We start from the raw sequence: 72,089 nt of genomic DNA on the forward strand, positions 1-72,089 counted from the left end.
CGAGAACCTTGGCTGGAAGCAAGTGAAGACGCTGGCTCCGAATCGCCAGCAGTTTAGATCTTTTATCTCAGCCCTATGCGTCGGTCAATCGGCGCCGGACCCTTAGGTCGGTAGAAAGGTTCTCTTTAACAACTATGTTGATGACATCTTGCTCAAATTCGACTTTCATCTAATTCGGTATCAAATAAGCAATTTCAAATTGCTTGGTACCTTTTTGACATGTTTTCTCCCAGATTTCACAGGAACCCATTCTTTTTGGTGATATACATCCTAGAAGTGACATGTTCACTTGATCCCAGTCAAGACTCTCGTCGATAGTTCGTATTTCGGCGGCTAGGCTTCGCCGCCACGAGCTTCTGGGTCTGTCTCTTCTTCGATGTCCTTCTGGATTCCATTCAAGCGCCGCTCTGCAAATCTCGTTCTCATCTTTTCGCAGCGTGTGCCCAATCCATCTCCACTTACGTTCCCGAATCTCGATTTCCAGCGCCCTTTAATGACACCGGCGATGTAATTCCACGTTTGAGATCCAGTTGCCAGGCCACCAAGCGCGGATGATGTTCCGCAGGCAACGGTTTACAAATACTTGCAGTTTTCGCGTCGTCACCGCATATGTGCACCAAATTTCGCACCCGTACAGCAATACAGATTTGACGTTTGAGTCAAAGATTGGATTTTTCGTTCGTAGAGAGATCTGACTCAATCGCCAGATGTTGCGGAGTTACTCAAATGCAAATCGGGCTTTTCTGATCCGGGTTTCGATGTCTTTCTTGGTACCACCATCAGGCGTTATCTGGCTGCCGAGATAATACTGAAAGCACTTCACTTTCTCCACTTGTTGCCCAGCTAACACGAAATTTGAAAGATTCACTGTGTTGATTTCTATCGATTTTGGTCTTTCCGACATTGGCGTTGAGACCTGTTGCCTTGGAGCTTTCGGTGAGGTCGTCGAGTTTGCTCTACATATCCGCTTGTGTTTGAACGCTCCATTGTTGAAGGATGTACAGTTGATCGATCCAATCAGTATTTTATCTATTAAGATTAGAAAAAGTAGCGGTGATAAGATACATCCCTTTCTTATTCCAGCTGTTACCGGGATTGGATCGGACAAGACACCGTCGTGCCGGACCTTGCACGAAAATGCCTCGTACTGAGATACTCGATGGGATGGACAAGTTTCTCTGGGACTCCTCGTCGTCTAAGAGCAGCCCAGATGTTTTCGTGGTCAAATGCTTTTTCGAAATCAACGAACACCAGCAAAAAAGAGTCCTGGAATTCGTTGATTTGTTTCAGTATTATGCGTAGCGTTGTGATGTTAGCGAGAGTCAAAACCGCCGGGGTGAACTATACTGCCGTTGGACGCATAATTGTCACAAGTGACATTTCGACGTTTTTGACTTTTTTATGCCAATCATCATAATTTGATACGTATTATTGAAATTCTTTGTCGGAACATAAAGTTTATTCTAGAAATTTCGAGAAAAATTCAAAGTCAATTTGTCACACTGGGACAAATGGACGCATAACTGTCACACTGAGAGGATTGGACGCATATTTGTCACACTCAATAAATGAACGTGTTATAACTTTGGAACGTCTTTAAAGATTGTCATCAAACTTGGCATACATGTCCTTGATAGTCGTGAGGGGATCGCAGAAATATAAAGAGGGGGAAGGGTCACTGTTTTCGCGACATCCCAGCATGTGCAAGAAAAACACTCCAAACTGCTTCGGGTTCGTTGCTGGCGCTTGGAAGAGTGCATGCAAACGAAACCCGCTTCACAACATTAGTCAAATATTACTCCTCCGGCGCCGTGGAACTGTAATCCACAATTGTCCAGGATGGCCGTATGTGATTGTCGGTAGTTTTAGCAGACAATTTCTTCTTTGGGTTTGCTTTGAGTTTATTATTTTGACCTACCTCGTAAAATACCGGAGATGTCTGATTTTTTTAATGTTTACGAACTATTCCGCCAGAGTTACTTCATCCGGAACTTGTCCCAGGACCGTATTCACTTCAATCCGATTGATTGTCCTCGCATCTAGCATCTGTTGCGACATTTTCAGCACGGCAACTGACAGTTAGTTGAAGAAATGTTGCTTCCTGTACAGTGAGTGAGCTGCCGTAAATGGCTCCCCGCGCCGTTTTATTGTTCGAACCCGTTAAACACTACATGTTTATCACCAAATAATGTACGCTTTCAAATAATCCGATTCAGACCTGATTTTTTTTAAATTTAAGCTTCCATTCACGAACAAAACACAAGAGCCACACACGAAGTTCCAAACCAAACAACTAGGTACTGAGAAAATGTTCGTGGTGTGACAAATATGTGTCCATTTTTCGACTATTCATAAGATTTCGCGGCATAACTGTCACACAAGGATTTTCATTGAAAAAACACTTCATTTTCGAAAAATTTGATCGAGGCTCATATGATAGGAGTGTACTTAAGAGATCTACGGCATTAAAGTCAACAAAAATTGTGAAACTGTGCGATAACAGCAAAGTGCTTTTGTGAAACTTTGATTGCGTTTTTCTCGCTTTGCCTTTTTGTAACATGTGACAATTATGCTTCCAACGGCAGTATATTTGACAATAATTTCTATATTATAACAACTTCAAATCTAAAAGGTGGAAGAGGAAATTAGACAAAATTCTTTTTAAAAAACTATACGACTACTCACATTCAGTCAACCGGCCTGTACTTTGGCTGACCTCCTCACTAACCTAGGCACCACTCTGTGCTACTGCTAATTGCAGATTGGAATGCCTATGGGAAAATATAGGTTAAGTGCGATGCGGCTTTCATATAAAAAATACAACTTTACCGAAACTGTTCGGTCGGATCCACAAAGGAATCTATACTGGCCCGACTCTGTAAGCCTATTTTGCCCTATAATTTTAAGTTTACTGTTACAATACATATTTAATGATAAGTGATAAATCAATCTGAACTTACGATTCGTACAAATATTGCAGACCGGTGGATTGAGTACCTTCCGGCTGTATCTACGCACCTCGATGCGAGCTCTCTATCAGCGGCCACTAAACCTTCACTTTCTAATCTGCCTATCTATCAACTTTCAAACTTTCTTTTTAAATTTTCACTCTACTAATATATTTTTCTCTTCCGAACTATCAACCACGCGCTTTTTTCTTCCTACTAAAATGAACTCTTCTTTTACTTCTTTCTCCTCTTGGTTTTTTCCCGCTCATCGAGAACTGTCACAAGCTGGGGTGTCGTCAGCTCCCACCCCTCTCCCTAATTGCCCTTGTGGCAACAGTTGTGGTTCACACATGATCGTCCGGATCGTAATTCAGCTTGTTGCCGTCGGAGTGTAGCGTTGATGTTTTCCTGGATCCTGTTCAGGATCACTTTGTAGAGTACTTTGAGAGTTGTACAGTTGCGACTTACTGTTGGCGCTTTTTCGGCTAGGGCAGGGGCGAGCAACCCGCGGCCCGCGGGCCGCATTTGGCTCGCGAGACCAAAACCTTGTGAAATAATTTTTATTTCTGTATACGAAAGATTATAAATAAAGCCTGAGTGAACGTTTTTCGGTTTTTCATCAACTTGAATTAGCTGGCATCAAAGTTATCCCAATGATATCTGAATAAGATAAAAAATTATAAAAATCTGAACTACAATTAGGAATGTAGTTTTTAAGATAGTTGCTAAATAATATGTGAAACTGGGCATTTTTATGTGATATCGACAACCTTGCTCAAATTCAATTTAAAAAAGGAGTGTTCACCATTTAAGGAAAAAAATCTAAGCTTTGAGGACCTAAGCCACAAGGACAATTGTGAAAAAATCCCGGAAAGTCATCGATTTTAACAAGAATGTTGTAAGAACGAATGTTCGTCAGAAATACTTTAAAAAAATTGAGGGAATTTACAAAATGACAAAGAATTAGTGATGTACCTTTTCAATATCGGATATTTGAAAAGTCGTGTTGAAATTCTGATGATAAACACGTGAGTTGTAAAAAAAGACGCGATCCTCTGCTAATTATTAAAAAAAAATTAAGTGCGGCCGCCAACAAGATTTCAAATTTAAATTGGCCCGTTGGTTCAAAAGGTTGCTCATCCCTGGGCTAGGGAGTTTGTCCAGACTCTCTTGTCTCGTCTACATGCTCAAACACGTTCGTCGCCACGGCACCCATATTCGGGTGACGAGTGTATTTCCTGGGGTCACATCAAAAAGCGTGTGACGCTCTCTTACTTGAGTTTACCGCTCAGCTTCGCCACATGTTTCAAATATGGGAGTTCTCCCTTTTTGCTTTCTCTCTCTGAAAATTTCTTTGGGCCCGGCTAGTAAAACTACCAAAATGAGCGTGGCGACTAACGTGTTATCTGCCTTTTCCATCTCCGCATATCGTAACAGGCGGCTGCTTTGGCTGACCCGGTACATGCCTGATCAATTCCGACTTTCGCCTTTCGCCTGCAATGTATGCGCTTCGTTTGTTGCGGACATCAAGAAGGCTCCTTCTCCATTTTCGGCTGATGCAGATGTGGTCAGTTTGATTTTCTGTTCCACCATCTCGGGATACCCAAGTGACCTTATGTGCTGGTCGATGGGGGAAGAGTGATCCACCGATCACCATGTTGTTGTTGCCACAAAATTCTAAAAAAAGCTTTCCGTTTTCGCTCATCTGTCCTAGACCATAGCGCCCATAATGCGCTCAAAGTCCCGATTATCGGAGCCAATCCTTGCGTTGAAGTCGCCTAAGTGGACTTGAATGTCACCCTTCGAAATTTCCTCAACCACACTGTTCAAATTGACTGTACAACTGCTCTTTCTCCTGCAAATCGGAAAACGTCAGTTGGCGCATAACACTGAATCATTGTAAGGTTTCTAACCCGCGTTCTGAATCTGGCTACGATTATTCTTTCGTTTATCGGTTCCCATCTTATAAGGGCAGCATGGGCCTGCGAGCTTAACAGGGAACCAACTCCTCGTTTCCAAGTAGCTTCTTCTCCTCGTATGCCAGAGTAAAGCAGTACTTGCACGGAGTGTGCCTTGTGTTCTCCAGTGTTAGGCCAACGGACTTTGCTCAGTCCCAATATCTCTAGCTTGAGGCGGCTAGCTTCTCTAGCTCACCCCTCTTATGGCCCATTTACACTTCACGTGAAAATGAACGTGAAAAATCTTATTTCGTCAATAACTCAACAACGCGACGAAACTAGGTTTTGTGACATAGTGGAATCGATGGGGAATGGTTGAAAGGTGAAATTCCAGTACGATTCCCCCGCCATGATAAAATTTCCGCGGTGAAAACCGGGGGAATGAAAATAAAAACAGAAGGTTTCAAGGAAAAAAATCCGGCAGGAATTTCATCCCTCAACCATTCCACATTGATTCCACCATGTTACATATGCTAGTTGTGTCGCGTTTTTGTGTTATATATAAAATAAGGTTTTTTCGTTCATTTTAACGTGAAGTGTAAATGCCCAAGACACCAGCATTCCCTCAAAAAGGTTTCATAGAAGATTAATCAGTTTTCGTTTCTGTCCGAAGAGAATGCTAATCAGCCCAAAATTTAAGTTCTTAAAGAAACTTTGAAGTTCGCTTAGGTGGCTGAAGAGAATGCTATTCAGCTTCTAAGAGAATGTCAAAAAACTTCTACGCGTCGAAAAAAAAACCCGGTTGACAGATTGCTCTGACAACCAGATGACAGATTGCTAGGTTGCCGGTCTATCATGATCTATCTCATTGATTTGAATTATATTGTTTTGATTACAAAAGCTTCTTACGCGTAGAGAATTGAACCGCTGCTCTCTAGGCTGCAATGAAACTCACCAGCCTCTCGACCAAGTTTATTGCCACTGTAATAATTTGTATTTAAACTTAATGTCATTTTAGGCAGAGACCGACAAAAAACACAAACACAGCACAGTACATAACGTGCAACACAAATCCTGGAGTGCTGACACATAAATTTTTGTGTGCGACACTTTGGTTTGGCACAGCACTTCAATTGTGTTGTGTTGCATCAAATCAACACGACACAGTTCCCAGTTGTGTCGTGTCGAGGATAACACAGCTCGCAACACAGTGTTGTTACGAGCAAGGCTATTTTTTCACCCGTCGCACATGACTGGACAGCATTTTTTTTCGTATTTTCAATGGCGAAGCTCTTCACTCACATTGTGTTGAGCAAAAGCAAAAGAAAAAAAATTATCCAGTTCGGCTGCTAGCAAGTAGGCGACGAATTGAAAAAAAAGCTAGCTGGCAGGAGCAACAATGATAATCGTATCGGGACCGGCACACGAACACACTGTGTCGTCAACTGTGTCGCATACTGTGCTGTGTTGCGGCCGACACGCAACAAAAGTAGATTAACACAGACACAGCACAGCTTCGTTTCGGAAGTGCTGTGTCATCAAATTGTGTTGCACTTACTGTGTTCGTGCTATTTTCGGTCCCTGATTTTAGGTGATTGAATTGGTTGGTCAATAGATAGTACCTTATTTAAACACTCTCAGTACAAGTACAATAAATAATAACAAAAATTCTCATCATCAACAATTTATTCGATTATCTTACATTGATACGAAAAATTCTCCATTTGTAAATATCAGTACTGATATATACAAAACAAATCCCAATACAATTCCCATAAAGGTTCTTCGACACACCTAAAAGTATTCTAACGATGCGTTAAAAAGTGTTAAGCAAAAGTTATCGACCTTCTTGAAAGAAGTTGCATTAAAAGCGCTGAGAAGTTCCGTTATCGATAATTTAACCTTTCAAAAGGCGATGGAAGTTCCTGAGTAACTTTTACGTGACAAGAGTCACCCGGAGCTCCCGTAAAACATTTTTTCAGCCTAATGTGAACTTCAGAGTTCCATCTTTAAGTAAAAACACGACTTTTGTTTGCTTGGGTGGGCCTTTGCTATCTGCTAACATTTTTGCATTGTTACTCTGTTTTGATTGATTGACCCATTGCCACTTCGCAGGACGGTACATATCTTTTGCTTCGACACGTGCTTTTCATTGAAACGCCGATTATTGGGCAATGATATCAGCGTACACCAACAAGACTCGATGTGGATAATTACCTACCACGCACATTAGTTCGGAACATACATTCAAATCGAGGGTCATCATGGAATGACGGAAACTGGTTGCTGAAATTAACCAGTAATAAACGATTAAGTTCGCTGCCGCTGTCGATATGAGAACAGCAATCTTCTGTTATGAACACGGTAAAACAGCACATGAAATGTTCTGAAGTGTATATGGCTGATGTATTTTATTTTTACATAGTATTCCCAAAAAAAAATATGGCTGATGATGATGATGAGGGATTAGCAAGAGATATGTTATGTTTGTTTATCAGATCATAGCCTTATTATCAATCATCAATGATCGAAAATGAAAAAAAGTTATTAAGTACGGTGATACAATTAAAATGTTGAAAAACTGATTAATAAAAAAATTAGATGAATTTATCTATTCATTTATTGAATCTTCAGATTAAAAAATATTGAAGGTTAAATCATGCAACGTTTTTAAACGACCCTGTGACGACAGATTGTTGCTAGCTGTCTTCCAGTATTTTCGAAAATAAGGTCCAACAAATTTTTATTATTGATCAAACACTGCTCGTATAAATTTCGCACCGAAACGAGTCGATCCCGATAACGGTTAACGATCGAGGCCAGCTTACTAACAACTCCGGTCGGAAGGCTTTTCAAGCTTTCCTGTTTCTTTTCGAACTTGTTGCTTATGGTTTCCGGATCCAGCACCATATTCTCTCGCCGGAACACGTCCAACAGTTTGTTGTTGATATAGCTTCGTTCATCCTGTTGCATTTCCAAATAAACGCTGGAGGTTTCCGCACTCAACTTCACGTCCAGCTCATCGATGCAGTTGGTAAAGTATATTCCGGCCATGTACATGTTGTGCTCGGTGCTGTTACGGATAAAATCCAAACACGCTGAATCGCCAACGTTTCGGTCGACATCGTCCAGGAGTGATTCTTCGCCATCGAGCGCCAGTTTGACGTAGCTTTCCTTCACGTTGGCCATGTTTTGGTAAAAATCCGAAGTTACATCCGATGCGCTCAATCGGGCCTTGTTGAGTTCTTCAAGAACAAAATCCCGGTAACTTTTGTGGTACGGTTCGGTATTTCTGAGGTCATCGATCACACGCAACGTTTTGGGCCGTTGGCTGGTGACTTTCACCTGGAACAGAAAAAATTATACCGTCAGTTACAAAAGTTAGTGGGGCGGTACCGCCTAAAAATATTGATGAGTTTTTTTGTGAGTAGAAAATTAGAAATTTAAATTAAGTTACTGGAATCTAAATAAACCTGACATCAGAGTTCTGAAAATCAATCAAAAAAAACACTCAGGATGCGTTTCCTGTTGGAAACATTCTGATTGTATAATGGGATAGCGTCTCTCGCAACTGCTTCGCCTGGCTGGTATGCAATCTCGATCAGCGCTCCTATCAGCTATGCAAACCGTTTCGCGTCATTCAGAATCATCTGTTTAGCAAACATCGCATATCGGAGATGAGTGAGATACAAACTGATCCATGCTGAATGTAGCTCACTCAGTATCTGCCTGAATTATATGAAATTCAAAATTATTTTTTGCAGGACGAGAAGAATCAAACAGTTGTGCGGGACACCATAAATTCTCAGTAGTTTTAACGTGACGGACGACAGTTTAATAAGAGAACTTGTAAAAATTGAAAAACCCGGCGAAAGTTAACATCTTTCCCTCACAAACACAACTACAATTTGATTTTGATCAAACTGGTGTTAAAAAACGTTATAACAACAAATAAATTTATTAATTTGCTATATATCAAATTAAAAAAAATACGCTAATGATCGGCTTCATGTATCACTCACTCACTGCCTGATCCATTCACTCCTGATCGAAGACCAACAAGATTCGCCATATGCATTGCGCATTGGTGAGATTCCAATTTGATGATGGTGCTGCACTGTTTTGACAGCAAGCATCGTGCGAGGTGATCTGTATTTTAGCGATGAATTGAACGATCGATGATCGGGTAGGTCCAGTAGCCATCAATAACAAAACCCGACCGCTGTACGTTCAGGTGCGAAGTGCAATCAGAAACATTCATTGAAAATGATTGATATTCAGAACACTGCCTGACATTACGCTTTTACTAAATCACAGTAAGATTGACCATTTTGATCCTTGATGAAGGTGTTAAACGACACCGAAACGTAGGATTGAAGAAGATTAAAATCCTGTAAATCCAATCCAATAATCCAAATTTAGGTTTTTCAAAGAACGTTATCTTGAGAATAAATTCAGATCTTATTTTCTAATAGTATTTTTCTCATGTTTTGTGCTTTTTCTTGAGCAATTTTGAATTTGAATTTCGATTCTGAATTCTGCATTTTGTGCCTGAATGAAAATACAGAATCTAAATTAAGAACAAAAATTTCCAATACTTGTGAATCAAAAATTTTATAACAGAATCCTTAACCAGCAATCTGTTATTTGAATTTGAATCTTTTATTTTCTGTAGGAATTTTTCCTTCAATTATTTATTCCTAGTTCAATGTGTGAATCAGAATAAAAATTCCGTATGATAAATCTCTAATATTTCAATTCTAGATCACCATTATGAAACTTTTTTAAGCTTAAAATCTGCACAAGAGTTACGAGTAACAATTTCAAATTCCAAAATAAACAAAATTGTTTGTAACTTTAAATGTTTTCTCTCAACATTCTTGAATGATAAGTTTCGAACATGAAAAAAAAATTAGTTTCAAATGAAAAACCAAGATTTAAATCAAAATTTTGTCCCAATGATGAACCGTACTGAAAATCAAGAAAAAGAAACTGGATACAGATTCCACAATCCGATCACTGGCAACAAATTTTGATTTTCATATAAGATACACCGGCGTAAGTTGGGGCGGTTCAGTAAATCATTAAAAAAAATCAGCAGTGGATCAATTTTGATAAACATGTTGTTCACAAATGCTGAAGAGATTAGCTTGATAGACGCAAAGCGATGAAAGTCATCACGTAAATTTTTATTTATTTATTTATTTATTTATTTATTTATTTATTCTGATCAACAGATCACATATAGATCCAAATGATGACTTAAAATTAAAATTAAATTAAAACAAAACACTTAGATCTAGCTTAGGGTTACCATGTCCCGCAACACCAAAAAGAGTACATTGAGATAATTTACTCAAAAAGTCAAGAAAAACGATATACAGTAGAAGCCCGCTTAAATGATTTCCAGTTTCTGAGCTCCCGCGTTATCCCAGCCAAGAGGTTGATACAAGACACATATAATTATGGAGTTTTGCGCCCGGATGGTATCCAAAACAGAAGGAAAAGGATGTACATATTCCGTATTATCTGAGCAGGCCTCTACTACTTCGGACTGCCAATTTTTAAGGTTATGAAATAGTTGGATTGTTCGAAGAAATAGCTGTATTTAGTGCTGACAAACCAAAAAAAATTTTTAAAACAATCCATTTCAAAGAAAGGTTTTTTTGACGTTTACATTTCCTTTATAATCATTATTTGAGATTTGTGCGTATTTAAGAATATTAAACTGTGTAAATATTGATTACTGTTAGCATACTCAAAGGCGCTGATCGAGCTTACTTGATTACGACTTAAAATGCAGCTTAATAACAACAAGATGTTAAAGTAATTGGTTGTAGGTTGTATCCCTTTCGTAGTTCTGACGTAGTTCACATAAAATGTGAAACAACTTTATAAAATGTAAGGAATTCGTTAGTTTTCTGATCAAATGTCTTTCAACAAAAAAAAGAGTACATTTGGTAAAATTTCACAAAAAGAAGAGTACGCACATTTCTTGATCGAAAAAGAGTACATGTACTCTTAAAAGAGTACGTATGGTAACCCTAGTCTAGCTACGGGCTCCTCAGCGCACTTAGAACTTTTCTTCGGAAAACATCCCTCGAAACGTCGAAGTCAAAATGCTCGGAAAAGCGGATGAACGACTTCATTGCACCGATAAGGGCGCTGTTTGCTCCATAATTGTTCATTCGAATGGGAACATACAATTGAAGATCCTGATTTCTGAGACCACGGGGTCGCACACTTAGTGGAATAGCTTCCAGTAAAGTGGGACAGTCGATTCGCGATGTTAAGATATCAGCAACGAAAGATGCACGGGTTGCATGTCTACGGGCTTGAAGAGTGTCAATGTCTATAAGGCGGCATCGATTTTCGTAGCTTGGTGAGCGGAAAGGGTCTTGCCAGTTCAGATGCCTAAGGGCGAATCGTAAAAAGCGCCGCTGGATAGCCTCGAGACGTTGAGCGCCGTTCTGGTAGTAGGGGCGCCAGACGGCAGATGCGTATTCAAGAATGGAACGAACAATGCTGCAATATAGGCTTTTCAGGCAATACACGTCCTTGAAGTCCTTCGCTACTCTAAAAATGAAACTAAGACTTCTGGATGCTTTGTTGACTACGTAGTTTGTATGTGTCTTGAATTCCAGTCGCTTATCGAGGATGACGCCCAGATCGTTAATATGGTCCACGCGTGCGATGGGCTGTTCTCCAAGGTAGTATTCCGCAATCAAAGGCTGCCGCTTACGAGAAAAACTGATAACTGCGCATTTGTTACGATTCAATGGCAAGCAATTGATGTCGCACCAATTAGCGAAGAGGTTGAACTGATTTTGCAGAAAATTAATATCGTCGTAGTCGTTTACGGTGTAAAACAGTTTGAAGTCATCAGCATAGCAAAGTTTTGGGCTGTCAAGGAGTGAAAGCACGTCGTTAAAATACATTAGGAAAATAATCGGTCCTAAATGGCTTCCTTGTGGCACACCGGAGGAGGCAGAAAACTGCTTGGAAAAGGTATCACCAGTTCGAACAGTCAGTTTGCGCCCAGTCAAATAACTACGAATCCAGCCAAGTAAAGTACCAGCGAACCCCAAGCGTCCAAGTTTCCCTATGGCAATTTCGTGGTTCACTTTGTCGAATGCAACTGACAGATCGGTGTATATGGCATCAGTTTGAGATTTTGCAGCAAAGCTTTCATGCACAAAAGAAGTGAACGTCAACAAGTTGCTTGTCGTCATTAGAGATGTAATTCTTACAAAACGACGAGATAGGATCCAGGACCACCAATTCGAATAATTTGGCTATCGAATATAAGGCTGAGATTCCACGGTAGTTGTTGACATCTCGTCTATCACCTTTTTTGTGGACCGGGAACATATAAACTTCTATATGGACTGCTGGTGTCTTCACTTACCTCGCCTTATGGGGTAAGTGGGACGGCAGATTTGCCCTTTGATTTCTCGAGAAATTTTCAAGAAATTTGTGTTTTCTTGGTTGAATACGTTACTTTTTTGCTCGAACTGTCCAAAATTTTGAAAAAAGTTCATGGTACTATTAGTAAGGCATCTTTCAATGATTATTGTGTGTTATTTATGTTGCAACACACGAGATCTGATTTTATCGAAAATATATACTTATTCCAGAAAAAACAAGTACTTTTCCCACCTTTTCATGATCCGACTGCTAAATAAATCTAAATTGTATTGTATGAAGGAGAGAAAATTGGAAAAAATGTGTAAACATCAAGTATGTATAAATCCGTCCCCATTTACCTCAGGTAGGGTTTGAAGACAAAATTTTAGTTTTTCTTAATTTTTAACCGTCGTTTCTTTTCCTAACTGGTTGTTTCGAATGAAAGGATTGTTTCAATGTAGAATTTTTCGTTAAGAGCCAGCTAGTTTACGAAAAATTAGCGATTGAAAAAGGTGCACATCAACTACAACATCGTAGTTAAAAATAGAAAATTAACAAAAAGTCACCGTTAACATCCACTATTGTCCGAATCGTATCCCTTTTACAGTTATTGGATAGATTACAAGTAAATTTAACATTCTGCATTAAAAGTTTGAAAAAGCTGTTTTTTCTAAAAATCTTGCAAAATCCGGCCCGTATTTTGCAAGATTTTTAGAAAATCGGTCAATACCAGGAACCGCTATAACTTTTTTTTGTGATAACGCTTATCGTGATGCGATCTAAAGTAGAATCGTTTGCCTTAATTTAAGCTTCGATAATAATACGATAATGAGTATTAAAAAATTTACAATCCGCTAAAAATAATTTTTGATAAGAAATCAGTTTTTATACTTCTCCTGAGTGAAATGTCTTAAAATCCCATTCGCACTTCAGACTCAATGAAAATCGCTACAGCACACAGTGGTTTAAAACTCGAAAAACGTGATCATGGGCTTTTTGATGCCTTAGATGTCAAAATAGCTTAATAACATGTTATCTACAATGTTTCATCATTTTTAATTGCGCACATTTTGTCATTATTTTTTTTCTGATCGATGCACCTGGAAGTTAGATTTTTTTTTATTTTTTGAATTTGTCATCCAATCAAAATAATGTGTTTAGAAAACTTGTAGACAATACAATTTTAAAAAACTTTGTAAAAGACTTTGAAGCTCTATCTTTGAAAACAACAGATTTATAGACAATTTTCTAAAAAATAACCTCAAAAAACGAAATTTTCGTTTAACTTTTTTCAACTTTCGACTTTCGAGTCTTACTTTATATGAGAGAGTTGTAACAATTGTAAAAGTACACAACTTCATTCAAGGTGTTAAGTTTCTATCTGAGAGAGTGGGGAATCATGGGCCACTTTTTTCGTTGTTCCATAACTTCTTTATTATTAACGATAAAGTGAAAATAAAAAATGGTATGCTTTTCTACATTTTCAAGGTATCATAAGCTTTTTTTTTATTTACAATAAGTTATTTTCCCCAGATTCTGACTGTTTTTAAAAAAAGCAATATTTTTTGGATTTTGAAAAATGGTGGGGAATCGTGGGCCACTAAATCTAAATTGATCAAATAACATGCAAAGTTTATGAGTTGACCCAAAACTGTGATTTCATGATTCATTTCGTTATTTTAAAGCAATTTCAGATGATGAAATAAAAAAGAGAGCTGTGTATGATCGCATAGATTCCAAAACCTGGCTCGCGAACGTTTTGGCAAAATTTCTTATATAGGATGGACAAAATATTTTTCATAACTCTTCATTGGCATAGAAAACTTTACAGATAGGAAAACTAATTTTAAGTTCTGAATGTGTATAAAAACATAAAAATATTGGTGATTCAAGATGTGTGGCCCACGATTCCCCACAAGCTATGATTTGCAAATTAGTTGCGTTTGTGTGACTTATTGATGTTTCATCAAAATTTCCTTTTCCACGTGAAAGATCATGAGAAAACAAAGATCATAAGCGTATGAGCATATTTTTGTTATGCACTTTAGGTTCTGCATCGATGAAATTAGCGGGTGATTTTTAATTATGTTAGTAAATTTTTATAACTTTTTTTTAGCTTGATAGAAAAAAGAAGCATATGATGCGTATTTCAGTCAACAGCATACAGGAATATATGCTCACGCAAAGCGAAGACGATGACAGTTTGTTTGAGATTTTTATCTCAACACACTTCTGAGATATTAAAAGTGGCCCACGTTTCCCCATGGCCCACGATACCCCACTCTCCCCTACTTTTTGTGTAGTTACGTTTTAAAATTGCATATTTTCTATGTTTCATATCTCTAAAAGTTGCAAACTTATGAAAACAAAATTATATGCATTTGAAAGGCACATTCTTAATCTTTAATAAACATATAATTTCATTTTTATGTATCAGGTTTTACTACTAAAATCATTTATCTGAAAGATGGTAGTTTTGAAGTTTTTGCTAAGCAAGCCTGGCAATCTCTTGCTGTTTAGTAAAAGGAAGGATGAAATCTTCCTTTTTTTTTTATTACTACCGTTGACAAGTGAAGACGATAGTTCTTAATTTGTTAAGATTGAAGAGTTGGCCCTGTCTAGAAGCGTTAGTTCCATTATAATTAGTAAATCATTTATCTGAAAGAAGGTAACTAGTTTTGAAATAATGGGCATTTTGCGTATTTTACTAACACACATCTTTACAAATGTTGCCACTTTAAAACGGAAGTGGCATAGATGGATGGTTTTGTGACCTTTAATTTTCATGGCTTTCTTTAATGTTTTTCCTTTATTTATAAAGTTTTATTTTTGGTTAAATAGTTGTGAAAGAGAGTAAATTAGAATGAAATATTAAAATTAATATTCATGATCTTCTTCTTCTGATTGTTCTCAATCAAGCATGTAGTTTGCATCGGCAACAAAGGAAAAATGTGGTCTTGGTTTAGATTTTCTTAGGCTTGTTATAAGAGGGTCCGAAGATTCGAGCATCCGATGCATAAGGTCGATGTTCCGCCGCTATTAAGCCTACCCCCATTATGATACCTGAAGGTCGATGTTTGTTGCTTGCCTTGAAAATGTTCGAGTGTGATGTTCTCTAAAATTTCGAATATACTTATTCCTAGACTCTTAAGCGTCTTCGGATAATTGCTCAATGGGTATTAAAAAGTGTTTTACGATTTGATCCCCATGATATAAAAATTTGTGAACTGCTGCGGGTAATAATACCACGGATACAAATTGACTTGTTTCATGGCCGTTTCCTTAGAAAACTTATCGAATTGTTTCACATTTATTTTCTGGCCAGAAGCCAAAACTTGCAGAATAGCACTGCATCGTTGGATAACTTCCAAATCTATACCTTAAATAGTAAAAGTTAGTACAGACAAAACAAATCGTACTCTATAATTATCAGTGATTTCTGCAGATTTTTTAGATTCTTGAAAAAAACGCCTTGATGTATTGTCATCAGATCTTTCAGATGAATGATTTACTAATTATAATGGAACTAGCGCTTCTAGATAGGGCCAACTCTTTAATCTGAATTAAGAACTGTCGTCTTCACTTGTCAACGGTAGGAATAGAAAAAAAAGATTTCATCCTTCCTCTTGCTAAACAGCAAGAGATTGCCAGGCTGGCATTACAAAAACTTCAAAACTACCATCTTTCAGATAAATGATTTTAGTAGTAAAACCTGATACATACAAATGAAATTATATGTTTATTAAAGATTAAGAATGTGCCTTTCAAATGCATATAATTTTGTTTTCATAAGTTTGCAACTTTTAGAGATATGGAACATTGAAAATATGCAATTTTAAAACGTAACTACACAAAAAGTACCATTTAACGTCAAGTTAGAAACTTGACACCTAGAATGAAGTTGTGTACTTTTACAATTGTTACAACTCTCTCATATAAAGTAAGACTCGAAAGTCGCTTTGGAAAAAGTTTATCGAAAATTTCGTTTTTTGAGGTTAGTTTTTAGAAAATTGTCTATAAATCTGTTATTTTGAAAGATAGAGCTTCAAAGTTTTTTACAAAGTTTTTTTTAAATTGTATTGTCTACAAGTTTTCTGAACATATCATTTTGATTGGATGACAAATTCAAAAAATAAAAAAAAAATCTCACTTTCAGGTGGATCGATCAGAAAAAAAAATAATGACAAAATGTGCGCAATTGAAAATGATGAAACATTGTAGAACATGTCATTAAGCTATTTTGACATCTAAGGCATCAAAAAGCCCGTGATCACGTTTTTCGAGTTTTAAACCACTGTGCAGCAGTTCAATCTACGTGAAATGTTGCATGTTACTTGCTTTTGATACAATGCTCGTTATGAGCCTGGAGTTTCATTGAATGTTTAATTTTTATTATTTTCTGGTCCAGCTTTAGTAACCCTGCTGTGCACTGTAATTCTTCCATTTATTCAAGAATAAAATGGAAGAATTACTGTGAAGGTTAAATTATCTTAGCTTCTACAGTTTCCAACCCACTATATTATTTACAATAACCTCTTGAATTCTTTGTTTTAAATTTAAATTTATAGTTTTTAGGAAACAATTATTTTTATGGTTGAATCTTTGATAAATTCGAAATTTTTCCAAAAAATGCATTTCAATCTTTTTGTTGATCTTAAATTTACAAAAATCAACAGTATTGTTGGCAAAACTGAATTACAAATGACCAATAGCGCGTTCATCATATTTTGTTCATCATTTACTTATTTTAGTTATTCTACTGTACACTGAAGTTCTTCTTTATTATTTAATAGAACATTAATGAAGCATTAATTTTACAGCAAAGCAATCATAACTTCTACAATAAGGTTGCTAGAAATTTTCCAGCACTTATGTCGGAACAAATTTCAAATCCTTCTTTTGTCACTCGGAGTTGGAACATCGCGAGGGGGGGACAATAAAAAATAATGCGAAAAACAAATAAATTGGAATAAATTGCACGGAAACTTGTATGCAACCAAATTGCACACTATATCGTTGCACAAAACCTATAAATCAAGTAAATTTTTATCAAATAATTCAATCAAATCAATTAATTTAATTTGTTTTTTGGTCTTGTAAACTTTCAGATTTTGGAATTTTTTATCGAGATTTTCATAAATTACTTAAAACTTTATTTATTTTTTGAAAATTTAGTAGGGGGGGGGGGGGGGAGTGACAAAAGAAGAAATTGATATTTGTTCCAGCATCCGGGGCGGACAAACTGGGCAATTTGTATATTAAAACCTGGCAAAATCCGGGCAATATCCGGGCTAATTTTGTCAAAACTCAGAAATTCCTAGACAAAAGTCAAGAAAAAAAATGTTTTTTTTTCTTTTTGAACTTATCGATAGATTTTGAACCGTATTTTAGGCTTCCAAAAAACCTTTCATGATTATTTTTATAAATCTTGCTCAAAAAATTTCGTTTTGGAGGTGTTTGTTGTTTATTTTTATTTCATTTGCCATATAAAGTGAATAAATCCGGGCTAACCCGGGCATTTTTCAATGAAATCCGGACAACTGGGCAGGGTCGGACGGTTCTTAAATTGAGTATTAAATAATCGGCAAACCCGGATAAAATCGGGCAATCTGGCAACCTTATTCTACAATTTTATGCCAAATATGGTAAAACCACTAGAAATCATTGGTTTGAATTAACCTTAGAAAGCCATAAAACCTAAAAATTTAAAATTGCATAAATCTGGTCTAAAACCATCGATGAAATTGAAATTTCTGAAAAAAATCGTTTTTATCGTTTTGTTGATCATTAATTCAAAAATATCAACAGTATCTCAATTCTTTAGCAAAAATAAAGTTTAAATGATTGATAGAAAATGTATTAACCTTTAATATGAGAAAAAAAAATTAAATTAATGTTATGTAAATTCTATTGAAAACTGGTCTACCTAAAAATGATTAAAATTATTCTGTGGTAAACAAAATTAAAAAATGCCATAAACGAGTAGTATCATCAACAACTTGATTTTTTTATCGTGGAATTATATCAATGAAAAAGTTAAAAAAAAGATTTTTTTAAATTTCGTTGGAAACCAATCAAAGGGTTGTTATTCATGTATTCTAAAATTTCATTTAACCAGAATTAGTTTTTCAAGATATACACATCTGAAAATAAATTCAAGGTACATTTGGATAACACAAATCATAACAAAGATATTCCAAATAAAATTTTTTAAAACATCTTCTATAAATATTTACAGCGTGACCGTGTTAGACGTAAAATAAGAATATTTTGAAACACGAGGAACCAATTTTAGGAATTTCCCTTTCATTGTGAATATAGGTAGACTTTTTTTTAATAAACTAACATAAATATCACTTACCACGCACAAGGCTATCAAAAAACTCAGCACAATTGCCCGCTTCATGTTTCACAAACACCGGGAGGTAGAAATCGAATGATAAAGGAAATGTTCACGATTAGCTTTATATCGCTGCAGGATTCCAAGATTGGAGAACATCGTGTGCAGTACAGAACCGGGTCTTTGAAACCGATTCATCGTAGATAACTGCTTTATCAGTTTTCCTTGTAGATTAAACATTTATGATCTTTCGTTTAGAACCTATGTATGGACAGGCTTCCGAATACTGCAGGTTTTATTGTATTTTTTTGAGAAAGGTTCTCCATCCGGATACTTTTAAAGTGTGGGTTGACTAATTTTTGCTTTTAAACATTTGTTCGAAAGGAAATGCACCACGGAACTGAAGAACTTATCCATAAATTTTGTTTAGAGGACAATTGTAATGCCGTTATCTACAATTCCAACTCAATACGTCAGTTACTGTCCTAAAATTTGAAAGGCTAGAAAACTAGTAATGTGTAAAATTTCACAAATGTTACAAGCAATGAAGAACTCGTTCAATGTCCTAGAAGGCATTCCAATTCTTACAGCTGCTTTCATGATCTGAGACTCACGGAAAACATACTATCATCATGGTTCAACGTCTTAAGAATTTTGAACGGAACCGTTAAAACAATAATAAAAAAAACTCCTTCATTACTAATGACTAGTCGCTGTACATCCGCAATCGGTACACACAAAATTGTAACCTATAAAACGCACGGCCGTCTGGAGACTGATAATCATTGAAACACAGTTCCTCGATAGCTCAAGTTCAATCTGGAAAATCAAAAGGAAAAATGAACGCCGGGTTCATAATCTTTCTCCTCGCCACGAGCGTGTCCGTAAGTATCGATAATACTATTTACGATGCTTATTTTGTTCATTGACGTATTAACCTTTGCTATTATCAGATTACTTTCGCAAATCGTTCCGATACGAATGATGCCGCCGAAAGGTTGAAGGATGCCCAAACCGAGTACGACAACTTTCGCGCCCACATTCAGGATGAGGTTGAGAAGGCAAAACTAGCCTCGAATCAAGGTTTGGTAGACTTCTTAAATGTCGTCGTAGAGATCAAGGAGTTGTTTCTGCAGCAGGCCATCTGGGCCGAGGAGGAAGTGCTGTACCAAATCGATAGCCAAACGCTCTTCCCCGCAATCGAAATCAACTACAAATGTTTGGACTTTTCACGGGTGCTCACCGAAAACAACATGGACGTAGCCGGGGTGGAGTTCAGCAACTGCATCCTGGACGTGGACGATCAGGTTAAGGTGGAAATGGAGCAAGTTCTGAACGAGATGCAGCAGGATGGTGAAGTGGCCGAGTTGAATGTTCTAGGAGCCATGAACAGAACCAACATCATAACCCATCCGGATCAGGTACTGCAGAACATCGAGCGCAACTTGGCCGTTCTGAAAACGCTCGACACACGAATCATAAATGAGCTGAATGTGTCCATAAACACGTTCACTGCCAGATTGGGGCTCATTGGGAAAGCCTATCGCGCCTGTTTAATGGAGAACGACAACATTCTTAAGGCAGCTTTCGATAACATCAGATCGCAGTTGGTTCAAATCTGTAAGGGGCGTCTTATTTAGCAAGTTTCTGAGCAAGCTAACAAAAAATTAATCGTCCGAAAAATTGAAGCAGATGCGCGAAATGAAAAGCGTTAAACAAAAATGAGAGAGGAACATCTGATTCAAAATATATTAGAAGGAAAACATTCACTTCTGATTTAATTTCACTACTGATGACATGGAGCGTACGTTTTTATTTTGGTTCAAGCAATGTTTACATTTTACAAGATTTTTTTGTGGTTTGTTGGCTCCTCTTACTGAAAAGGAGTAGTGGAGCTGTCATATAATATAAACACAGGTTTTGTTTACAAAACTAGAGTTTATCAAGAAAATGAAAATATGTTCATAGAAATTTAAAATGATAAAGATAATAAATAGTAAATGCTCTAATTTGTACTTAGCTGATTTGATTCCTTTGTTGAACAAAGCCTCTTCTTCAGTGACCTGCTTTCCTCTTGAAGAAATCCAAGCAATCTTACTTACTTACTTACTTAATGATCCCGCGCCGATCCTCCGGTGCATAGGGCCGTGGTAAAAGACCTCCACTGTTGACGATCCGGAGCCAGTGTCTTCACCTGGTCCCATGGATTTCAGCGGCTAGGCTTCGCCGCCACGAGTTTCTGGGTCTGCCTCTTCTTCGATGACCTTCTGGAATCTAGCGCCTCTCTGCAAATCTCGTTTTCATCTTTTCGCAGCGTGTGCCCAATCCATCTCCACTTACGTTCCCGAATCTCGATTTCTAGCGCCCTCTGATGACACCGGCGATGAAGTTCCTCATTCGAGATCCAGTTGCCAGGCCACCAAGCGCGGATGATATTCCGCAGGCAGCGGTTTACAAATACTTGCAGTTTTCGCGTCGTCACCGCGTATGTGCACCAAGTTTCGCACCCGTACAGCAATGCGGATATGACGTTTGAGTTGAAGATTCGGATTTTCGCGTAGAGTTTCGTTCGTAGAGAGATCTGGCGTGACCGCCAGATGTTTCACAGACTCGGAAATGCAAAACGGGCCTTTCTGATCCGGGTTTCGATGTCTTTCCTGGTATCACCATCAGGCGTTATCTGGCTACCAAGATACTGGAAGCACTCCACTTTCTCAACTTGTTGCCCAGCTACCATGAATCTGGAGGGATTTGCTGTGTTGATCTCTATCGACTTGGTCTTTCCGACATTGACTTTGAGACCTGCTGCCTTGGAACTTTCGGTGAGGTCGTCGAGTTTGCTCTGCATGTCCGGTTGTGTTTGGGCGAGCAAAACAATATCTTCAGCCAGGTCAAGGTCGTTCAGTTGCTCCATTGTTGAAGGATTCCACGGCAATCCTTGGTTCGGTGCACAGTCAATCGATCTAGTCAGAATCTCATCCATTACGATTAGAAAAAGTAGCGGTGATAAGATACATCCTTGTCTCACTCCAGCAGTTACCGAGATTGGTTCGGACAAGACACCGTCGTGCAAGACCTTGCACGAAAATGCTTGTATTGTGCTTCTATGAGATGGACTAGTTTCTCTGGTACTCCTCTTCGCCTTAGAGCCGCCCAGATGTTTTCATGGTTAAGTCGGTCGAATGCTTTTTCGAAATCAACGAACACCAGCAGAAGAGAGTCCTGGAACAATCCAGTATGATTCGTAGCGTTGTGATGTGGTCCACACATGATCGTCCGGATCGGAATACAGCTTGTTGCCGTCGGAGTGTAGCGTCGATTTTTTCCTGGATCCTGTTCAGGATCACTTTGCAGAGTACTTTGAGGGTTGTACAGATCAACGTTATGCCTCGCCAGTTACCGCACTCTGTCAGGTCTCCTTTCTTCGGGACCTTTACGAGGATACCCTGCATCCAGTCGGCCAGGAATGTTGCAGTATCCCAGATGTCAGCGAAAAGACGGTGCAACATTTGTGTTGACAGGGCAGAGTCGGCTTTCAGCATTTCAGCAGGGATGCAATCGATCCCAGGTGCTTTGTTGGATTTCATGACTTTGATTGCCGCTTCTATTTCAGCCAGCGAAGGCGCTTCCGAGTTGACGCCATTTATGCGACTTACTGTTGGCGCTACGAGCTGCGGGTTCTGTTGGCCATCGCTATTCGTGACTCGGAAGAGTTGTTCGAAGAGCTTAGTCCATCGTTTGAGCTGATCTGTTCGATCGGTCAATAACTGACCTGCTCGGTCTTTCAGCGGCATTCTTGCATTAGTCCTTGCACCACTGAGGCGCCGAGAAATGTCATAAAGTAATCGGATATCTCCATTGGCGGCGGCTCTTTCTCCCTCTTCGGCTAGGGAGTTTGTCCAGGTTCTCTTGTCTCGTCTACAAGCTCGTTTAACTGCCTTTTCCAGCTCCGCATATCGTAAGCGGACGGCTGCTTTGGCTGACCCGGTACATGCCTGCTCAATTCCAACTTTCGCCTTTCTCCGATCATCGACCATCCTCCAAGTTTCATCCGACATCCATTCACTTCTTCTTCCAAAAACTTTACCGAGAGTACCATGGCTCGTCGTGGTATAGGCATTCTTGATTCCACACCACTGTTCTTCGACTGTTCCGTCTGTCGGCAATTCCGAGGCTTGGGATTCTAGCTGTTCAACGTATGCCCTTTTCACCTCTGGATTCTTCAACCGGCGGACGTCGTATCGACACCCAACTTTCTCCTCGCGCCGTTGGACACGCGCAACTCTCAGTCGTATCTCGCCAAGGACGAGGTGCAATGTCTGCGCTTCGTTTGTTGCGGACATCAAGAAGGCTCCTTCTCCATTTTCGGCTGATGCAGATGTGATCAATTTGATTTTCTGTTCGGCCATCTCGGGATACCCAAGTGACCTTATGTGCTGGTCGATGGGGGAAAAGCGATCCACCGATCACCATGTTGTTGTTGCCACAAAATTCTTCAAACAGCTCTCCGTTTTCGCTTATCTTTCCTAGGCCATGGCGCCTTCGCATTTCATAATCATTTTGAAAGTTCTCAGCATTATTAAAACTTTGAATTTCATTTTGATGCATTTTAGCTTAGACTAGTAACTGCATGATAAAAATACTTATTTAAAAAAATTGGTGATTGTCCGAAAAATATATTTACACCAACAGTGTTAGTATAGGATAATAAAAGCTATATAAAGTTTGTAGGTGATATCATTTAGCAAATCCGTCCTACTGGGTTAAGTTTTTTACGGCGATGTGAGAAAGTATGTCATCTAACCCTGCTGTTGCATGATGCCCCGTTTGACGGTATCTCGTATTTGTTCCGCAATGTGTTAATAAGCATCTTCTTCACACATCGAAAAATCAACAAAAATGCACGGATTAAAATAGATCTCGATGACCAGTATTCCCTAAAACACTATCAATATCAACATACCTTCTTATTGAAATGAAATTATTCAAGGATCATCGAAGAAAAATGCGACCGCAAAAAAAAAGAAAAAAAAACGACCGCACTCGAGGTAGGCCCACTTTGCTCGCCAAGTTTACCTTTTGACAAAATCTATATTTAATCATATTTTGTCGAGCACGTGGAAGACATAGTTAAAGCGACGCATGGCCAATATTGCGTTTTTACGATTTGCACGGTATTTGATTCTTAGATAGCATGAATAAGTAATCTAATCTGGACCGAATTAGCACAATAAAAAAAAAAGTTCCACTTATAAAAGCACTGTTACATTCTGCGAAGACATCAATTTCAATTCGATCACATTGCGATTTCGTTAACCATTTTCTCCACGAAATATAGCAAACATGAAGCTGTTCATCGCTTCTATTCTACTGGCTTTTGTGGTAAGTGCAACACTAATTTGAAGTTTAATTTCCGTTGACTTATTTCCCATTCTCTGTTCTAGGCCCTTGGATCAGCCCAATCTCGCCAGTCATCGATCGATGCATTGACAAAACTGCGTGAGGCCATTCCAGAGGTCAAATATGCCCAGGACTCGGCCATCTTGAAAGTGTCCGAAGCAAAACAGAAGGCATCGACTGCTTTAAACAACTTCTACCACAATGTGTTCGTCACCAAAACGGATCTGTTGCAACAAATCATTAAGGAGGAATCGGAAGTTATGGAGTACGGCAAAGCCTTAGACAGCTGGTGCTGGGAGAACAACGAGCCCATGCTCCTGGGTATCATGGGATGGATCGGAAACGACTTCTCCGATTGTATCAAGGCTCTAGACAACAGCATCTCCGGTATCGTTGCCACCATCTACGGTCAGTTCCAAACAGACGAGAGCAACATCAACAAGTATAGCCTGTTCGAGGTATTCGATAGACGCAACATCATCAACAATCCGCAATCAGTTCTCGATGCCATCTCTAATTTGCAACTGAACGTAGATGAATCTGCACCGGAGTTCGATCAAACTATTAGTCAGTTTGAGGATGATTTGGACGCCAAAATTCCATCGTACACCAGCTGTATGAACCAGAAGATGACAATGCGCCGCATGCAAATTCAAATGTTGAAGGATGAAACTCAGCGTTGTTTAGAGCAGCAGTAATCAATCATGCATGTTTCTCTCGTAGTAATTATTCTTTGACTCAATACTACCAGATAATATTAGAGGATAACTTTGCAATAGATTTCTGTTAATATGATAGACGACAAACTAGCTTTCAAATTAGATCACGAAAATATCCCTATAAATATTGTTAAAGTTTTTACTATTTTCAATTACCAAAATAAAGCTATAATTTACATAAATAATAGGCATTTCGTTCCTCCTCAGATCCTTTCTGCATCCCCAAACCAGTGGTTCTTCATCATCGCCTACTCTTCTAGACGGAAGCGGCAGTTTCCTGATTATGATTTGGCTCGTCGTTATTACCAATATTCCACGGGTCGACCACCACATCTTGTTCTTGGTGCACTTCACAGGGTTTCGATTCATCAATTAATATTCTGCTCAGAAAATCCTATTAATTGAATCTTTATATGAAAAATATAGAATTGGGACTTACAAATTATATTTGTAAATCTTCTCGTTTTCCAGAAAAAAAAATCAGTTGTTTTTAACGAAGCTTAATTGTAAGATTCGAATAGTCTTCTCGTGATTTGGAGGATCAAGGTTCTGAGCCGAATAGGATTGTACCATTTGGTATCGGGTCGCATACAATTGCCGATTACTCCACGATGAAATAACTTACAAAATTGGTACACATATGTTTTTAAAGTTTTTAATAATCTTTATGGGGAAAAAAATTATATTATTTCATTTTGCGAATACCTCCCATCAATTTCTACATAGATTCAAAGTCACCAGTATCGGCCATTTCTTCCACAACTCCGCCATATTAGATGATGTTTTGATTAATTTACCACCCTGTTTCAATTCACTCTTGACTAAAGGGTGATACGGTCTAAATTTGGTCAATATCAACTTGACGTATTATTTCAATTTTGCATTTAAAAAACCTGTACACTCCTCATTTTGAAGGTGAGTGTGTAGAATGTTGCTCCTATTTTGATTTTGGAATTCACTCTTCAGTTGTCAAATCAAGTTGGCTATCGACTTACAGGAAGGTAGTGACTCTAAATTGCGATGATAAACAAAATACGACGGCCAAAGCGCGATCCCGGAGGCTGTACACGACGATGCTGACGAAGTTTGACTGCGTGGTAATGGACGACGAAACCTACGTCAAAGCCGACTACAAGCAGCTTCCGGGACAGGAGTTTTATACGGTAAACGGAAGGGGAAAGGTAGCAGATATTTTCAAGCACATGAAACTGTTAAAGTTCGCGAAGAAATATCTGGTTTGGCAAGCCATCTGTACCTGTGGCTTGAAAAACAGCATTTTCATGGCTTCCGGGACTGTCCAAGAAATTTACGTGAAACAGTGTTTGAATAAACGTCTGCTGCCTTTCCTGAAGGAACACGGTTTTTCCGTTCTGTTTTGGTCGGATTTGGCATCTTGCCATTACGGTGAAAAGGCCATGGAGTGGTACGCCGCCAACAACGTGGTTCCCAAGAACAAGAACCCTCCCAACACGCCAGAGCTCCGCCCAATTGAGAAATACTAGCGGAACTTAAAGAAGACCAAAAAAACTGCTAAGGACGAGCAGCAGTTCAAGGCAAACTGGCTTTCTGAGGCGAAGAAGGTGGACAAGGTGGCTGTACAAAATCTGATGGCAGGTGTTAAGCGTACACACTAAGATTGCATTTATCCCGCTCGGGACCATGATTCTCCGTATCACAGGAACACTGCTCAATTCGAACGAAATTCGAATGAGAACTCACTCGAATCTCGGGACGCCTCAACTCTCCTGAAATCCGAGACAAACTTGCTACGAGAGCACAGGAACTCTAACAAACCCAGTGAATTCAGGACAGTGTTCTCCTGAATCGCAGTAGATACATTTCTTGTCAAATTTCCCATCTCTTTCTACCCTGTTTCAAAAAACAACCGGATTTCTTTTTCTTTCTCGCCAGTGCACAAAATAAAAACCCGCGAAAGAGTTCAGTTCGCCATTTTTCCTTGCGGTATCCGTTCGTTGTTGTTATTTAATGGATCCAACAGCGTATTTATTAAATTTATTTTTGAACGTTTAAATCCTGATTATTTAAAATCATACTCGCATAATACCCGACGCATATTTTGAAGCGACTTCCAGCAGCTCCATCAAATCAACAACTGGAACGCCCTAGCAGCAGATCATTCAACAGGACGTGAAAATGCAACAAGAGCAAACAGTAAGCGGCGACCTCAGCAGTGAGATCCATCGTTATGCTGGAGTTTTGGCCGACCAATCTTTCACCATATCATACGAAACTAGGTGCAGGGGCAGGAGGTATTCATATTTTTCATTTTAACTTTGACAAAAAACATGAAAACAACAAATGAACTCAAACTTGAATTGTTTTTTTCCTGATTAGATTCGTTGGTACGACCGATGCTGTTTAGTCCCCAGAAGGTCAGGAAGAATTTTGTCAACAGCTCGCCACCACTGGATCGGGAACCAGGGACGAAAAACCACCAGAAGGCAATGACATCGATGAAGTACAAGAGCAGTACAGTAAACAAAGCCAATGAAGCAGAAGCTCCAGACCATCCATACTTCCATACCCAGCAACAACCGTAGGGATTGTAGGTGCCAGTTAACGTAGTTTCGCCAACACCAAAGAACTCTAAACAATTAGGCGAAACCAAAGTGCTTCGGTAAAATTGCTCTAGGCTCAAGTTTAGGGATTTCCAAAACTCAAGAGTAACTGCTATTATTCATCAAAAAAAGTTTTGTGTGTTTAACCAAGCGTTCTCGTCAGAGCTTAATGGACTTTAACCCCAATCAAAAGTTAAATTCGTTTTTTAATTTTTGCAGATTTTTACGAAAGATATTCGTGCATCTCTAGGTACCTAAGAACAGAATTCAGGTTCGAACTCCCTGTACGCCAGTGATTGAATTTTGCTGAGCATGAATTGATCAACCATCTCTCGATCAACGGTTTACTCGGAAGCAAAGGTTGCTTTGAGGCAGCGAAAACGACAAAACCGATTATGCATACGCTCTCAACATGACCCGACTTCATGAAGCAATGGAAGCAATATTAGTGATGCGCGAGCGCTCAAGAGCCGCTCATTTGAACCGGTTCTTCAAAAAGAACGAACGACCCGTGGCTCTTAAAAAAACCGTGACCCGCCGTTCGTTCGTTCTTTCCAAAAGAGCCGGTTCAAATAAACAGCTCTTGCCCGGTAAATTTGAATCGGCAGAGAGGTAACTCAAATCGCCAGAGGGATCGTAACGATCTCTCTGGCGATTTTGCATCATCACATCGTTAGAGAGGAACACACCATACGCGTGCCTTGGGTGAGTGCCACGAATTAAGCTAAGACACGCCCTCCAGAGAAACACATGAACACAATCCGAATCGTGTTTGTATGTTTCCCTCCGAGACGCGTGTTCGCCTGCCTGAGAAGTCGACAGCTACGATTGAAAGCACACACGGGACACGGGGACAAAATGCGACCACACCGTACGAGTGTACGATTCAAATTGATTTCGCATGTACGCATTCGTATTTGTTGCCTCTAGGTATCTCGGCAGGACAAACCGAGTGAAAATATTTGCGTTCTTGGAGTGTCGCCGAAGTTATCCGTTTTATTCTAAGTTCGGTGACTCAACTCTCAATTTTTTGCATGCTCTGTCGATTTCTGAGAGGACGCGCTTACTGGGTGGTTGCTCTCCCATCACCAAACAAGCAACACAAACTGAAGAGCGGAGAACAGCAGAAATCCGTTCGTTCGCTCTCCCTCGGTGGGTGGTGGGTGGTTAAAAAAGAGCTACAGGCAGGGTTGCCAACTATTTTTCAGAAAAGTCTGGAAGATTTTGAAAAAATGTCTGGAATTGTCTGGACACCAAAGTTTTGAAGGTGGCTCCCTTTTTTTTGGTCCCCATAAGGGGCCGTTCACATACCACGTGGACAACGTAGGAGGGGGGGTATGGAAATGTCCACGCTTGTCTACGGAGAGGGGGGTAGGGGTTTGGGTCATGTCCACGTGGACATACTTACTTTCAAAATATTTTCAAAAGGTAAATAAATATTAAGAAGTTTAAATCAAAATCTTCAAATAGTATACCTTTCCAGTTTAAGTTTAAAAAGTAAGCAGCTACTTGAAAGCAAGTGATAAATATGGTAATAACGAAATTTAAAAATTTTAATTTTTAAAGGAAATTCTTATTCGGTTTTTCAAAATCAACCATTTGAATAACAAAAAGGCAAAAAGTGGTGTTTTCTAACTTTTAGTCATAGGTATTTAAAATAAAAACTTTTTTAAATCTGTCCACGTGGGAGGGGGGTAGGGGTTTGCCAAATGTCCACGCTTGCCCACGGAGGGGGAGGAGGGTAAAAAATCTCATTTTTCTGTCCACGTGGTCCACGGCCCCTAAGATCAATTTTGCAAGTTGCAATACACGCAGCGGAATGATTTTTGATTTCAAAGAAAAGTGCCGAATTTTTTCCTTTGATTATGGTTTAAACAGATATTGCTTTGGTTAAAAGGTATTTTCCTTGGTTTTAAAGAATCTTTCTTTTCAATCAAAATCTTGATGCTTTGAAACAAAAAACATCAAAAGAGCAAAGTTGTTTTCGTTTGCTACAATGTTATTTAGATTTAGATTTGGTTCATTGAACCATTTTCCTTTTATTATAATTGTAAGAAATATTTTCTGTTGATCCGAAGTTCCTATTAGGAATTTTGAATAAGAAAAACAAAGAAATTAAATCATAAATTGGTTCACTATAATTGAATCTTCCGGTCCTAATTTTGGCCTGACGGCATTCTTCTTGGGTCGCTCAATAGACTTCCGGAAGCAACTCCGGTTGCTAGCTTGATTGGTCATCCAACTGGTCAATGACGCTGAAAATTGGGCCAAAGATAATCAGGATTTGGGGTGGAACCAGTCGTGGTCCTGTAAAAATGCAAGATTTTATATGAAATCTTACATATTCACTTTTAGATTAACGGATTAACATACACTTACCATTTTTCATCAAGAATTATCCTAAATAGCTGTCTCTTATTCGAATTATTCGCATTCGATTTTTGCTCAATCCAAAATATCTTCCGAGTTTGAAGTTTCAATTTAAAGCAAATATTCCTTTCTGTTGAAAACATTTTTTTTTTGGTTGAAAGAAAACTCAACTCAATAAAAAGTGCAAGTGGACAAATATCTTTTGAATCCAACAATTTGTTCAAAATCAAAGTCCAAAATTATTCAGTTCAAAAAATTAATTCTTTCTTTCCAAAATTTTTCTTTCGAATCATAATTCGAATCAATAATTTATTGATTCAAAGAAAACAGGAATTTGATTAAAAAAACTGAATATTTTGAATCAAAGTCAGTTTTGATTTGTTTCAAAATCCAAGTTTTCTCTGCGTTTCGTATTTTTCTGTCACTATACCAGTCACGTGCTCTGAATGACTCTCAATTGAACATTCATCTTCAAAGCATTTGCCAATATTAATAAGTTGCGAACACTTTTGAATTTATAATTCATGAAATCTATCATTTCCTGTCATATTACACCATGGCCAATTTGAATTTTCATAGTTTATTATAATTATTAATGTCAAACCCAAAAGTCTGGAATTGTCTGGAAGAAATGTCAAAAGTCTGGAAGTCTGGAAACCTAAAAAAATGTCTGGCAAAAGTCCAAAAAGTCTGGAAGATCCAGATAAAATCTGGAAGGTTGACATCCCTGGCTACAGGACGGCTCGAAAAAAAAACCGAACAGAGCATCCGAGCCGAGCCGTTCATTTGATCAAATTGAACGGCTCTCCATACTCCGCTCTTGCCGTTCAGATTGTGAACCAGAGTTGAGCGAGTCGAGGTTCTTTTTTGAGCGGTTCTTTTTTGAGCCGTTCTTTTTCGAGCCGTTTTTCGACTCTTTTTTGAACCACCACCCAGCACAGCACGGTTCCTTTGGTTCGAGAGAACGATCGAACGGCTTTCTGCTGTTCTTCGCTCCTCAGTCTATGTTACCTATGATTTGATGGGCGAAGAACCAACAGCTGCTAATTTGAAGCAAAAGCAGATCAACACACAAAAGAGGGATGCGCTGGATTGTTTGATTTTTCAGCCATATCTCGTAATCCGTATACGTATTCGTATACAAAATTAACAAAATTCAAATACTCGAAAAATGTGAGCCTATAATGTAATTTTAACTTTAATTTGGATAATGTGAGAAAGCTGCTAAAGTGTGCTAGAGATAAATGAACAAAAATTGAGGACTCCAGCGGATGTGTTTCTGTGCAATTAGTAGTGTATAGTATCGGTAGTAAAATAATTATAATCATTATGAAATGGATAATGTGGTTAATTCGTTAGATTTATGCGTTTAATGGTTAATAACATTATTAAATAACAAATTCTCTATTAAGCGTGTAAATACGATAAAAAAAAACAGAACGCTAAAATTCGAGAGAGAAAGGTAAACGTCAGAAAAACGCTAGATCTCTCACGTTTCGAAGATAGATCGACAAACGCTTGAGCTTCAGTTTATAGGAGATTCTTAATGGAGGATGCACGCGAGTCGCTTTGCTCTTCATTATTAGCAAGGGCCGTCACGACAATGGCGCAGTTAAGACGCTCCCAAATGGTAAGTTTTCTTCTGGAGATCTGGAGTCGAATTTCTTGCAAGTTATGGTGCAAGAAATTGGAAGCAAAGTGGATAAAAGGATAATGAATTGAGCTGGAAAAAGAATTTTGAAAAAAGTATTGAAATGAAAAAAAAAGAGGCAGTAAAAAAAAAAAAGAATTAAGCCTAGTAATAGAAAAATAGCTATATTGAAAAAAAAGGCAGTGAAAAAAAATGAAGCCTGACAAAAAAAAAAATCGATGTATAGTTAAAAAGAAAGGCAGTGAAAAAAAATAAGCCTGGCGATAGAAAATACTTAAAAAAAAAGAAAAATGGCAGTGAAAAAAATGCAGCCAAGTATTTCAAAAAAAAAAATTATATTGAATAGAATGGCAGTGAAAAAAATGAAGCCTAACAAAAAAAAAAAAAAAATGATAGAATGGAATAACAAGGCAGTGAAAAAAATTAAGCCTGATTGAATTAAATTTAAAAATAAATAGCGATCCATATGAAAATTAAAAAATAAGACAAAATTAATCTCATTGAATGAGTAAAAGAATTTTCTGATGAGAATTAATAAAAGTTAAAATGCAAATAAAAGATTTGAAAAAAAAATCTCGATGAGAGGTGAAAAAAAATTGCATAAATGTGAAATTTTATCAAAAAAACAAATTGAGAAGCTGACATTAATAAATATTTGTAAAAAGAAATAAAAATCACGAAGAATCGTTAAAAAAAAAAAAAGTTTAAAAATAAAGCGAATCGAAGTAGTAAAAAAAAATTTATAAAATTATGTTACAAATCAATTTAAAAAAAAAAATCATTGAAAATCTAATAAAGAAAAAAACTAAACTAAAGTTCAAAAGTTATTTTTATTAAAGGGTATTCAAAACCATGGAGCCTATAAAAAAAAAACAAACAATATGTATAAATGAGTACAAAAAGAACGGGTACATATAATAACAAAAAAAAACATTCAAGGAGGAAATTTGATGATCACAAATCAGAATACTTAATAAAAAAAAAAAAAAATACTTAAAACTTGATGGGAAAAGTGGATATAATGAAGCAGAAAGAAGCCATGAACAAAATAAAACACAAATGAAATAAATTTACACGTTTAAAACAAAGTTTTAAAAATGAGTTAAAATGAAAATGAAAATATGTTTGAACTTAAATTATACAAATCAATATTTAAAATATGATAAGTTTAAAAATCGAGACTGAATAATTTAATAACGGTGGAATAGCGAAAGGCTACTCAGGTGGCAAGATTAGGTGAAAATTGGACACTGAATAAAATAAATATGTATTCAACATACAACTTAATTAAAAAAAACGGTGAAAAAGTTTAAAGAAGCAGTTTAATGACATAATGGGTAACAAATAAAAAAAAATCCAATGTAAAAAAAAGGAATTGAAGCATGAATAACGAATGACTTGCTCACAGAATATATAATTTAAATTTCAATATAAAAAAAAAATAAAAATATTGTTGGACGTCATTGCGTCCACCTCATTTGTTAGAACGGTGTTGAAGTTGTATTCAAATTTTGAAAGTTTATTAAGTTGTTATTGTTGTTGAAAGGTCACCTCAAAATGATAGAGAAATGGTAATATTAGTTCTATGCCGCAGTAGTTATTTTCATGTAAAATAAACTAGAAACTGAATAATTTCGTAGCTTTCAGATAACATAAGGAAGCTTAGAACAAAATAATTCAAAACAAAAAAGCCAATGAGGTAAAAGTATAAAGGAGGTCAATCAGAAATTCAATCAAAAAGACAATGATAGTTTTTTTATGAGCAATACAATAGAACCATGAATTAAAATAATAGTTTTTGAGTTATAAATTAAAGCCAAAGAAGGTTGAAAAAAAAAATTAATATAAAAGTGGTGGAATATTTGGGCACTGATGTCAATGGTACAGTATAAAGACGAAATTATCCCAAGTAAAAATGATAAAACTTATCTGAGTTGATGAAAATAACCAAAAATGTTCAGCATATGATGATGTGCAGTTAAAAAAATTGAGACACAAACAATTCATAGATGTGTTGAACGGTTTGGAGACATCTTGTAGCGAAAAAAAAATGTGGCATAACTAAATGTTCAACATACTAAGAAGAAAATATGACTTCTCTTTATGGTTTTAAAATTTTTCTAAAAAAAAAAAAAAAATAAATAAATTAATAAATAACATGAAACGAAATACGAGCTTAAGAAAGATGAACAAACCTTTCGTAATTTTGATATGATTGTTCACGACCCCCAGCTACTCTAATCAACGCATCAAGAGTGAGAAATTGTCTGAAAAGCGAAAACGGAAGATTCATAATTTAAGCAAATCAGTGATAAATCAACATAAAATGAAACTTTAACCCTTCGTTGCATAAAGTCACAAATTTGCAACAATTAATGTATGGAAAAAGTGAAAAATCGTATTTTATTTTAATGTTTTTTTCTTGATGTACTCATCATTTCCAACTGTTAAAAATGATTTTTAAGAAAAAAATCATGAAATGAAGGGTAAACTGTGGGTAAAACGAAATCTTACTAAAATTTTATCAGTTATATAAGAAATAAGATGCCACAAATTAAAAGTTTAGTGATTTTTTTTTAAATATAGCATAAATTTCAGTTGTCTTGCTCACAGATGATTCAATTCTAGTTTCACAAAAAAAAAAATGATTGGACGGCATTGCGTCTTACTTATTCGTTAGAAGGGTTCTGCAGTTATATTAAAATTTTGCAAATTCACTATGAAGTTGAATTTTTTGTCTAAGATCTCCGAAAAGAATAGAAAAATAATAATATGAGTTGATTACTGCAGTAGATCCTTTAGAATAAACTTTCTAATTATCCTTGCAGAAAAGTCTCAAGTATCGCTTGATATTTATAGTATTATTTTGTTTTGATTCAAAATCTCTCACTCATTAGAACCAGCAAAATTAAGAACGATAATATCTATAATTTGAAATCATTTAATTTTCATTTTCATTGTCTTAAAAAAAATCCTTTTCCTTGAAAATGTACAAATGCTATTTTTATTGATCAACGAAAACATAACGAAATAAAAACAATAATTAAAAGTAACAAAGTAAAATGAAATGATCATCAAACATTAGAGGCGGGGGATAATGTAGTGTATAGTATCGGTAGTAAAATAATTATAATCATTATGAAATGGATAATGTGGTTAATTCGTTAGATTTATGCGTTTAATGGTTAATAACATTATTAAATAACAAATTCTCTATTAAGCGTGTAAATACGATAAAAAAAACAGAACGCTAAAATTCGAGAGAGAAAGGTAAACGTCAGAAAAACGCTAGATCTCTCACGTTTCGAAGATAGATCGACAAACGCTTGAGCTTCAGTTTATAGGAGATTCTTAATGGAGGATGCACGCGAGTCGCTTTGCTCTTCATTATTAGCAAGGGCCGTCACGACACAATTGAACATGTTTTTTTATAACATTAAACATTAATCCCGAGTTTATATTCGTAGTAGAAGTTTAATACGTAATGTTGCTTTGAATTTAGCACTTTTAAAAAAAGTTATTTATAATTTTCATTAAAATGTTAGACTTTTTTACTTACTTAATGATCCCGCGCCGATCCTCCGGTGCATAGGGCCGTGGTAAAAGACCTCCACTGTTGACGATCCGGAGCCAGCGTCTTCACCTGGTCCCAGTCAAGATTCTCGTTAGATATTTTAAAATATTAATTACAATTTCATAATATTTATTCAACGTTCAAAAATATTTATGGAGTGAGTATGTCCACGTGGACATGACTCAAACTCCTACCCCCTCTACATGGAAAATACCCTCCCCCCCCCCCCCTTCCCTTAGGTTGACCACGTGGTATGTGAACGGCTCCAGTGTTAGCTGCGTGACACGGTTCATTTTTGAGCCGTTCAAATGAACCGGCTCATTGAATTGAGCGAACGGCTCTGAGCCGCTCATTGAAATGAGCCGCTTTGCCCACCTCTAAGCAATACCCGAGCAGACTTTGATGCCTAAATCAATAGCAAATTGAGATCAAAACGAGGTGTTAACAGCTAAATGAGGCCTTCATTTGCTGTAAAATTTTCTACGATAGTAAAATTAGTCATTATTATGGTATCAAAATGTTTTATTTGATAGCACGCAGATACCAAAATAAACTATCAACAGCAAGCTGTAAGCAACATTTGATGCAGAATTTCATCCGATAGCATGTTTAGGTATCATTCAGGTATTTTTTGACAAGGATGCCAAAATGTCAATGTACAAAAGAGTTTTAGAAATTGTTGGTCAATTTGAAAAAAAATGTCATAATAAAGGCGTTTTCTATCTTAAGAATATAGAATCTTTTTCGTTTCAAAATCAAACATAAAAAATAAGTTACTGCATAAAAATGTCAGCAAAATTCAATAACAAACCTTCGTTTTTAAATTCTCTGAGCGAAGCCCCGTTATATTATGTCGAATGAGTTTGTTCAAAAATATCCCATTTATGACCTTAAATTTTAAATTTCTTTTTTTTTTTTAAATATAATTGAGTACAAAAATTTTGTGTGTAACTAAACTGTGCTAGCGGACCCCTGTTTGAATTTTGTTTGATTTGATTTCATCTATAAAGCGGGCCACATACTACACAACATTTGTGGAAATGCGATGAAATTCGATGAAATTTTGTCTCAGTGAATACGATTTGCATCGTGTATGGCACCAAGGCGTGTAAAGCTTTAGGTGTGTTCTTATACCAATGCACGGAATCGTCCATCTTGTGACAGGCAATCGTAACCGTAGGCATGGTAGACGAACAATTCGCTGTCAAAAACGCTCCGTCTCCACCCCCCACCAATGAGAAACTTTTGGTACCCCATGCCTACTTTTCCTCAATATGCACCCACCCTACTGTACCCACCCTGTATGGCACTGCTTGCATGAGCACCCAAACGGTTGGAGTAAAATCGGTCAAAAAATATGGATGAGCAAAAGCGTAAATTAAAACAAAAATTTCGTCTGAAAAAAAATTCATTTGTTTGAATTTTCTAAAGAGACTGTAAACAAAGAGGCGCCTTCTGATCCCTTTCTTAATAATGAGCTTGCAACCCTGCTGTAGGGCTGCCTTTAAGACTGCTTGGTTCTGCTCGATTGGAATGACACTGACAGAAAATGAAAAATTCCAATCGTGACATTTCGCCTCTTTGTTTACTATAGGCTCATTAGGATTTTCCACTGAAAACAACGTATATTTTAAAAAGCAGCTGTATAATTTTGCTCAGTGTTTTTCAAGAGTAGTTGTGCCAAATAGAGATGCAAGATCTACTCCGAAGATTGGTTCTTGTAAAAATATTTCAGAACATACATGTTTGATGTTCTCATAATTTTTTTCTTTAAATTGCATATAATATTTTGATATTTAATGAAAATCAAGTATTATTGAATACATTTTGCCATTGTTTTTCAAAATCAGCATATCTGAAAATTCAGTACAAATCCTGAAAAATCCGTACACCTGGCACTACTGCACGAAAACGTCAGCACAGGTCAGCACTGTAAACAAAGCAAAACACAATTTATCATTATTCGCTTCAGTCCAGCTGCACTGCTGCCAGCTGTGAAATTTACGAACAGAGTGAGCTCAAGTGTACACAAAGTGAGCATATTTATGAGGTTTTTCAAACAGTTATTTCAATAGTTCAAAAAGGTTTTTTTGGTACGTTTCTTCTACAAGTTCGTTGTTTAACGTAAGTAGATTCAAATTTCGTATAGTTTGTAAAAAATTTTCCAACGATCTAGTTACAGATGATTAAAATAAAATGCATGTTTAATTCATCGCTTTATGGAACCCCACAGAAAACATTATTTTATGGGGAATTTTTGCTCAGACCCTCCCCGTTTTTTTTCACTAAAAGTTAATAGAGATATAACTAGTTGCAAAACGATTTTTGGTAGAATTTTGAAATTTGAAACTACCTAATTTTTTTACATATAAATATCACTGATTTTATTGACCAAAACAAGTATATTAGAACAAAACGAATTCTCTAGCGGAACCGCTTTGATCGTACTGGAATGTAAATAAAGATCAAACGACCTAGAGTGTATTCTAATTTATTTACTTTAACAGTTTTGCAGAAGCCAAAAAATTCAATAAAGTGTTTTTAAGCTCAAAGATACATGCAGTTCGAGTAAGCGAATAACGACTATATGCAAATGGAAGGCTACAGTTTGTGTTGTCTATGCACTAAGTTCATTCGGTTACAATTTGGTTATTTATTAAGATCTCATTTCCGAACACTTAATAAGTTTAGAAAAAGTTATAATAGTTATCAGGAATGAATGAAAAAAAAGTTCAGAAATTAAACATACTTTTATTTCAGAACGTTATTTCATCACATCTGATAATCAATTTAATAAGGCCTCACAATATGTTCGGCAAAAAAATTATGAAAAAAAAAATCAAACTATCGGTTCAATATTAAATTACTTATAAATGAGATTCGTTTTTAAATTTGACATCAAGTATAACAAATAAGCATGTCTAAGATTTGTTGATATTATGGTTTTAAAATTATTTAATAATTTAGACATGAAAAGTACATTGTTTGAGTGAAGTATATAGTTTAATATTAAAGTAATAATAATTTTGTATGATGAATGCTGATTTTTTTTATTAATTAACTTACCTTTGTGCATTTTTTCAATTGAATCAATCCAAAAATAACAAAGAAAACCAAAAAATATTAGTCAACTTTCAAGTCGATTTGCCATACCTTGACGGCTTAACACAACCAAAACTCGCTCATATATGATTATTCAACTATTTTTTATGAATGTTAAGTTGAAAAAAAATTAAAACTGACCATTTTTCATTGATAAATTCACTTTTAAAAAAAGCTTGTTTTTCAATACCATTTGAAAGCACTGACTTCAATCACATAATACTCACCTTGAGAACACATTTCAAAAAATAAAAAAAGCAAAAAAAGAATCTTGAATAGTTTCTCGATCTTTCCCTTTCACCAGTTTTTGTGAAAATTCGGCAGGTGTTTCATAATTTCACTTTTAAAAGCGTTGATTCCATACATCATTTGTTTACATTTTCCTTCACTCTGTTCAGCTGTCAAAATCCAGTGCGCCCGACCCCCATTCGTCGGTTTCGCTTTAGTCGGTTTGTGCCGTTTTCGCCAGAATTTAAGTATTTTGTGCCGGGCAATAGAGCCGGAAGAACCAGAGCAGCAACGGAAAAACGTACAGCATAAGGTTTTGAGAATGAATCGAACGCGGGATAGAAAGCAGCAAAAATATAAGTTTCTTAATTCCCCACTATTATGCTCTCCAAATATTGTTTTTGAAAGGCTCCAATTGCTACAATTATACATTGTTATTGCATTATTAAAATGGATGATATTCATAATGGAAGTCCGGAAGCTTCGGAATCATCGACTTTTCCCCGGTCACACAGCCGGAAGATGCAGAACTGCAAAAGAAGTGGTGTAATTTAGGCTGGAAGATTAGTCCTTGGTAAAGAGAAGAAGACAGGTGAAAATGTAAGTTCTTTTTTTTATTTTTCCAAGATTTATTTGCTATTTCTTTTTCTAGGGAAAATATACTGTCAGAACAGATCGTCCGAAAGAAGGAAGCGAAATTTAGAGCCCGATTCTGCCGGTGGATTCAAATACTTCGATATTCGAGCTGTTCGAAAATCGGCCCACTGCACAGTGGTCCAAAATGCGAAAAACGTGATCGTTGCTTATAACTTTTTTAGGTCACATTTTAGCATATCGGTGTCTTCGGAGAAGTTTGTCAGTAAAATCAGCTCTATAATAAAAAACTATTATTTTTCTGATTAATCGCCCTACAAGTGAGATAAAATTTCTAACTTCTCTGTTATAAGTTTTAGCTCTTTGATGTCTTCGACAAACTTGTTAAAAATCAAATTTTCTACAACTTTGTCTCAGATGCCAAGTTTCTAAAATAATTATTATCCGAGATATCGGCCAAATAAGAAACTTAACCTCTAAAAATCAGTTTTTTAATAATAACTTTTTTCAGGAAATTTTAAGTTTAATAAAATGTTCCACAAAGTTGTTTGTCTTACTAAAATACACCACTTTGTTGAACATTTCATGTTTGTAAAATGTGATACTGCAGAGCTATGTTAAAAAGATTACCGAAAATAGGGCTTTTTCACGCCTTATTTTACAAACACCGGGCAACATCGGGCAGCCCGCTTTAGATGCAAAATAAAGTCGAAGATTTCGTCTACAAGATGCAGGTAAAATTGTCAGTATCCACTTGTATCCAAGCGAGATACATCAATTTTACTTTTCCAAGTTTGCATTGAAATCAACGATTTCTATGAAAGCACATACAGCGCATTCTACTACGTGTGTTTTCTTCTAGTTTTTCCCCGCGCGATGTCAGAAGCAAAGGTTTGGAAGCGCATTTGTATTATTAGTACAGGTTATTGTGTGTTCAATTGAAATAGATATCTTCTACAAGCTGGAGATGCTAATAATACAAATGCGCTTCCAGACCTTTGCTTCTGACATCGCGCGGGGAAAAACTAGAAGAAAACACACGTAGTAGAATGCGCTGTATGTTCCAGTGAGAGATGTACTAGCTGTGCTAGATTTGGACTACATGTTCGAAATCTACTTCTATCTAAAAGCTATCGATCTCCGTCTATAACCCTATTTTATTTTCATATTTCCCTTTCTATCTTCTTTTTTCTTTAAAAAAAAGTGCTAGATTAAGAAAATGATTGTGAAAAACAAAAAACGAGTGTGGCTCCTTAAAACTTAAACGTATGAGCCGTTTCAAATAAAGAATTATAAAAAAAAAAAAAAAATGCGCTGTATGTGCTTTCATAGAAATCGTTGATTTCAATGCAAACTTGGAAAAGTAAAATTGATGTATCTCGCTTGGATACAAGTGGATACTGACGATTTTACCTGCATCTTGTAGACGAAATCTTCGACTTTATTTTGCATCTAAAGCGGGCTGCCCGATGTTGCCCGGTGTTTGTAAAATAAGGCGTGAACAAGCCCTATTTTCGGTAATCTTTTTAACATAGCTCTGCAGTATCACATTTTACAAACATGAAATGTTCAACAAAGTGGTGTATTTTAGTAAGACAAACAACTTTGTGGAACATTTTATTAAACTTAAAATTTACTGAAAAAAGTTATTATTAAAAAACTGATTTTAAGAGGTTAAGTTTCTTATTTGGCCGATATCTCGGATAATAATTATTTTAGAAACTTGGCATCTGAGACAAAGTTGTAGAAAATTTGATTTTTAACAAGTTTGTCGAAGACATCAAAGAGCTAAAACTTATAACAGAGAAGTTAGAAATTTTATCTCACTTGTAGGGCGATTAATCAGAAAAATAATAGTTTTTTATTATAGAGCTGATTTTACTGACAAACTTCTCCGAAGACACCGAAATGCTAAAATGTGACCTAAAAAAGTTATAAGCAACGATCACGTTTTTCGCATTTTGAACCACTGTGCACTGGAACGAAGGCACTTTTAAAATGTAAAAAAAAGTTCGTTAGCATTTAGTTTTACAACTGAAACTGTTGTGCTTATTTTATTTTGTTTTTCAGGTTAAATAGAAACAAAATCTACCAGCAAGTAAACTGGAGGCGTTTCACGATCTCGCAGCCTTAAAACGCTATTTGGATCCGCAATGGCAACTGGTATTGATCGAAAAGTTGAATAAATAGTCACGGAATCGAGAAGCTGTCCTCAATGCTGTCAACCTGTCGTTGCTCAGCAGAAAGTTTCGGTGCCGGAAGAACAACCTTCGATGAAAGTGAAATGTTTAGTTATATAAAATTCGCTGAAATCCTAAAACAATTAATTGTGATATAGCGATAAACAACGTTTAAAAAACACAAACATATATACTTCAATAAGAACTGATCTTTAAAAATAATAAAATCCGTAGTAACAAGAGTTCAAACAAATTTTGAAGCTTTAATATATTCATGTAAATTTAACCTTCAAGGTTTCAATTGACGAATGCTTCAAAAAAGTAATCCTTTTAACTTAGAATTGATATTTGTTATTCCAGTATTAAATCAGGAATGAAGTTCAGTTACGGAAAAGCATTCGAAAATATAAATGAATTCACACGTTAAGTTTAATCCAAATCCGTTCTCGAGTTTAAAAATTACACTATTTGCAGTTAGACGGCTTTTACCTTTTTAAAGTACATCCATATAAAATCGATAAAAATATGCTCAACAAAAAGGCTATAGGTCAGTTACCAAATGTTGAAAAAAAAAACGTTTTATTGTAAAAGAAAACTGAAGTTAAAAAAGTAAGAAATCCACAATAAAATTGATAAACAAATGACGTGAAAGCCATAAATGAAGCTTCAAAGTTGTTACAGTAAAAAAATCCAAGAAGTGGATTGACAATTTCAAACTATTTGACATTTTAAGGATCTTTCAATTACGAAACAAAGAATTTTTGACAATTTCTCAATCTTAATTTTCCATTATTCTAACAGCTACACTGTTTTTTATGTATATTTAAGCAGCATTTTTGCAGTGAAGCTTTTTATAAGAAAGATAATTAAAAACTGATTTTAGTGATGTAATAACAGAAGCGTTTCGATGCTTAACAATAATATGATGAATTGGGAGAAGTTTTTGAATTTTTTTAAGTCGACTGAAAATACTGCTTGGCTTGAAATATGTATAAATAAGTACTAACCTTGTAAATCCTTATAACAAATTTTGCTACGCAACAGATAGATTTTTTAAAACTATACAAAAATACTCATTTTTTCCGTGATATAAACCCAAGTAGGTCGATTCATCCCGAAAATATATAAAAATACGTAATTAAAAATTCAACCAATAATATTTTAATTTTACATATTTACTCTGGATCATACAAGTAGGCTGTACAAAGACACTTATGGTTATTAAATTCTGTTCTTGAAGTAATGCTTTGCTTTCTAAATAAAATTTGAGCCATTTAGTTTGATGGAAGTTAAGAGCACACACGACGCATATGCGACAATAAACAGTTCATACGTTGCCAAACTGAAGCCAACTCTGGTTAAGACTAACTTTTACGGCAAAATGAAATCATATTTCTCTATCACGTCTTGACAGCCAAATTTTCTCTGATTTTGATTGAATTAGGGTGTAACTCAGCAAAAATTAGGCCCAAATCTCGTAAATGCATAGCACAGTATTGCCATTTAAATGTTGCTTGTAATGCCCCGACTATACCTTATTCTGCTTTCGTTTTCCGAAAGTTTTGAGATCATTTCGATGTCAAATTTTGCTGTAACCGAAGATTTTGTGATGCCTTAAATTGACATCATTATGCTTTCCAAGCTCTCGGAAATCGAGGTGTAGTTAGGGTCTCAGTTTTAGCAAAATTAGGCATCACTTTGCTAACCAAGTATGAAAATTTGTGCTCTCATTTTTGCTGTGTACCACCTTATGTCAAGCAAAATGAAAGCACATTTGGCCCTCATGGCATGAGAGCAAAATTTGCTATAATTTTGCCATAAAAGTCTGCTCGGGTATACATTCGAGGCAGCGAATCCAAAACACCAAACGAAAGGCTCTCACTCATCTCCTGTTACAACCTTGAGGAAATCGAATTCAAAAGGCAGAGCAAACCCGAGTCTCCTCGTTTGTGCCTGGATCGAATGCATGAGGTTTTTTTGCTATTGCTATTATTGCACAGCAACCGCACGCAGGCAGCTAGTTTTTTCGTTTCTTTTTCCTCCCCCCCTCTTTGCACTATACGTTGCGGGCCATGCAACGCAATAAGTTCGGTTGTTTTTGTTGTTGCCTCAACCTTTGCGGCGAGGTTGAAGATGTTCTCCTCAACGACAGCTATCAGCTGGAGTATATCAAATTCAATAACGTAAATGAGTATGTGTGCCTCGTCTTCTTCATGCACAGAGTGCACTTCATACATCATGTAGCAACCGAACGTTGAGAGAGTTCGTTCGGGGCAGCAAACGAATAGTACCTCTCAGAGCAGATCCTCCTCATGGGGGGAGGTTTGAATGAATATACACTGAGGTTTTTTTTTACGCGGTTTTTTTTTACGCGGATTTTCGAATTAACGCGGTTTTTCAGAGAAAATATTCTAAGACTTTTTCAAAGGAAAACACTTAGAATATTTTTGTAGTTGGGAAAATCTTAGCTCTGAGACTAAGAACGTGATACATGAGACCTGAGACCTGAAACCTGAGACATGAGACATGAGACCTGAGACATGAGACATGAGCCATGAGCCATGAGACATGAGACCTGAGACCTGAGACATGAGACATGAGACATGAGACCTGAGACATGAGACCTGAGACCTGAAACCTGAGACATGAGACATGTGACCTGAGACATGAGACATGAGACCTGAGACATGAGACATGAGCCATGAGACATGAGACATGAGACCTGAGACCTGAGACATGAGACATGAGACATGTGACCTGAGACATGAGACCTGAGACCTGAGACATGAGACATGAGACATGAGACATGAGACATGAGACCTGAGACATGAGACATGAGTCATGAAACATGAGACATGAGACATGAGACCTGAAACCTGAGACCTGAGACATGAGACATGAGACATGAGACCTGAGACATGAGACCTGAGACCTGAAACCTGAGACATGAGACATGTGACCTGAGACATGAGACCTGAGACCTGAGACATGAGACATGAGACATGAGACCTGAGACCTGAGTCATGAAACCTAAGACCTGAGACATGGAACATGAGACCTGAGACCCTACTATTCTATTAATCTAATTGATTTTGTTTTTTATCTTAAAAATAAACTATCATTGTACGCAAATTTTTAAATAATCATGATTCTTACGCGTTTTTTTAGTAACGTGCTGTTTTGTTTGAACTTTTTAATAAAAATGGATTTTTTACGTGAATTTTCGAATTAACGAGGTTTTTTTTTACGCGGATTTTCGAATTAACGCGGTTTTTTTTTACGCGGATTTTCGAATTAACGCGGTTTTTTTTTACGCGGATTTTCGAATTAACGCGGTTTTTTTTACGCGGGTTTTTTTTTACGCGGGACCAAATACCGCGTAAAAAAAAACCTCAGTGTATATGTATCGTCTCCTGTATAGCTATGCGAGAACTCAAAGCGTGTATTTTGAATGCCTCTGATGAGAAAATTGGTGAGGATTACAATCACTGCTGTACGCTGACGCCAATCAGACGTATTCTGTAAGTTTTTACGAGAATATTCAGTCAACTAGTAATTTTAAACTAAATTCTTCTTTTTAGGGTTAGTTTACGACATTCGACAGACAACAAAAAGAAACATATGAAAGCATTTTTCATCGTAAGATGGTAACAGCATGCTGGGAACAAGATCTTCGAGGAGCAGGATCAAATTTCCAATCAATAACGGGTTATCTCTAATCAATGGAGCAGTCATCATTAATTGAATATCACCACTCAGATAATCTGTTGGTCAACGCGATCGATAATCCCACTCTATAACTGTCACGACCAATTTTCCTTGTTAATTCTGCTAAGTTCAGTGATTCCAGTGTCCCCATATAGTGTTTATATCAAATGATTTTTATATTCTAAAATATACAATTCACTTCGGAAAAACCAAAAAAACATTTTTATTTAATAGGATAAAAATCGGGATGAATTTGAAAGAAAGGGGAGAGTGCAAAAAACCATTGCAGAACTTCCTATAAGCTCGGAATGAACGCGTCTCGAATTCACAGGAAAATTTAAAAACAACCTGCGAATTACAGGGAAAAATCGTTTCGAAGCTACAGGGTAATTTGACAGTTGTTTTCCTGAGCTCTTTTGCTGTCCTGAAATCGTCCTGTAATTTCAGCTGTTGAAAATGCAGGACGAAATCGTCCCGACCACACACGGAGAATAAAGTATAGTTTTTCCAACTATATTCCGCCTATATTGAACTATATTTCTGATTAATTCTCGGCTAACTATAAATATTAAACTTCGAACTATATATATAATAGATGATCTGGTTGATTTTTTGCATCCAACTATACATATGATAGATTAAATTATAGCCGTATGATTGATTTTGTGCATTCAACTATACATATGATAAATTCAACTATAATCGTATGATTGATTCTATGCACTTAACAATAAGTATAGTAGATTCAACTATACTTATATAATTGATTCAATCATAAGTATTATAGATTCAATTATACTAATATAATTGATTCAATCATAAATATTATAGATTCAACTATATCTATATGATTGATTTTTTGCATCCAACTATATGTATATTATTAAGATTACTATAATACAGTTGGCTTAAAGTTGTGTTCTATCGCTGCATCAAAATTAATTTTATGTATCTAGCAATTTTTAATTTTATTTTAAATCACTCATTCGTCATCCAGTTCGGATACATAAAGGAGGTACAATGGAAACAGCATGCTTGTTCGGTCAGACTCCAGTGATGGAATTGTTCCCACTCGGGTGGAATGCTGTTCGAAGGCCCTCCGGAAGCTTCCAGTGCGGAACCAGTAAGCACATTTGACCCGAACTATAGATTTGCGAATGATTTCCTGCTAAAAAAAAAATCTTATCTATAACTGATTTAATAAAAATGGGACAAGACTCACGGAGTTATTTATGTTCCGGCAGACGGTGACTAAATTCTTCCACCATCTCATTTTCTCGGAACCGGTCCCCACCGCCATCAAATGAGATGCACATCCAACAGATGAACCGGGTTGTCTTTACCCTGTCCGGGGATCCCGGAGATGGTAAACAAGAAAACAAAATTATGTTAAATTGTGGTGCTTCATTATAAAGCAAATAAATTTAAAAATTTCACCCGTCGTGCTACTCAGGACACACTACTTGCCGTAGTTGGTGCGACAACCAGCGCCTCCGTTCCCTGGTGGCCAACGAGGACCATTTCGAGCCGGACAACGACAATCGGTGCCACCCAGCCGGGATGTCCAACAATTCCTCCAGCGGCATCGATTCCTTCGTTTTGATTTAAGCTGCTGCCGCATCTGGATTGAGTTGACCTAAAGGAGGAAAAAATTTGCCACAAGTTTATTTAAAAAAAAGCAAATGTATGCACCTTCGCTAATTACCTTTTGTTTTTGCCATTGGTAAACACCCAGCCACCTGCTGCTGAAGGCACTCTGACTACGCTTATGTAAATACATTTTTATTCAAGTATCACACAATCAATCGTAACAATATAATTTTATTTACTATGTTTATAGTTCAAAACCTAGAATCAATCATACAATTGTAGTTGAATCTATCATATTGACAATTGAATCAATTATACCACTACAGTTGAATCTATCATATTTACAATTGAATCAATTATACCACTACAGTTGAATCTATTATATTTATAGTTGAATGCCAAAAATCAATCATACAATTGTAGTTGAATCAATCATATCTACAGTTGAATCAATTATACCATTACAATTGAATCAATTATACCATTACAATTGAATCTATTATATTCAAAGTTGATTGCATAAGGTCAATCAGCAGTTTGTAGTTGAATCTATTGTATTTATAGTTGGATGCATAAAATAAATCATACAGTTGAATGCATTATATTGATAGTTGATTGCGTAAGGACAATTAGAAGTTTGTATTTGAATCTATTATATAAGAAGTTGGATGCGAAAAAATCAACTGCATTTCGATTATTGGTATAACAAGCTGAAATAATTGGAACAACTTTCGTCTTTTTTCTCCGTGCAGGTTAAAAGATTAAGTGTGTAAGGCCCGGCAATTCAGATTTGGAAAAGCGGAAGCCTAACTGAATATTTTTCCTGAATTTTATACTAATTAAACTTGAAATTGAAATCAATATGATATTTTAAATAAACGATTTCATCGATTTACACGCGTTTTCCCTTGACCAAATTTTGACCGTATCACCCTTTATTGAACGCAATGAATAAAATGAATTTAAACGACATTTTGCGGCAAAAATACAATCTTTGAACCGCAATAATTTCTTTGTTTGTTTGTTCGTGTTCCAGTTTTCAGGTAAATTGTTAGTCTTCATTTCAATTTAATGAAATCAACATAAAGGAGCAATTGATTTGTTAAGACAAAATTTTCGATGAAAACCTGATTTTTTAAAACGTATTGCTTATAAGAGCTGCATTTGTTTGGTGATATTTTGTAAAAAAATTCTTCAGACAAACTTCGTTGAAACTTCGCCAGAAGTTATTTGTTTTATTTTAATATGCACAAACTCTTACCGAAGAAATTATTTGGGAATGGATTCAGTAAGGTAGTTACCATTTACTGCAGCTCTAAACAAAGCTGAGTTTCATCCTTCAAATTTTGAATTTCCATGCGGCGCATTGACATCTGCTGGTTCATACAGCTGGTGTACGATGGAATTTTGGCGTTCAAATCATCCTCAAACTCACGAATAGTTTGATCGAATTCCGGGACCGATTCATCTACGTTCAGTTGCAAATTGGCGATGGCGTCCAGAACTGATTGCGGATTGTTGATGATGTTGCGTCTCTCGAATACCTCGAACAGGCTATACTTGTTGATGTTACTCTCGTCTGTTTGGAACTGACCGTAGATGGTGGCAACGATACCGGAAATGCTGTTGTCTAGAGCCTTGATACAATTGGAGAAGTCAATTCCGATCCATCCCATGATACCCTCAAGCTTGGGCACGTTGTTCTCCCAGCACCAGCTGTCTAAGGCTTTGCCGTACTCCATGACTTCCGATTCCTCCTTAATGATTTGTTGCAACAGATCCGTTTTGGTGACGAACACATTGTGGTAGAAGTTGTTTAAAGCATTCGACGCCTTCTGTTTTGCTTCGGACACTTTCAAGACGGCTGAATCCTGAGCATATTTGATCTCTGGAATGGCCTCACGCAGTTTTGTCAATGCATCGATCGATGACTGGCGAGATTGGGCTGATCCAAGAGCCTTAAACGAACAATCAGTCAACAGAAAATAGGTCACAAATAAGTGATGAACTTACCACAAAAGCTAGTAGAACGGAGGCGATGAACAGCTTCATGTTCGAAATATTTGAGAGTTGAATTTACAACTAGACTTCAGAGGCAATCGAATTGAGAATGATAGCTTGTACAGGAATAAACGAAGCTTTTATACTCCCTAAACAGCAGAGCTTTTGGGGTTAGATTAGATTACTAATTCGTGCTATCTGAGGCTTTAAAAGATCATGAGAAAAGTAATAACAAGCGAATGAAAAAATGGCTTTCTTTTTGGTCGTTAGAACACAAGGATACCGTAGTAAATTTGACTAACTTTGACGGTCTTCGAATAATTTTAATGCAATTTAAATTGTTTAAAAAAGTGGATCAAAGCAAAGAATCGAAGGACCGGCAAATTGAATATACATATTTATTCGGAGAAAATCGTGTTAAATGGGTACGGGTATTGGGTTATGGGTATTGACCATGGGTGCACGGTTTCTCTTTAATTTTGTTTTAGTAGGTATTTTCTAGTTTTTCAACATGTTGCTTATAAATTATACCTGATATTGTAGGTTTTAAAGCATAGTTTTTCTATAAGTAGAGCAATTTACCATGGGTGCACGGGTTCACCTCCATTTATCCAAAATCAACTTTTTTTTTGCATGTTAAAGGTAAAGAATGAAGGCTTTTATGGATTCAAAAGGAAATTTGTGTTTACATGATTTTTCACTATGGGTGCACGAATTCACCGCATTTTTATCAAATATTGTTTTTTTTGCAAATTTTTTAAAAGCATTTTGATAATTCAACTAAAAGAAAACCCGAAACAATGTTTATTTGTCTTTTTTTGTATAAAGGTGCATTTACAGTTCTTTCGAACGTGAAAATGAAAAATTCTTCAAAAACTCGGCTATGCTGCATTTCATGGCTGCGAAACTAGGTGGAATAGATGCGGAATGGTTGAACGATTATTTTTGAACTGATTTCCTTGTTCAAAGCCCTTTAATATTAATTTTATTTCAATTCCCCCGATTTTCACTGCGGAATATTTTTTCCGCGTTCACTGACATTCCGCTCGAAGTGTAAACGCACTGAGCGAACGTGAAAACGGGAAACGAACAAGAGTGGTGAATATAAATTCCGCGTTCATTTTCACGTCCGAATGGCAATGTGCATTCTGAAAAAAATTTCACCGATGACGGAAAAATTTTTGCTTCATAAAAAATTAGTTTTTTAATTTGTAAGCACATTTGAAGGCAATTAAAGGCTTAAAATACTACGAGTTTGAAATGAAACGCATACGATATGTTTTTTTTTAACTTTAAAACCCGCTTGGGCATCATTTAATTGCACCTGTTGGAAGAGTTTCTCGACAAAAAAATGTACCTGTTGGAAGAGCTTCTCAACGAATAAATGTAAATGAAGATCATCGAATGGCCAGATTCCATTGAAATAAAAAAAATAGATTCCGCTTTGTTCAAATGTGTGTTTCAGAAAAGGTATGGAAATAATTATAACAATTTATGAAATCATTCAAAAATAATGTGTTTTAAGGAGAACTGAAAAGCAGAAAAATTAACAAACTAAAGAGTACTGATGCATTTTAATTAAATAAAAACCTTTTCAATTGTTTCACTAATTAAAAGTAATTTTGAAATTTTTTTTGTCAATTTTTAATCAAGAACAAAAAACGGCTATCTTGTAGAAGTTATATTCATAACGTCCTTTCAATAAGTTTTTCAAAAGAAACGAATCGCTAAAGCTCGTTACTCCTTGATCGATAAATACTTTTTGGGAGTACTTTAAATTTATAAAATTTAATTTAAATTCATTGTATTCAAAGATAAGAGCTTTGGGATTATTCGATTAAATTAATCGTTTTCAAAGCTGAATATGTTTTGAAGAAGAACAATATGTTTTTTTGAGAAATTTAAATTTGAGCATTGGTTCGACAAGTATCGATCAAAACATTGGTTGAATGATCTGTCATTTTCCGATCGAAACCAATTTCTACCCGCAGTTGAACAAACCTCTTACTAATTTTGAAGATTTTACCGATTTGACATTTCACTGCGGAATATTTTTTCACTGTGGTGAGTTCACGTTCACGTTCGAGTTCGAGTTCACAAGAACTGTAAACCGGGCTTAAAAAATCAACGGATCACATGTTGATCCAAATGATAACTTAATCCAAAATAACTTTCTAAAATTAAAATCCACTCGACACAGTTCTGGACACGTCAAATATTTCTCTTCGGAACACATTTCTCGAAACGTCAAAATCAAAATGCTCAGAAAAACGATTAAAAGTTTTTAAGATTCCGACAAAAGCGCTGTTGGCCCCATAGTTGTTCAGACGAATGGGAACGTAAAGCTGCAAATGCTGGTTTCTTAATCCTCGGGGTCGTACACTAAGAGGGACAGCCTCCAGCAGCGCGGGAGAGTCTATTCTCGATGTCAACAGGTCAGCCACAATCAAAGCTCGAGTAGCGTTCCTACGAACTTGAAGCGTATCCAAGTCTATGAGGCGGCAAAAAATTTTCGTAGCTTGGCAGACGAAACGGATCGTGCCAATTCAAGTGACGAACTATGCAGCAATAAAGACTTTTAAGGCAGTAAACGTCTTTGAAGTCTTTGACCATGCGAAACAGAAATCCAAGGTTTCTAGAAGCTTTTTCAACAACATAGTTCGTGTGAGTCTTGTACTCCAGCCGTTGATCGAGGATAACTCCTAGATCGTTGATGTGTTCTACTCGGGTGATGGTATCGCTTCCAAGGATGTACTCAGCATGAAGAGTGTGCCGCTTACGGGAAAATGATATAATCGAGCATTTGCTGCGGTTCAACGGCAGACAGTTAATGTCGCACCAGTGAGCAAATACGGAAAATTGCTGCTGTAAAAAGTCGATGCTGCAGATGACCTGAAACTTTTTCACGCCATAAACAACCAAGACGAGTTGTTTATGGCGTGAAAAAGTTTCAGGTCAAGAAGCGAGAGTGCGTCATTGAAGTAGATTACGAAAATTATCGGTCCTAAATGGCTTCCTTGGGGCACACCTGACGGGACAGGGAATTGCCTAGAAAAGGATTCACCAGTTCGAACGGATAATTTCCGTCCCGTTAAATAACTCCGGAACCAATCCAGTAGAGATCCATAGAATTCTAAGCATCCGAGCTTTGCAATAGCAATATCATGGTTCACATTGTCGAAAGTTTGGGTCTTCCTGGCAAAGCAGTCTTGAACGAAAGATGTGCAGCTCAGTAAGTTGGTAGTTGTGGATCGTTTATTTATGAATCCATGCTGGTCGTTGGAAATGTGAGGCTTGCAGAACGAGAAAACAGGATCCAAAACCATCCATAGTCCATAGCCATTAAGATGATTCTGGCAGCAGCGCTTGCTGATCTTTTTATATGCAGAGTTCAGTTTGCGGTATTTATTCTGAGCGTAGAGCAACTAGTGCTTGTTATAGTTACGAAGAGCACGTCTTCAGTTGCCGCAGTTCTTTAGTGACCCACGGAGTCCGTAGGTTAGCACCTACGCTACGTTTCGGCACATGACGATCGATAGTGTAATTAAGGATATTCGTAAATATCTCTGCAGCTGCGTTGGGATCAGAGAGAGCGAACTCGACTTCCCATTCGATGAATTACAGAACGTGCACGATAGCTTCGGAATCCATATTCTTGAAATCTTTATAGTATGACATTTTCTCAACATGAATTTGAAATAAACAATTTTTATTTTTAGTCCAGTTTTTTTCATTTCTGGTAAAAAAGTATTTCAATCATATCTTGAAATAATATATTTATTTATTTATTATTTAAAAAAAAAACAGGTATTGCAAATGTTCTTATATTGTTGTATTTTTATCTCATAAGATGGTAATTGAGTCAACAGCCAGCTTCTATTAGCGATGGATCCTCAGTTCACTCTACCCCGCTTCGACACGACGACGACGACGACCCTACATCTGTTCTTCTTCGCACCGACAATGGTTCTTCACCGGGACGCATCGAATTGGGCATTTTGGAGACCTCGGAGCACTTCGACTCAATCGCGCTAATTCCGGCCAGCGTCATCAGTCGTCCCGGCCCTGAGTTCGATTGTTGAGAAGAGGTTTTCCAGCCTGCATTCTCAGGCAAGTACATACGTTGTTTTAGAACCTTCCCATTGCGTGGCATGCTTTGACCTGAATCACCTGCTGCCTGCCTTTGAGTACGATCGTATTACAGCTTCTTCACCGGGACGCAACGACCAAGGCACTTCGGAGACCCCTGAGTCCATCGATTCAGTCACGCTGATTCCCGCCTGCGTCATCAGTCGTCCCGGCCCTGAGTTCGATTTTGGCGACGGGGTTCTCCAGCCTGCAGCTACAGGCAAGTATCCATTTTATGTTGGCCCTCCTCCTCGTGATGGACTCTCCCTTTCCAATGCACTGCGAGCCTATCACCGTGCTACGCCCACTAGTTCTTCGGCACGTTCTTTTCCGAACCTCGAAAATGTAGCAACTTGTACAAGGCCTTCAGCACCGGGACGCAACGTATCAGGACTACCGGAGACCCCTTTGCCCTTCGACTCAGTCGCGCTGTTTCCTGCCAGCGTCTTCAGTCGTCCCGGTCCTGAGTTCGTATGTAGCGACTCAGGCAAGTATGGCACTCCCGACCGGTTTCCTCCGCCTGACTCTCTTTTCCAATGTTCTTGGATCTAGCCCTGCTTCGAAAACTTTTGACTCAATAACCTTGTACTACCAGAACGTCGGAGGTATGAACTCGTGTCTAACGGACTATCTGCTCGCAAGCTCATGTTGCTGTTACGACATTGTCGCCTTCACGGAAACATGGCTGAACGACCGTACTCTTTCGAGCCAGATATTTGGACCTGACTATTTAGTGTTTCGTTGCGATCGCAGTCCACGTAATAGCAAAAAGACCATCTGTGGCGGAGTGCTGATTGCCGTTAAGATTTCCCAGCGTTGATCATCGAAGACAGTTCTTGGAGTGATCTGGAAATTGTATTGATCCGCATTGATCTTGGTGACCGTAAACTTTATGCCTGCGTACTGTATCTGCTTCCTGACCGCACGAGAGATGTTGCCCTAGTTAAGTCTTTTTCGCGCTACTTATCTAAAGTTAGTTCTCTCTGTGCACCCGAAGATGACATTCTAGTGATTGATGACTTCAATTTGCCAGGTTTGAAGTGGTGCTCCAACCATATTTAGTATTTTCAACCCTATCGAACGTCATACTAGACTCCCTGAGTACAGCGACTTTGCGGCAGATTAACAGCGTGACAAACGAAAACGGTCATATGTTGAATCTCTGCTTTGCCAGCGATGGGTATCGTGTACCTTTCGTTGTTTTGGCTCTCGCTCCGTACGTTAAATCGGTACACCATCATCCTGCTTTATTGGTTTCGCTCGATGTCTAGACTAGACTTGCTCCTTTCGCAAAATTAGCACCCTACCTTGACTTCAAGAACGCCGATTTTGACGAGATTTCTCGTACCCTGGTTTCCATCGATTGGGAAACTGAGCTCGACTTATCTAATTCCAACACTGTGACCGAAACCTTCTCGCACATTTTGAGTTTCGTTATCGATCGTCACGTACCAAAACACACTACTGAAAAGAATATACGGACTCCTTGGTTCACGACTGAACTACGACGACTAAAGACGGCAAAGAGATGTGCCCTTAGAAATTTTAACAAATCAAGATCCGCCTATACTAAGGACATTTATCGTAGACTAAATTCTGTTTACAAAATGTCAGCAAACGTTGTCACCAAAACTATCTAACTCGAGTTCAGCGTGATCTTAAGTCCAGACCAAAATCGTTCTGGAAACATGTTAAAAGTCAGCGGAAAAGAACCTGGTTTGCCAAGCCAAATGTTTCTGGATGACAATGCGGCGAACTCTGATCGTGGAATCTGTGATCTCTTTGCCGAAAAATTCTCGTTTATCTATTATACAACATCGATATCCCCTGAACATCTGGATAGTGCAGTCAGGAATATTGCGCCACTGGGCTTCTCTATAAACAACATTGTGGTTGAGGATGCAGTCATCTCAAAAACAGCAGCTAAGCTCAAATTTTTTTTCTCTACGGGTCCGGACGGAATACCTGCTACTTTTATTAATCGTTTCATGCTTGTTTTGCTGACTCCTGTTAAGCTTATTTTCCAAGCTTCGCTTGACAGAGCCATCTTCCCCTCACTATGGAAGGAGGCTTACATGTTTCCGGTGTTTAAAAAAGGTAACAGGTTAGAGGGTGAATGACCACGAAGGTTAAAATCCTCTTTAAATAAATAAAAATAGACTAGGTAACAGGAGAAATGTCAACAACTACCGACTGGGGAATCTCGGCATTATGCGCAGTAGCCAACAGTAGCCACGACAACTAACCTTCTGACGTTTACTTCTTACGTGCATGAAAGTTTTGCTGCGAAGTCTCAAAACGACGCTATTTACACCGATTTGTCTGCGGCATTCGACAAAGTCAACCACGATATTGCCATTGGAAAGCTCGAACGCCTGGGTTTCTGTGGAACTCTTCTTGACTGGTTCCGGAGCTACCTATCAGGACGTAAATGCACAGTTCGCACGGAGGACTCTTTCTCCAGACAATTCTCTGCTTCTTCTGGTGTGCCTCAGCCTTTTTCCGCTGAGTATTTCCTCGGAGATGAACCAATCGCACACGAAGAACACATCAATGATCTGGGTGTAATTCTAGACCGGAAGCTGGAATTCAGGACACACACAAACTACGTTGTCGACAAAGCCTCGAGAAGTCTTGGACTCTTATTCGAGTGTCCAAGGACTTCAAGTATGTGTATTGCCTGAAAAGTTTGTATTGCAGTATTGTTCGCTCTATCCTTGAATATGCATCAGCTGTTTGGTGTCCCTACTACCAGAATGGGGCCGAACGGATCGAGGCTATACAGCGGCGCTTCTTGCGATTCGCCCTTAGACACCTGCCTTGGCAAGACCCGTTTCACTTGCCAAGCTATAAACATCGATGCCGTCTCATAGACATAGACACTCTTTAAGCCCGCAGAAACGCAACACGAGCTTCCTTCGTCGCCGATCTCTTGACATCGCGAATTGACTGCCCCACGCTCCTAGAAGCCATTCCTCTAAGTGTGCGACCCCGTGGACTTAGAAACCAAGATCTGCGATTGTATATTCCCATTCTTTTGAACAATTATGGAGCTAATAGCGCTATCATCGGTGTAATGAAAACATTCAACCGTTTTTCTGAGCACTTTGACTTCGACGTTTCGAGAGATGTTTTCCGTAGTAAAATTTTAAGTGTATTGAGAACCCTGTAATTAGACTTAGTACTATTTTTATATTAATTTTAAGTCATCATTTGGACCAATATATGTTCCGTTGATTTCTATGTAATAATAAATAAACATCCAAGAAATTGGAGAACTGTTGCCATGGACCGATTGAATTTTAGGAATTATGTGCATCAATTTACACGTTGATTTGTTTTTCATAAAAAGTGTTTTCAATTGGCCAATTTTATATTTCAAATACTTAGCATATGTATCTGATTTGTAAGCCAACAGATTCAGGGCTGAACGAGAAGCCCTTGTCACAATCATTGACCACAAAGTATACAAACAAAACTTTCCTTCGGCCTTTTAAAATCATCTTTGAAGTATTGTTTTTTTTTGTACTCTTAATTTACATGTATATCAAATGACATTTAAACTGATTTAAATATTATCGTTTCCCAACGTCTGACTCAAATATATTTTGAATTCTAAATCAAGTGGAGAACTTTTGCACACTATATAATTTACAACGACGAATTTGCAGCCATTCTGTGCACCCATGTTCATCAATTTAGGGCAAAATAAGTGACCACATCAAGTCAAAAATTACATCAATAGAGACTTCAAACATAACAACCAGAGGATTGAATGATAAATTTGATAATTCTGTTTATTCAAAACCAGTTTTTTTAAATAAGGATTCATAAGCTCCTGGCAAACGAAAAAATATTGTTTATCACATGACACATGGCATTAGACTGACTTAATTTGAGTCCTTATTTGATTTTTCAGGTCATGAGGTTTTAATTATTTTTGATTCAGGTTCAAAACTCATCCATATCTTTAGCAAATTTTAAAGTAACGTTTTCATGAGTACATCTCATCATTTAGGTTATTACGGGAATTTTTTTTTCCTAATATCTGAAAAAGAGCATAATAGTTTTTGCCTTTCTAACAGAAAGGTTTGGTTATCGGTCGATTTGAGAGATCATTAATTATGGGTCTTAGACATACCTTTATAGGTACCTATCGACTCAGCTCGACGAGTTCTGTTGATGTCCGTGGATTTGTATGTGCCATTTTAAAAATGTCAAGAACGTTTTTGCGAAACTGGGCTGCACAATTAAAATGATTTTAGTCTCAAAAGAATGCATTTTTTTTTCTACACAACCCTTTCAAAAACGGGAAAAAAAAAACAAAATAGTTGAAACCGTTTTCTTTACCAAATACATATCATACTTATTATGGCATAAAAAAAGTTGCTAGTGGCGCCTCGAAGCAGCAGCACCAGCAATCATTTATAAATTGGAGATAATCAAAATAAAAAAATAATATTTTTATTAACTCGAGAATTGAACCAAAACCCTTCAGATCCAAAGTTGCAAGCGCTATCCAATAAACCATCGGCACGCTTGATTGAAAGCGGCTCAAACTCAAATAAATAGGTAAAAGGCATTACTAAGACGCACCGTGGTCTGGGCAGTTTCTCAGTCTGCTGGGGCAAATACGGCAACAGTGTTTATATCTTACACTTCTTGTTTTTCAATGCAGCAAATGGCGGATGGGCGTTTCCTTCAGAGTCCGCCATGCCTATAGACATTATAATTTCATTTATGAAATTATAGTGTCTAAAGCCATGCCGGGTGTCAACAAAATGCAGAGCCGTACAGGAAACTGCGTTGGGGGGGAATTTATATGAAGATCTTATGACCCTCGTTTTTTTTTACTCGTGTTGAAGAATGAATTTATGTTTTTTTTTCATTTCTACATACTCATACATAATTTAGATTCAATTTCAGATGCAGAATTCAGATTCAGTTTTCAAATTCAGGATACAGGTTTAGGAATCAGAATTCAGGATTCAAAATTCAGAATTCAAAATTCAGATTCAGAACTCATATTCAGATTCAGAATTTAGATTCAGAATTCAGATTCAGAATTCAGATTAAGAATTCAGATTCAGAATTCAGATTCAGAATTCAGATTCAGAATTCAGATTCAGAATTCAGATTCAGAATTCAGATTCAGAATTCAGATTCAGAATTCAGATTCAGAATTCAGATTCAGAATTCAGATTCAGAATTCAGATTCAGAATTCAGATTCAGAATTCAGATTCAGAATTCAGATTCAGAATTCAGATTCAGAATTCAGATTCAGAATTCAGATTCAGAATTCAGATTCAGAATTCAGATTCAGAATTCAGATTCAGAATTCAGATTTTTTTTTTTTTTTAAATTTATTTAAAACGAATCTTAACCTAACTTTACAGATCTTTTGGGTTTACAACATTTCCATCAATTGTTCTTCATTAGAATGATAGCTTCAACTGCTACTCTGCGATTTTGACTAACAAACTTATCAAAAACAAGTATGCCGAAAATCAATTTATCTATTATGTTTATACACCAATTCATCACTTGTTCCTATCTGGTTGTATTCATAGTTTATGCATACAAACTTTTAAACTAATGTTGCAAATTATTTGGCAATCAGTGTTCAACAATCTACTTTTTTCTTCGAATCAAATCGCATGAGGCACTCCTTGTTACACGTGACCTTGAAAATCTGGCCTGCATTCGATGATAATCCTCGCCTTTGGCTGCAACGATGATCTGCTTCCGTCCAGGCGTCTCGTTCTCCGAAGTGTCTTCTCCCTTTTCTTTGAAAGATCTTCTGTCTCGTTTTTTCGTTTTTTCTCTCTTCTCTACCTCACGCCATTCTTCGCCAGCATTTTCCACTCGTTCGTTTTCTTCCGCCTTATCGCAAGCAACGTTGTTTGCCAAAGCGTGATCTTGATTTCCAGATAGCACACGAGGATTACCGTGGTCCTCTACTGTATCCACGTTGTCGCCTATCTCAACGGTGACGTCAGCAGCTACTTCAATTCTCCGAGTATCCAACACAGATGAGGTGACCGGTTTTCTAGATAGTGTCGATTTTTTTTCCGATTCCGTCAAAACGTTGATGCCATTTGCCACAACACTAGCAAACGAACTGTTCTCTTTATTACCCAGCAGCCTAATGTTCAGGTTTCTTTTTTTGGGACAATGAACCTTCAAATGATCCAATGCCCCGCACACGAAACATTCTTTACGCATACCTTCATAATGAATTTTTGCCTTGATATATTGAATCTCAAGGTTAGCTGGTACTTCATTTTCTACTTCCATATAGACGCCTCTGACCCCATTTAAAATGGGAAACCCAGAGTCTATGGAATATCGCTCCCTAACCAGTTGTTTCACTTTCCCAAACCTCGTTAAAACCGTAGAAATATAGTGGTCTTCTACCTCCGGTGGAAGACCAAAAATCCTTAGGTATTTGAGCGATCTATTGGCTTCAGAAACTGTCACGTTTACTACACTGTCGTCTGCATACTCGAAGAGCACCGGATTATCCAGCTTCGCTATTACCATTTGCAAAAATTCTTCCGACTGGAATTTCACCAATAAACTAAAATCTTCCCGGTACATGGCACTTAGGTCGTCACACTTCCATCCATTTTTCCGAAAGAAATTAAAAACTTCGTCATTAGTTGGATTACGCGTCTGATTCCCGAAATGAAATTTGACAGTCTTTTCTCACTTGGGCTCCATTTTGCATTCTGTGTCTTCACAATAACCACACGCTAAGCAATCTTAAAACACGTCCGTTCAACTCCGTATCTGTAACCGAACTGACTGATTCAGAATTCAGATTCAGAATTCAGATTCAGAATTCAGATTCAAAATTCAGATTCAGAATTCAGATTCAGAATTCAGATTCAGAATTCAGATTCAGAATTCAGATTCAGAATTCAGAATCAGAATTCAGAATCAGAATTCAGATTCAGAATTCAGATTCAGAATTCAGATTCAGAATTCAGAATCAGAATTCAGATTCAGAATTCAGATTCAGAATTCAGATTCAGAATTCAGATTCAGAATTCAGATTCAGAATTTTTGTAAATTTATTTTCGGCATATCGGTGAAAAATTTAGATTCATGGAGAAAGAATATCAGAATTAAAAATTGATGAAGCTGGATGTTGCGAGGTAAAGTATGGTGTACGTTAATAAATTTTCCTTGCAAAAATGTTCTTTCGCTCTTTTCATCATCCGTAAAATTTCTCCTCACTTTATCAATTTTCAATTCTGGAATTGTTTCTCCAAGAATACCAATTTGCACAGTTTTTGATAAATTTGCGATGACTTAAAGATCATTACGCATGAAAACACGATTTTGTTTTGTGAAAACTTTTTTTCACAATTTTTCTGAAATTAAGTTTGCTGCATACTTTTAGGGGTAAAACCATACTATTAAAAGTTGTAAAATCCGAAATCATAAAAATAAATTTGGATGAAAGAAATTTCAATGTTGAAAACCGTGTGATGCAAAACAATCAAAATGAGATTTACAAGATTAAGAATTCAGATTCAGAATTCAGATTCAGAATTCAGAATTCAGATTCAGAATTCAGATTCAGAATTCAGATTCAGAATTCAGATTCAGAATTCAGATTCAGAATTCAGATTCAGAATTCAGATTCAGAATTCAGATTCAGAATTCAGATTCAGAATTCAGATTCAGAATTCAGATTCAGAATTCAGATTCAGAATTCAGATCCAGAATTCAGATTCAGAATTCAGATTCAGAATTCAGATTCAGAATTCAGATTCAGAATTCCGATTCAGAATTCAGATTCAGAATTCAGATTCAGAATTCAGATTCAGAATTCAGATTCAGAATTCAGATTCAGAATTCAGATTCAGAATTCAGATTCAGAATTCAGATTCAGAATTCAGATTCAGAATTCAGATTCAGAATTCAGATTCAGAATTCAGATTCAGAATTCAGATTCAGAATTCAGATTCAGAATTCAGATTCAGAATTCAGATTCAGAATTCAGATTCAGAATTCAGATTCAGAATTTAGATTTAGAATTCAGATTCAGAATTCGGATTCAGAATTCAGATTCAGAATTCAGATTCAGAATTCAGATTCAGAATTAAGATTCAGAATTCAGATTCAGAATTCAGAATTCAGATTCAGAATTCAGATTCAGAATTCAGATTCAGAACTCAGATTCAGAATTCAGATTCAGAATTCAGATTCAGAATTCAGATTCAGAATTCAGATTCAGAATACAGATTTAGAATTCAAATTCAGAGTTCAGATTCAGAATTCAGATTGAGAATTCAGATTTAGAATTCTGATTAAGAATTTGGATTAAAGATCAGCCTGGAATTTGAAATTGGAACTTATATTCAAATATTAGACTAAGTGTTGTAACTCAAAATTCAAACTTTAGAATCAGAATAAGATTTCAGATTTAGTTTACAGAATGAGATTAATCATTTAATAGTCATATTACTTTCCCCTCCTTTTGTGGGAATTTTTCCTCTATGCATGGTTGAGCTCTAAAAAAGGTATCATGCTAGGGCACGCGTCACGGCTATCCATCAATATTGTAGTTGGTTTTACTTATTCAGTAAAAAAAAGCATAAAAAAACAGTAAGATTCGAACCGTGACCAGCAACGTGAAAGTTCTGGTTGCTACCACGGCACCATTTCAGCGTGTTATAAATCTTGGAAATTCTACTGTTTAAATACCATTCTTTCCATACATAAAATGAGCTCCTTACATACCAGTTCGCTTTTCCCCAAAAAAACGTATCAGGCATCATTTTTTTATATTGAGATTGGAATTTTTCGTGTTTGAATATCTGAAATCATACTTATATGATTCAGAGGGAAGGAATCTATCATGTATATTCTATATTATTTTATATATTTCCAAATATAATTTAAACTCTGTTAGAAAGGCTCCAATCCACTGTTAAGTGTATTAAATCGGGTTTTCTATTCTGGAACCGTTCAATCGTTTTTGTGCAAATTTTAAGTTTTTTAATTGAATTTTTCTGCTGAACAACTTAGTCGAAGAACTTAACTTGGTATATTTTACAGGGTGTCGACTACCTGAAAAAACCTGGAAAATCAGGGAATTCAATTTGCATCAGGGAAAATCAGGGAACATCAGGGAATTTTTCCGCCAATCAGGGAAAAAATAATGATCCTGATTTTATTTAAAGAAATTGAAACGTCATAGTTTATTATCTGCTTAAAAATTTACTTTAGTGTACGTTGATCATGTAATTATCGTTAGTCCTTTGATTTTTTGCGTTTTCGAGGATTATTTTGCATGTTTAGTTTAGGTTACAGTGGATAAAGTGAATGAAATAAAAAATCATCTACCATCGAAAGAAATTGTTCTTGGATGTGATACTAAGAATGCTATGAAAAAATGTCATAAGCTCAGCGAAAAGCAAGTTCTGCAATTTCGTATCGAATGCAAAGGAATGCTGAAGGCAATTGTACTTAAAGTCTGCTTCATTTAATATTGGAACAAATTCTTTTGCTCATTGTGGCGCTCCTAGTGGACGGATTTGGAAACTTTTTTCACCCACGTGTCGGGAAATTCATTACCTTTCACCATGTATTTATGTCATAACACCAAACGATAGCATTTTGTAAACAACCGCCATGGAAGCCGAACGGAGAGATCAAATTGTGCACAGTTTTCTTGAAAATCCATTGTTGTCGGCATCGAAGCTAGCTAAACCGCTTAAAATGCCCAGAAATACCGTATGGCGTCCCGCATGGAGCATTATCATACAAAAACGATTACCATCATCTTCTTCCCAAGACACCCGACATAGTTATTGGATTATTAATGAACGATAATGTTAATCGTTTTTTCATCAAATGGAATCGTTTAGACACAAATAACGATACAGGGAACGGGTTGTTAAGTAAAGAAACGATTCATTTTTTTGCTTTTTTCTAGTGATGTTTTAGAAAATGTAGCAAAACGATTGATGTAATCGTTTTCATATCATCCATTTAAATCCATTTCCACTATACAATGTATCTTTCAAAGATCTTTATAAGATTAACATGAAAAAAAAAACTATTCTTGTTATTAATTGTTTAAAATGATTTTATTTCTAACACTAAAGCATTTGATAATTATACTATTTTATATCATTCTGTTTTTCTTCATCTATTTCCCTAGAAAAAATCTATTTCCCTAAACTGTCCACGATTATAAATATTTTTCTTTAATTTTCGGTTTTATCCTAATTTTTTGCACCATTTTTGTCCAAAATCGTCGATTCTTCTTATTTGATCGATTTCCGGCTGCTCTGACTGCTTTTGTCAGTCAAACTGCCTGATTTTACCTCCGGATGCGTTCCCGTCCGTGGTCGTTCTCGTTTTTCCAAAACTTATTATGGATATTACCACCGAAAGACGGAGCGCAGCAATTGTTAAGAAGAAGATTCTCATTGCTGAAGCGCTTGGCCAGGTCAGCTCCGATTCCCTCCTTATCGCCTCTTGCTCCAGGGAGCCTTTTCAATTTATCGGTGAATTTAATGGATTGACAGTTCTTAAATTCGCTGCGGTTTCTGATTTGGGAATGTTCCATGTTGACCAAATTTTCGTTTCCTAAACAAATAAATACCTACCAAACAAAGAAAATTATCAACTCAACAAGATCTAGCCAAGGGGAAGTATCCCTTGATGCAAGACAGAGCCAAAGGATAGTGGTTTCGAACTTACCAACGGGGCTATGTTGGAATCAGTTTTCGCCCATGATTTCCCACTGGTTCCAATACCGGCTGCTCCGGTACAGTGATTCAAGGTGTAAAAATGTGCTATTTTTACTTTTTAATGAATCTATTGAAACGAAAGTTTCATTGGAGAACGACCGATTCTGTTCTGTTTTATTTAGACAGAGCAATCGACCGATCCTTGTGATTCTGGGCTGGAGCCGGAACTATTATGCCAGACCAGTTTTTCTTCCGAGCCGACTTCTGATCGAGCAACAAATGTTTCTTATCTAAAATAAAACAAAATAAACACAAAATACCGATGGCAGACCGATGAAACACTTACCAAATCCACTGCATAACCGGAAATAAAAATTGCGCCATCGGAGTCTATACCTTCCGGCGCTTAGATTCAGGTTTTCCGCCAGGAACTCTCATCAAGGAAGCTTTTTCTTTCGGATGATGATAGAAACTTTTCAGTCAATTGAAGGCATTGAAGGAGAAAACCCTTTTTCCGACCGATTCTGCTGATTCTGCGACTTCCGGGAGCAATCTTGAATAAAAAAACAAAAAAAATGATATAAATAGAATATATTGATTTTTGCATAACTTAAAAATTCCACCATCAACAGATGACATTTCTGGGTAAGTCAACTGTGCCTTCTGCGCAATTTTGGGGTTTCGGACCTTCCGGAGGAATGTTTTTTTCCAGTCGCTTTTGATAGTCCACAGTAGCATTTGGTGCTTATTTTTAAGAAAAACAAAAAAACGAAACTTACGTTGTTTACCGCCAAGAGATAACTCCGGAAGAATCTTTTGGGCCACCGGAGCTTCGTTATAAGGCGATCCGATCCGATCCGATCCAATCCGATCCGATCCAATCCGATGGTATTCCGTGGGAAATATGAACGATTTTTTTTTCTTTTTTTCATAATAGTTGAGACACGCGTGTTTGGTGAGTTTAGACACACTGCACTAAGGTTCACGAAAACTCAATTTAGGCATTAAATCATTCAACGTATCTTCCCGAAATATTTTTGAATCATTTATAGCGAATACGCATTTAACGCGGACACACGATTAGTCAAGTTACGAACCGCTACGATTATCGTTATCGGAACAGAATAATTCGGATGATTCGTTGTACGGTTTTTGATTATGCGGGGTGTTATCAAGCAGTACAAGGAAACATTGACGACGGCTCGGAAGCCGCATTCGAAGCGTCGGAGTGGAACTGTCGACCGGAAACTGCGTGACAAAGTCATCAAGGCCGTCAAGAGGAATCCCAATCTTTCAGACCGCGATTTGGCCAATAAGTTCCAGGCCGCTCACAGTACGGTGCGACGAATTCGTCTCCGGGAAGGAATAAGGTCATTCCGAGCCAGCAAACAGCCAAATCGGACGCTGAAGCAGAACAATGTGGCCAGAGTCCGTGCTCGAAAGCTGTACGACCAAGTGCTGACCAAGTTCGACGGATGTATTCTGATGGACGATGAGACCTACGTGAAGGCGGACTTTGGGCAAATCCCAGGTCAAAAATTTTATTTGGCGACGGCTTGGGGGGATGTACCTGCAAAATTTAAGGAGGGGGGGGGGGGTAGGGTCTAACACTTTCAAAAAATCGATTTTTTTATTTTTTTATTTTCTTATTGTAAAACATTTCAAGAATGTTGTGTCAAATTTTCGAGTCAATTGAAGCAAAACTGTAGAAATTATAGGCCTTTATCTCCTCCTATCTAATACTGCAAGAAAGCAAAAGCAGAAACTTCAAACGCGTTTTTCTCGAAAGCACATTTTTAAAGTCCGTGGACATCGTCATTTGAAAACTACTTATCCGATTCTTTTAAAATTTGGAACATATTTTCTACATATAAAATACCAGACCCCAACGTTTTTCTTTTTTGTTTTTTTTACTTTGGGGAGATTTTACAGGTGAAAAATGGCGGATTTTTTCGTGAAAAATCGTAGTTTTTACTTCAAACAGCCACAAAAATTTCATAAAATTTTTTTTAAGTTAAATAAAAACGTTGGGGTCTAGAAAAACATCTATTCAAAATATTTTGCTCCGATTTTTTGACTTCAGATGATTCTGTGCTGAGATGCAGTGTCCACCGCAAATCCTGTTTTCTAAAAGGCATCCTCGAAAGTGCTCCGTCACCGGCTCATTTTTCAATATTTTTTTACGAAAAAATTACTAAATGTTCTTTTAACAATGCTTTGTATAATAAAAATTTGAATACATTTGTTTGAACGATAGCTCTAGAAAAAAATCGTGAAAATGGTGTTTTTTTTTTATACCCGTTAGACCCTACCCCCCCCCCCCCCCCCCCCCCTTAAGTTCGTGTTTGCGGATAAATTCGCCCGCAAGTATATGATTTGGCAGGGGATATGCAGTTGTGGACAGAAAACCAAAGTCTTTCTCACTGACAAGACAATGACATCAGAAGTCTACAAAAAAGAGTGCCTACAGAAACGGATTCTGCCGTTTATTCGTGCCCTCGACCGTCCAGTAATGTTTTGGCCGGACCTCGCAAGCTGCCATTACAGCAAAACGGTTATGGAATGGTACGCAACGAACGGGGTCAGCGTAATACCGAAGGACCTCAACCCCCCAAACTGCCCCCAGTTCCGGCCGATAGAGAAATACTGGGCAATCACGAAGCGGAGGCTTAAGGCAAAGGGAAAACTTGTTAAGAACATGACTCAAATGAAGAACTGGTGGAATCAAATCGCCAAAACGGTGGACGAAAAGGGTGTGCGCCGCCTAATGTGCCGTATTACGGGAAAAGTACGAGAATTTCTTCGAAACAGCAATGCATATTTTTTATGCATGAATTATTATGAATTCGTTAATAAATGACTGAACTACACGCAATTGTTTGTGTTCCAATATTAAATGAAGCAGACTTTAAGTTAATGAAGCGATCGCCATTAACTTATCCTCTGACCAAGGCCGTCTCTTGCCTTGATCCGGCAGTTATCAGCAGCGATACCAAATTGGCCAAAAAACGATTTGAGAAGACTTTGACCATATTGACAGATACTGAACGCGTTAGTGGATCCTCGGCAGATTGAGCAGTACGGCAGTATTCCGGAGTGATTGCCAGAGGCGATAAATTTGATAATTATTACCGTAGCAAAGAAAGGCTGGATCATTTTTGGAGTGGAGTGTCCAGGCCAGAGCCAAGTGTCCAGAATTCTTCAACATCGTCAAAATGATCTGCTGTCTTTCACATGGCTACGCGAATGTTGAACGTGGTTGTTCAGTAAATTCCGAATGTCTCTTCGGAAATATGCGTGAAGAATCAGTGGTGGCTAAACGACAAATCCAAGGTGTGTATATATTCAGGAGGTGTTACCGAATATCGAATTCCCGATTCAGCCATTTTGGCTATGTAGGCTATGCAACTATGCGGAACTCATGAAGTTTGTTTACCAACAAACCACCGAAAAGCTGACCAAAGAATAAACAAACTCATTGAGAGCCCCGCTCACTCCTCGCCTACTTACTGTGAAAGTCGGAGAACCTAGTGTATCAAAAGACCTTGGACAAATCTATGATGCTGTGTTTTATGCTGGAGGGACAAAATCAGTCCAAATTTCCAACAAACTTATTCAGATAGTTTGAAATTCACATGCTCTGTATTTGGAAGACAAAGATCGCCGCATAAAGGAATCTCTTGAATCAGATCAAACAAAGCTGATGAAGCGTCATCAAGAAGCGGGAGCAAAACCGCTTGAGGTGAAACGGAGAAAAATTTTGGAAGACGCACAGAAGAAGGCTGATAGCTTGCAAGAGAAAATTGTTATGCTGAAATCATAAGAATTTCTACAAGTGGAACTGAACTGGCTGACTTATCTTAAACTGTTTAATATCGCAAATAATACTTCCATTAAATTTATCGTAATAAATTCCCAGACAACCATTTGGTGGGTATCGTTTACGACTACCCTGATTCTTTTTGGAATATACTATGACAATTTACATCATCATATAGATGATTAAGGTTGTAATATACGCCATTTTTCGTAACAATATGGAAAGTTTGGCGACTTATTTGGTCGTCTTTTGCGACTTGAGTGCAGGGCTCTCATTTTTCATCAGATGAATAAAAATAAGATTATTATTTTTTTTGTACTTTAAACCAATTGGTTTATTCATCCCCAAAAATAATAAAAATAAGATTATTTCAAATAAATTCGTTTTTTGCTGTCAAATTCAAGTTTATATCGTACAAATTTATTATTTGCCTAATTGCTGATTTTTTTCAACGTTCATGAAGTTATTGTTAGCACCTGGACTCGATCTCCTGACGATGCGATCTGCAGCTCATTCCTCGACGCCATTTGGAATATATAAATTCAAGAGGATTTGCTTCAAAGGCAATAAACCAAAATCGTAGAACACGTCATCGATGATCTCAAAATAGATCAGCATTTTGAAGCCTCCTTAAATACGGGTGTACACATCGATGTCGTATTATCATAAACGATTGTATTGAACTTATTTGTATTCTTTTACGATTGCCAGCAAATATGTTTTACGAAAATCATGCATGCGAATTAATTTGCATAGGTATACGATTGCATGTACATTATTACGATTCAATGCAATTATAAACGATTTTATAGCATATATCTCCAAGTGGCAAGCAAAGTTGTGAGCTTGTTTTCTTTCTGCTAAGATCTAACACCTGGTTCTTATGACAATATAAATCGTATTTCATGTTAAAAAAAATTTAATTTCGAATAATTTTATGCATAGCACGACAAAATCTGTCAAACATGGCTGATCATCGTCCCAGACAACCATTTGGTGGGTGTTTCGAATTTGCAACACAAATATACGTGTAAACATATCGTATATAATGCAGCAAAACCAGTATATACGTATTATTTTGGAGTCCATATAAGTACATTAGCACACAATTTCTTGATTTGGATTGTATTGTCGTAATAAAATCATGCAATGTATTCAAATACGATAAAGAATATGCATGGGCCGCACATTGTAGGTGCAGATCTACGAAAATGAATTTAAATTACATTATATACGATATAATCTGTAAAATAAAATACGACTTCTGTGGTATATCGGTCGTTTCACAGATTTTTTTGCGAATTGTCGTGGGCCCAGACAATTGCAGCATGTTCTGTTATGGATCGGACGAGTGCACAGTAGAGCGACTTCAAGCACAGCGGATCAGTAAATTCTCGTGCTATTTTTGAAATGAAACCAAGTTGTCGATTGGCTTTATTTATAACGGTTGTTCGATGGCTGTTGAACGTGAGCTGTGCATCAAGGGTAACACCTAGATCGTCAACTTCCAATACCCTTTTAAGATGCTGATGATCGATGCTATAGTCGTGTAGAATGGGTGATTTTTTTCGATGGAAGGTTATTACATAGCATTTAAGGATACTAACCGATAACTTATTCAGTCTACACCATTCACTAAACCGATCGAGCAGCGATTGGAGCTGGGCACAATCCTCGGTGCATTCTATTGGGACATATATTTTCAAATCATCAGCATATGCAATCTTAGTTCCATCATCCAAACTGATTATCAGATCGTTGAAAAACAATACAAACAGTAGAGGCCCAAGATTGCTTCCCTGAGGCACCCCAGACCGATTTATGAAAGGAAAGGATATGCTATCACCAAATTTAATTCTGATACACCGATCTGTGAGAAAGGATTCCAACCAAACAACCATGTTCTCATGAACACCAAGTTTAGATAGTTTGGCAAGCAATATTCTGTGATCAATCCTGTCAAATGCAGCCTTGATGTCGGTGTAAACAGCATCTTCTTGGTTTTTACACTCCATCTGGTTCAGGCAAAACGATTATTGGAAAAGGTTTGTACTCACCGATCTACCAGGCATAAACCCGTGCTGTTCAGCCGCGATATATTGGGATGAAGCTCGCAATATAGCGCCACGCACGATGATTTCGAAAAGTTTAGAACCTGCCGACAAACTGGTTATACCTCGATACTGCTTTTCGTCTCTTCGATCGCCATTTTTAAACACTGGAAACATAAACGAATTTTTCCATTTTTCAGGAAATTTACGGTGCTGAAAAGATCTGTTGTAGATTCGTGCTAGAGGCATTGAAAGAGCTTCGATGCAGCGGCAGTTAATTACAGCTGGAATTCCATCAGGTCCAGGAGCGAATGAGGTTTTCAATTTCCTCGCGGCGTGTACAATTAGCTCTTGGTTTATCACAAAAATGTTAAGATCGATAGCATCGACTGGGACATGATAATTGGCTTCGCTGCACTCAGTTTCGGAAGAAACATTTTAGTAACAAAACCCAAAACAAAAAGTGTTGTACCTGAGAACCTTCTCAAAATCAATAATTCATGAAAAATATTCATGAAAAATTTTCGAAACATTTCAGATTTGGGTTGATTTAAATTTAATTGAGGATAATAGATTTAAAACCTGTTTTGAAACCCTCTTTGGGTGTGGTAAAACGTCCAAGCTCGAGTGGAATTTACGAAGCAAAAATGTCGATGTCAAACATGGTCGATTTTAAGTTAATAATTTCAAGCGATTCTTTATATTTTAAGCTATATTGGTTGATTTTTTTTCAATTTTTAGGATTTCATTTAAGTACTCTAACGTTCAAAAGAAAACACAAATTTTCGAAAAATATGTACATAAAAATGGCCAAACATAACAATTTAAAAACGTGATTTGTCGAAACAAGCTTTTATGCACCTAAACCCCTGTGGCTCTAAGGGCCTCAAATGAGACTTTTGAAAAAAAAACTTTTGAAACAATTGACTATTAAAAAAAATATTTTGTATCTTAAAAAAATGATGTACCAATTCATTCTCTTGAACATTAAACTCCGCATTTCAATATGTAAGCTCGTAATTTTCACTTGTTTTTAGCTATTCCACTTTAAGATTATTTAAAAAAAAACCAAAGCAAACAGTAATCGAGCTTCATTGAATGAGACAAAAATAAATGTTAATAAAACACGTTTTTATGAAATAAATTGTGTCCTTAAAAATACGAATAATCGAGTCAACGGATAATCAAGTCCAACCTGTAGAATAAAATTTAAAAACAAAATTTAGATAATTTGAGTACCAAATAAGTATGAAAATTATTAAAAAATAGTAACTTTGGAGACCAAATTTCAAAAAAAGTAACTGGTGAGTGACCAACTTGAAAAAAGTGACAAAGTTACTAAAAAGTGACCAGCTTCTAGCCCTGTTTAGTATAAAAGATATTTATCACCTAAAATTATTCCATTAGTCGAATGGACATTAGAGTGCCCCAAATGACTCGACATTTGAAAAAGTTATGCGCTGCAGGCTTAAATTGGTCCTAGGCCTAGTACAAGGTTTCATGCCAAATTTTGGCCAGATCGGATCACGGGAAGGGGTCGCTCAACGAGCCTAAAGTTTGTATGGGATTTTGAGACATTTTGTTCGGGAGGAACATGAAAATCCAGTTGATCATGAATAATTTTGGTCTCCTTCGGCCGATTTCTTTTGATAACAGTTTTTCTTAAAGCCTAAACTATGACAAATATTTCATCCGAAGACTGCATTTCGGTTCGAGTTAAGATAAAAAAGTTATTAGACTTCAAAAATGGGGTAACTTTTTTCAGGGTGATATTCATCACTCTTAATGAGAGACACTGCTTCGAACGTTTTGACGCAGCATTTACAGTAATGAATATCACCCTGAAAAAAAGTTACCCCATTTTTGAAGTCTAATAACTTTTTTATCTTAACTTGAATTGAAATGCAGTCTTCGGATGGAATATTTGTCATAGTGTAGGCTTTAAGAAAACTTGTTTTCAAAAGAAATCGGCCGAAGGAGACCAAAGTTATTCACGAAAAACCGGATTTTCGTGATCCTCCCGAACAAAATGTCTCAAAATCCCATACAAACTTTAGGCTCGTCGAGCGACCCCTTCCCGTGATCCGATCTGGCCCAAATTTGGCATGAGACCTTGTACAAGGCCTAGGATCAATTTAAGCCTGCAGCGCATAACATTTCACAAGTTTGAAATTTCTCATACAAATTTGGGGCAGTCTAATGGACATGCATTAAATTTCATATTACTTTCACAAATTGTTCGGGCTTGGCCGATGGGGGGTTCGGATTTCGGGGTATTTCTTCCCGTCTCAGTCGACGGCATCCACCAGCAGCAGGAATGAAAGGTGAGTTGCGCTGCCTTCACTTAGCATCAACAGCTGATCACCCGCTTGGGGGGAGATTTTGTTTGCACTTTTTGGGGTTGATTGTACGAAGTACCACTGTGCAATTAGATTGCCACCACTTACAGATCGCATTTTTGGATATACTTTAGTAAAGGTAATTAGTCGCTTGGATGGACTTTTAACTACACTTTATTGGGAACGAAGTAAAATCCGTGCGTTCAATTCAACGTTATATTCTATTCTAAACTAACTAAAATGGCTTACATACTATTGTGTGAACTCTCTCTGCGATGTTCGCTATGTTGCGAGAGAGAGTTGATCTTATGCTAAGGTACGATCACAAATAATGGTGTTTACGAGCAAATGGATTGAAGTGTCAAGTGAACATAGATTAAGACACATATTTAAACAACACGAACATTATTGTTGACCGGTGCAGTACCGATCACAAATCTTGATGAAATTTCGTCAAATTTCGACAGACAGTTTGATTATAGTTGAGGAACAAAACAGACCAATAAAATTGGGAATCAAGTGCTTGTGCCACACAGAGGTCAATCTGAGAAGTTTTTCCACAAATCTTCATGACTTTACTTCGAAAATTAACAATTGTGTAACGAATGACATACTTCTGCCCTGCCCACCGTAAATCAACTAGGACTCATTGTTTTGAATGTAGATTGCAAATTAAATCAATGTACACCTAGGTCTTTTTTTACACTGATATACGTACCGCGTAAAAAAAAACCGTGTAAAAAAAA

The 72,089-nt window shown here is 37.0% G+C and overlaps 4 protein-coding genes and 1 long non-coding RNA gene across 7 annotated transcripts; 2 read left to right on the top strand and 3 right to left on the bottom strand.

Moving 5' to 3' along the window:
• Positions 1 to 7,448: 7,448 nt before the first annotated feature.
• On the bottom strand, positions 7,449 to 18,698 carry LOC129747402 (uncharacterized). The gene is made up of 2 exons (XM_055741609.1): positions 18,615 to 18,698; positions 7,449 to 8,191 (listed from the first exon to the last, which is right to left on the bottom strand). The coding sequence occupies exons 1-2, from the start codon at positions 18,657 to 18,659 to the stop codon at positions 7,517 to 7,519; spliced, it is 720 nt and encodes a 239-aa protein (XP_055597584.1). The 5' UTR covers positions 18,660 to 18,698; the 3' UTR covers positions 7,449 to 7,516.
• A 657-nt stretch (positions 18,699 to 19,355) lies between these two features.
• LOC129747401 (uncharacterized) lies at positions 19,356 to 20,608 on the top strand. Its single transcript, XM_055741608.1, has 2 exons — positions 19,356 to 19,477; positions 19,547 to 20,608. The coding sequence occupies exons 1-2, from the start codon at positions 19,433 to 19,435 to the stop codon at positions 20,231 to 20,233; spliced, it is 732 nt and encodes a 243-aa protein (XP_055597583.1). The 5' UTR covers positions 19,356 to 19,432; the 3' UTR covers positions 20,234 to 20,608.
• Positions 20,609 to 23,868: 3,260 nt separating this feature from the next.
• LOC129747405 (uncharacterized) lies at positions 23,869 to 25,065 on the top strand. 3 transcript variants are annotated; one of them, XM_055741614.1, is made up of 3 exons: positions 23,869 to 23,975; positions 24,038 to 24,715; positions 24,920 to 25,065. In XM_055741614.1, the coding sequence occupies exons 1-2, from the start codon at positions 23,937 to 23,939 to the stop codon at positions 24,689 to 24,691; spliced, it is 693 nt and encodes a 230-aa protein (XP_055597589.1). In that variant the 5' UTR covers positions 23,869 to 23,936; the 3' UTR covers positions 24,692 to 24,715; positions 24,920 to 25,065. The 3 variants fall into 3 exon arrangements, with proteins under 3 accessions (XP_055597589.1, XP_055597590.1, XP_055597587.1); XM_055741615.1 differs by having other exon boundaries at positions 24,038 to 24,699; XM_055741612.1 differs by lacking the exon at positions 24,920 to 25,065 and having other exon boundaries at positions 24,038 to 24,877.
• A 20,656-nt stretch (positions 25,066 to 45,721) lies between these two features.
• Positions 45,722 to 46,510, bottom strand: LOC129747411 (uncharacterized). The gene is made up of 4 exons (XR_008737503.1): positions 46,404 to 46,510; positions 46,136 to 46,334; positions 45,921 to 46,042; positions 45,722 to 45,866 (listed from the first exon to the last, which is right to left on the bottom strand). It is a non-coding gene; the product is annotated as an uncharacterized LOC129747411 (long non-coding RNA).
• A 982-nt stretch (positions 46,511 to 47,492) lies between these two features.
• On the bottom strand, positions 47,493 to 48,427 carry LOC129747404 (uncharacterized). The gene is made up of 2 exons (XM_055741611.1): positions 48,302 to 48,427; positions 47,493 to 48,246 (listed from the first exon to the last, which is right to left on the bottom strand). Exons 1-2 carry the CDS (start codon positions 48,338 to 48,340, stop codon positions 47,593 to 47,595), a joined length of 693 nt encoding a protein of 230 aa, XP_055597586.1. The 5' UTR covers positions 48,341 to 48,427; the 3' UTR covers positions 47,493 to 47,592.
• Between the last annotated feature and the right edge of the window lie 23,662 nt (positions 48,428 to 72,089).

Source organism: Uranotaenia lowii, chromosome 2, assembly GCF_029784155.1.
Source record: "Uranotaenia lowii strain MFRU-FL chromosome 2, ASM2978415v1, whole genome shotgun sequence".
In the NCBI taxonomy this organism is placed as follows: domain Eukaryota; kingdom Metazoa; phylum Arthropoda; class Insecta; order Diptera; family Culicidae; genus Uranotaenia; species Uranotaenia lowii.

Bases quoted from the DNA above. Each gene is read 5' to 3' on its own strand.
- LOC129747401 (XM_055741608.1), top strand. From the start codon at position 19,433: ATGAACGCCGGGTTCATAATCTTTCTCCTCGCCACGAGCGTGTCC. The intron at 19,478-19,546 runs GTAAGTATCGAT...TGCTATTATCAG, and splicing joins TCCTCGCCACGAGCGTGTCC to ATTACTTTCGCAAATCGTTC.
- LOC129747404 (XM_055741611.1), bottom strand. From the start codon at position 48,340: ATGAAGCTGTTCATCGCCTCCGTTCTACTAGCTTTTGTG. The intron at 48,247-48,301 runs GTAAGTTCATCA...TGTTCGTTTAAG, and splicing joins CCGTTCTACTAGCTTTTGTG to GCTCTTGGATCAGCCCAATC.
- LOC129747405 (XM_055741614.1), top strand. From the start codon at position 23,937: ATGAAGCTGTTCATCGCTTCTATTCTACTGGCTTTTGTG. The intron at 23,976-24,037 runs GTAAGTGCAACA...TCTCTGTTCTAG, and splicing joins CTATTCTACTGGCTTTTGTG to GCCCTTGGATCAGCCCAATC.
- LOC129747402 (XM_055741609.1), bottom strand. From the start codon at position 18,659: ATGAAGCGGGCAATTGTGCTGAGTTTTTTGATAGCCTTGTGCGTG. The intron at 8,192-18,614 runs GTAAGTGATATT...TTTCTGTTCCAG, and splicing joins TTTTGATAGCCTTGTGCGTG to GTGAAAGTCACCAGCCAACG.